The 60,948-nt window shown below is 34.5% G+C and overlaps 5 protein-coding genes across 7 annotated transcripts; 3 read left to right on the top strand and 2 right to left on the bottom strand.

Annotated features, from left to right (window-relative positions):
• Positions 1-1,916: 1,916 nt before the first annotated feature.
• LOC110993435 (putative uncharacterized protein DDB_G0282133) lies at positions 1,917-11,210 on the top strand. The gene is made up of 6 exons (XM_022259701.2): positions 1,917-2,001; positions 5,862-5,909; positions 6,825-8,872; positions 9,158-9,350; positions 9,817-9,863; positions 10,532-11,210. Exons 2-6 carry the CDS (start codon positions 5,867-5,869, stop codon positions 10,712-10,714), a joined length of 2,514 nt encoding a protein of 837 aa, XP_022115393.2. The 5' UTR covers positions 1,917-2,001; positions 5,862-5,866; the 3' UTR covers positions 10,715-11,210.
• Positions 11,211-12,409: 1,199 nt separating this feature from the next.
• On the bottom strand, positions 12,410-15,568 carry LOC110993400. The gene is made up of 5 exons (XM_022259657.2): positions 15,345-15,568; positions 15,034-15,197; positions 13,661-13,836; positions 13,187-13,257; positions 12,410-12,752 (listed from the first exon to the last, which is right to left on the bottom strand). Exons 1-5 carry the CDS (start codon positions 15,431-15,433, stop codon positions 12,410-12,412), a joined length of 843 nt encoding a protein of 280 aa, XP_022115349.2. The 5' UTR covers positions 15,434-15,568.
• A 312-nt stretch (positions 15,569-15,880) lies between these two features.
• LOC110993399 (aspartate--tRNA ligase, cytoplasmic) lies at positions 15,881-24,692 on the top strand. Its single transcript, XM_022259656.2, has 13 exons — positions 15,881-16,014; positions 17,641-17,758; positions 17,863-18,025; positions 18,759-18,894; positions 19,419-19,593; positions 20,397-20,541; positions 21,367-21,518; positions 22,410-22,576; positions 22,964-23,079; positions 23,273-23,427; positions 23,903-24,014; positions 24,182-24,241; positions 24,557-24,692. The coding sequence occupies exons 2-13, from the start codon at positions 17,648-17,650 to the stop codon at positions 24,658-24,660; spliced, it is 1,596 nt and encodes a 531-aa protein (XP_022115348.2). The 5' UTR covers positions 15,881-16,014; positions 17,641-17,647; the 3' UTR covers positions 24,661-24,692.
• Positions 24,693-25,809: 1,117 nt separating this feature from the next.
• On the bottom strand, positions 25,810-31,284 carry LOC110993423 (AP-3 complex subunit sigma-2). The gene is made up of 6 exons (XM_022259684.2): positions 31,079-31,284; positions 29,493-29,584; positions 29,011-29,122; positions 28,216-28,395; positions 27,169-27,276; positions 25,810-26,481 (listed from the first exon to the last, which is right to left on the bottom strand). The coding sequence occupies exons 1-6, from the start codon at positions 31,145-31,147 to the stop codon at positions 26,467-26,469; spliced, it is 576 nt and encodes a 191-aa protein (XP_022115376.1). The 5' UTR covers positions 31,148-31,284; the 3' UTR covers positions 25,810-26,466.
• A 1,294-nt stretch (positions 31,285-32,578) lies between these two features.
• LOC110993410 (zinc transporter foi) lies at positions 32,579-51,261 on the top strand. Of its 3 annotated transcripts, none has more exons than XM_022259669.2 (8): positions 32,579-32,761; positions 45,230-45,443; positions 46,085-46,244; positions 46,735-47,666; positions 47,972-48,108; positions 48,888-48,968; positions 49,329-49,516; positions 49,818-51,261. In XM_022259669.2, the coding sequence occupies exons 2-8, from the start codon at positions 45,244-45,246 to the stop codon at positions 49,956-49,958; spliced, it is 1,839 nt and encodes a 612-aa protein (XP_022115361.2). In that variant the 5' UTR covers positions 32,579-32,761; positions 45,230-45,243; the 3' UTR covers positions 49,959-51,261. The 3 variants fall into 3 exon arrangements, with proteins under 3 accessions (XP_022115361.2, XP_022115360.2, XP_022115362.2); XM_022259668.2 differs by lacking the exon at positions 32,579-32,761 and adding an exon at positions 36,640-36,683; XM_022259670.2 differs by lacking the exon at positions 32,579-32,761 and adding an exon at positions 37,830-37,885.
• The last annotated feature ends 9,687 nt before the right edge of the window (positions 51,262-60,948 follow it).

Here is a 60,948-nt window from a genome sequence, read left to right as displayed (position 1 = left end):
AGTGCTTCTTGACATGTTAGGCGCTCTTCCCAGCGGAGCCTGCCTATTCTTATTTAAACAAAGTTGGGTTGTCCTGGTCAATGTCAATGTCAAATCAAATGTCTCGTCGCTTAAATCGTCGAGCAGATTCTCGTATAGTTAGCTGTCCTGCTAGCTGATTGGGGTGCTTTTGAAGTCTTAGTTTGTACTTATACCCATGTGTGCTACTTGTGGTGACTGGTCATACCTACTTGAATTCGTGTATGCGGTAATATAAATTGTTTCTACTACGTATTTGCGTGTTGTTCCCACAAGTATGTGTGTGCTCCTATTTCAACATGCCTTCTGCTGATAGAGGACAAATCTTTTAATTTATTTTATTATTGTTTATTAAGTTAAGAAACAGAAAAAGTGTAAAAGAAAAAAAAAACTTGTCGATTTAAAAAAATAGCGGAGATTTTATTGCCTGTGCTTCTCTTCCGTTCTGCGCCCTTGATTTGAGGACTGGCAGTCTAAATGAAAAATTAGAAGCATACTTACATAAATAAATGATTTTTGAATTTCACAAAGCTCTCCTTCTCTCGTTCTTATAAATCTACATACATAATAAATAAATTAAGAATATCACATCATCAGCCATAAAAAAACTGATTAAATTCGTCGAACGGCTCTAGGCCACTTTTGCGCAAAAGTAAATTAATATATAGAAAATACTGTTTTCAGCATCAAAATAATCAAATCAATGATTTTCTCGAAATATGTACTGGTTATGTGAAGCCACTTATAAACACTTTAGAAGAATTTAAAAGCATATTATATAAAATTGGCTTAATTTCTGTTACTGCCACCTAAGCTGAAATATTTTTTTCATTGATGCTAAGTGGCGAGAGGATAGAAATAGGTAGAGCATCTTTTAATTGAATGAAAAACAATAAATAAATCAAATACCTACTATTTATTCTGCCAAAATACCGTTTAGTATTCTTCATAGAATTTGCGTTATTTCCTGTTAAAAGAAGTTGGTTTAGTTTAGTTTAAAAATTTAAAGGAACCTGCACATTTATGGCGTGGAAGAACATTTAGACCATGAGTTTTGATAACAATTACAAAATCTGTTCGTATGACTCATGATAATTAATGACATTTGCCTTTTTTTAATGGCTGCTTATTCGGTATTTTACAATTATTCAATCTGAATTTTAAGTTTCTTTGCAAATAGGTATAAACTCTCCCAAAGTTTATAATCTATATACTCACATTTTAGAAGCATCGTTAAAATCTAATCACATTTACGACATTAATTAAATACTAAAAATCGGGCCTAGTACAAATTTCTACAAACCAAATAGGTACAAGTCGATAAAATTGTTATCCTTTCACAATGAACAAAGTAATATATTATGTAGAGACTGTTCGCAGTTTATTCATTTACAAAAAGGACTTTGGTCGCTCATTTCTATCTATTAGGTAAGGAAAGCTGACTGAATGGTTAAATATCAGCGAACATTCAGGTCATAATATTATACACTAAAAATGATGTCCAAATACTAAAATTTGATCATGAATTATTCATATGTTATACCAATTTAGACTTTATTGACAATATACATTCGTAATCTGTCAATCCTCTTATTTTGTTATTATTAAAATCCATAAGCTAGAAAGAGATGGATAGAAAAATGTCGTCTATGGAAGGAGAGCGTTTGAATTTCGAAACACGTCCCGTCCAATGCCATGCCTTTCAGCCACCACTGTTATCATTGGCCGCGCGTCCTCCGTACCAATGTCGGGTAACGCTAAAATCGATATTGCATCGTGCAGTTTTTGTTGGACGGCGAGCGACAGCATCGCTGTTTCTCAACCATGTCGTGTTTGGTGGTAGAGAGGCGTTGTGTTTTCGGCATTCGTGACCGGCCGCCATTACGTATTGAATCATGTTGTGAGTCTGTGCTATTGGAGCGTTTTAATACAATTAATACTTTTTTCGCTATTTGAAGAATCAGCAGCTGACTACCGGTTTACGTAAGTGTTGTTTATGTTTCTAGCTTATTATTTTTAGTATTGATAACATATATAACGGGATATAAACACGTTCTGGTTAGTCTTGGTATTGTTATAACGTCACTCGATAAGTTTTGTCACGCAAATTTAAATCTTATTTCTCAATAATAAATAGAGGTTTACGTTCCGTTCTAGTTTTACTTAATTTTGGAACGGTTTATTTTTTTTTAATTGACAAAATGACATTTGAATATTTTAATAATTAAAATGGCCACCTATATGTCCGTGGTCATATTATTGTGATAGCCGTATAATAATAATGAGCTATATCGACTATAATCCATGATTTCAAATAACAGCTGTTTTCACCTCTCTTTCTAACACTGTTTAACCGGATATATCTGTTTTGCTTACACGTTCTACTTATTTATAGTTTGGTTGGGATTTGCAGAACGACGATGGCGGCCCATAAATTACGCTAGGGATGTGCTTTTTCAAGACATTTATCGATATTTAATTTTATCTATATAATTCTTCGGATAATATGTTGATTGGTGTATTATTGTTCAGAGATATTTCAGTTTCGTGTTGATTCCGTTTTGCCTCTTTAGTTTAGATTACCTAAGACACGTTACATTAGTAGCACAGTTTAAAATATAAATAGTAAATATTATTATAGTCGCCTATCGACATACATCACACGTCACTAGAACAAAAATAAAATGTCCGCCGTCCCATGAAGGGACCGCTCTTAGAAGATTACAATTTAACTCTATTCATGGTAGACTGTACTTTATATCAACCGAATTGGGTTGAAAATCTAACGCAACACTAATTTTGATAAATACAACATGTTCATACAATTTTCGTCTTTAATCGAATGCAATAAAGTGTATATTACATTCTATAGGCCTGGAATTTTAATGGAATTATTACTTGATATTTTTTGCTGATTTGAATGTAGAATGCGAGGGTGAGGGAGAGAGATGGCGCGATGTGTATGAGCGGGATGGAGTTTGTAAGGTCATGAAGGACGTTCTTTGAGTTTATGTTAGCCTAGTCACTCGATTCTCAACTCTGAGGTAGTGACGGTTTTTATATGTTGCGCCACATACTATACTATGTTTGTGTACTATGTACAACCTTCTTGGACAGTTTAATTCATGCTTTTAAATGTTAAACTAGCCCATGGACACTCTTTATACCACTACGCGGTTGCGTTGCCGGCCTTTTAAGAATTGAGAAACAACTCTTAAAAAAGAAACTGTAGGACCCTAAGTCGAATTGATTCGGTAACTTCTATGGCCATCTGTAGCACAATTTCGTTTGTTGTTTCTTGTAACAGGAAAGGACTTCTTGCCCACGTCCATCTTCCGCAGCCAGGCATGCCCTTCCAATAGGCCACGGAATTAGTTTAAGAATTCTGTTAAAATTCGACAATGCAATCTCGAGATTTAATTCGAGATCTCGTGGATTTGAGAAACAATCTCGCGAGATCTAGGAATCCTAGATATTTAGGAGTGATGATTCAACATAACATTTATTACTGACATAATAAATAATAATCAAAAAAGAAAAATAACTTTTTTTATGGGATTAACTACTGGTGTAGTTCTGGCCAGACGTATTCCTTAGTTCTGGTCATTCTGCTAGAGACCACAACAATTTGGAAATAATTTCTCAAGAAGTTAAGGGATAGGTATACCCAGGGGCTGCCCTCTCACTCAACGCTAATTGACACCAACGAATAAGGGAAGTGTAAAAAGCTAAAGTTTCAACGCCCAAACTCTACTAAACATCCCTTTATGACTGACTCTTCTGAAACTTATCTCGCCGATGCACGTGAAGGAATTTTAACTGCTCTAAGGCTACGTCCGGACAGACAAGCGCCTTGCTTACCGACTAGAGCCTAGTAGCTTGCGCTCTGGCTACTTGCTAGGATTGCTTAGGGTTGCTAAGTGCCTTGGTCATTTCCTTGTCGGCACATTTACCCGATGTGACTTTCAAAAATAGCTCTAAAACTGCTACTTACAGAAAATTCAGTATTGAAATATACGGCCTTATCCATCAACTTGGATTCAAGACATAAATAAGTCACGGTCAAGTCGTGGGGAGTTTAATGTTCTGTATAAACAGTTGCGTAATTCTGACGACAAATTCTACGAATATTTGCGTATGGCAAGAGAAACATTTGATCTACTTCTCAGTAAAGTTAAAGGAATATTAACTCATTTGGATAAATAAATTAATAATTCATACATTTTATTCTGTTAAAATGCCTCGCGCCTAGTGACAAAAAACCAACACTTTCGTTTACTTGGATATACGCTAAGCGACCAGCTAGGCGCCAAGCGCGCAATGCGGCCGGTCGCGAACATTCTAGAACGTTCGTTTTACAAAGCTACTCGCTAGGCTCTGGATAATTTCGTCGGCTTTAAACTATTCTCTTTCTCACTATTTTTCAAATATAATAAATTAAATATTTTATATAGTTTAATTAAATAAAATAAATGTGTTACTATTTTCTTGTGTAGCCAAGTCCACATTTCAAGGATCGTCATGTTCACTTAAATGTCATTGCTTGTGGCGGCGTCCATGCGTTGGGTTGTCTCTCTCCCTAAAATATGCCCACGCTTTCAGTTAATAAAGATCAATTTTTATATTGTTATGCAAAGAAGTGTTAATAAGAAAATTAAACATTTTTTTAAGAATAACACTACTGTTGTTAAGTGTGTAAAAATCTGTTCATTAGTTTATGATTTAATCGCGTTCAAACAGGATTTCATTTCGCATAAGGGTAAAAGTCAAATCATGTCTTCCAATTAGACTTTTGAATGTTAAATAAAATATAAAGATGACTCTAGTTGCCCCTTCCAAAAGGTAGTTTCGCGTGGAGAAGAATGGGAAAGAAACTCCACACTTACTCTTCTAAAATATGTTTTACAATATTTGTAAACATTGGTTAAATAATTATATGTATGTGAATACTATCTACTCACATATTAGTTGGGCTATTATTAATTTAATAAAGGATTTGTTTCATATGTAACGATCTTAATAAATTCAACTTGCTTTTTGACAATAACTGTTAAATTTCAGTCATATAAATCCAAAATTTACTATTATTAAAACCTTCCTAATAATACACTATTAGTGTTAACTGTATAAAAATCCGTTCAACACTTAATCACGTTTATACAGGCCTATGTTTTATCATAGCACACATGTTGGTTTAATCATTGTGCTAAGTATCTTGTCGTGAACAGTTAATTTAAATAGGGTGCAACAGCCAGCATCGGAATACTTGGCGTATTTGGCGATGACCAGGGACTTTACGAGCGGCGTAGAGAAGTGGGGTATATCGGTATCTTCCGCATTTAATGTGGACAGTGCTCAAAGGAGTAAAACTTATTCTAAGGCTGAGTTTCATCAGACGTCGAAGCAGGAATTACACCGTATTGTATTGTATGCATACAATTACAGTATCACCTCGACGTCCTTTCCACAACTAAGGGTTTTTTAAAGCACTTTTTGCACCACTTCTATGTAGAAATAGCTAGCCGCTGAAGTATTTCGGCACCAAATCGACTCGGCTCCTTTAAACAGCGTACCAATTCTGTCTGCCGGCCTTCAAACAAGCCCTGTGGAGAATTCTGCGCTCATTGTCAGATTTAGTGAGAGATGGCGTCTCCCGTTGGAGACTCGAACTGGTCTATCGCCAATGCTGTTCAATTCTGTTTGATTTGAACAGTTTAATTGTCCGTGGGCACTTTTAACATCAGTTGAGCTTCCTGCTCCTTTAATTAATAAACAAAATGTGTTTTTAGTCAGAATATAGTATGTTTAATTAATTTAATTTAATTTAAAATATTTTGTTTTAGGTGCAATGTCATTACCCGTTTATAACACTCAATTGCTGGTTCAGCGAGGTATGTGACAGTCATTTTAATAATGTCATAATTGTAGAAATCTAGGAGTTTTGTGGCACAACAGAGTTCCTGCAAAGCCAGGAATAAATTATTTATTCGCGATCGCAGCAAAGACTAGCCTATGAATGGGACACTAAATTAACTACGTCAAGCACAAAGTACCTATTTGCCTATTAATTAGACACCAAATTCATCACTACAATCACAAAACAACCACTTAGCCTAGCCTATTAATTATACACGAAACTCCCCATGTTTTTAGATGCTTTTGACCTCAAAACTTGTCTCACCAGACCAGAGGCATATGGGCCCAAGGCCGAACCTAGTGTATATACTGTACTTTAAATATTTTCTGTCTTACACCTTACTCGTTTGATTTTTCCCACAGTAATGCCTGTCCTCCTATTTAACAACACCTTGCTGATAGGTGATTAACCATTGACGGAGTACTTGTCTCTCTCTCTCTCTTTGATTTAAGAACTTGCAGTTAATTTAAAAGCATTGTCAGACTATTATAAGTATACATTACAAGGGTAAGATTAAAAAAAACTGTAAGGAAAAAAAAATAATTTCTAAAAATTTGCTAATTCGGTCAATCAATCACATTCTCGCCTTCTCTCTCTCATTAGTCGGTAGTTATGTCTGAAGCAGACAATCAGTTTCCACCAGTTTCCGTTCACCCTCTTATAACAGTGTATAGTTTGAAGGACGATTACTATTTCACTTGATCGGTCTATCTGGTTGGTGAACGGCCCCGTTATATTTTGCCTTCTGTGTTACCAAACCACGGTCAGTTTCTTCACGTTCTCAACGCCTCTAAGTACCCCCCTTAAGCGCTGTACAGAAGAGATAGACATTGCTTAGTTTCGTTAACGTTCTAGATTTGTTGAGTGTAACAGAATCCTCTGTTTTCAGACGACGTGCCAGCGTTAGTGATCAATCCAAACAATCCACCACCATGGCTACAGAACAGCACAGCGCAAATCATCTATGTGCAAAACTACGTACAACCATATATGCCCGTAGATCAAAATGTATATTTACAGCAGTACGTCCAAAACCCCATGTATGTGAACGTGGACCCACGATTTATGGTAGAATCGAACCAGATATATCAAAACCCACCGATGACGCAAGATAAAACTAATTTCATGCAAATCCGTCCGATGCGACCGACACGCAGCGTTCGACCGAGGGCATACCGGCAGATTCAGCCTAGAGCAAGATTCCCTAACATCCAGAGAGTACCGTTGCAAATGAACGAAATGAATGGTCTATCTAATGTAAGATCAATGAATGTGATGAATGTTAACTCTGCAAATGTTAGAGGAATTAATGATGTAAGCATGGCAGGGGATAGTTTAAACCCAAATATCAATCGAACAATGTCAAATACCATAAATGTTGCAATGACGAGCGATAATTTCAATGTAAATAACAATAGAGTAAGTATGGGGAATGTTGCCATAAACGGTGCAATGACAAGCGACAATTTAAATCTAAATACCAATAGAGTAACTATGGGTAATGTTGCCATAAATGGAGCAATGGCAAGCGACAATTTAAATCTAAATAACAATAGACCAAGTATGGGGAATGTTGCCATAAACAGTGCAATGACAAGCGACAATTTAAATTTAAATAACAATAGAGTAACTATGGGCAATGTTGCCATGAACAGGGCAATGACAAATGACAATATAAATGTAAATAACAATAGAGTAACTATGAAGAATGTTGTCATCAATGGAGAAATGGCAAGCGATAATTTAAATCTGAATATGCATAGAGGAGCTATGGCGAATTTTGCCATAAATGAAGCAAGCAATTTTAATAATCCCAATAATAATATAAATGGGGTAATTGATAATAGTTTTAACGCAAATGAAAATACGATTATGACGAATGTTATAGGAGCAATAAACGCAACTTCCATACATGGACCAATAAATGCATCAAATCGAGTGTCTCAAGTACCGAATATGACTCAAATGTCAATAAATACAGTCAAAACAAAGTCTAACGCAGCAAGCAATTGCGATATAGGCCCTAATACATTACACCGTATGACAGATAATGCCGTAGTAATATCAAACGTAGCCCCAAATTCTAATCTATATTTGCCTAGTAATGGGGTAAATTGTATAAACACCCCTGTTATGTCTAATTTAAGTGGGACAGTAACCAATGTTAACAAAAATGATACAACAAATTTGAGTGCTTTTAATGCAACTGTTAAAAATGTGCCAAGTTTAATAGGTATTAACGCAAATGTTGCGAATGGGGCAATTAATATTGCTAAAAGTGGACCATTACGTAATGTAACTATCAATAAATCAGTAGCTACAGTTGCTAAAATCCCAAATTCAATCAAAAGTATTGGTCCAAATTCTGTAAATGCAATTAATGGACCTAATTTTGCTCCAAATTCTGTTAATACCATAAAAGGGCCTGGTATTAGTGCAAATTCTGTAAACGTTACAATAGGACTTGCATCGAATGGATTGGCTCGTGGAGCAGTAGCTGCAAATGTAAATATTGTTGGTCCTACTAAATCAACCCCGACTAAAGTAAATCTTGAAAGGAATAATCCAAAAATTGAACATAACAAAATTGTAATCGCTCAACTAGATAATCCAAATGATGTCGAAGATAAACCAGCTCAGACAGAATCTAAAGATAATACACGTAACGAACATCGAAAACGTAAAAGTGAATCTCCTGATGAAATCAAAAGTAAATTGCACGTACTTGATATTAATGAAGATAAATTACAACGAAAAACTGTGTTTACACAAGCAAGAGGCAGAATTTTGAATGTCGACACGAAGGAAAATATTCCAATTGATGAAGATATTAAGAAAATTAATAAGGCGTTTAATAAAGACGTTAATGATAAAGACTATGTCTTGACACATGTTTTGGATGGTTTCGTTATACAAGAGTCCAATGTGGCCTTTCCGGTAGGTGTTGAATAAATTGTCTTTTTAGTTATATTTTCAAGTATATTACCACTTTTTAAGGTATATTACCATTTTTAGTTTTATTACTATTTCTTTTGTTCAATAACTAACAATTTCTTAAGTTATTACTTATTATCTTTTTAGTAATTGTGTATTAGTATAGTTTATATTAGAATTTTCTAGTAATATTAGGATTTTTTTGGGAAAATTACCATTTACATTTACATTACCATTATTTTTGCTCCGTCGTTGCTCTAGATAACTAAAAGACTTTAATGTTTTCAGATTCACAAACCGATCGTTGAAAAAACGATTCGTCTCAGCTCAGATGCATTCAAAGACTTGGAAGATGAGATACCGTCCGTTGCAATTGTGAAAGAGTCCAACATACAGGCAGATGAAGAGAAAACGAATGAGAAAGAATTATTAAATGAGAAAAAAGCCAAGATAAAGAAAACCGAATGTTTGATTAGTGATGGTATGTATTTTGGTGAACTACCCTCGATTTGAAAAAAAAAATGTTTTATTAACGATAGTCTTTGCTGACCTATAACCAGGTGAATTGAAATTGCGTTGCTGGCCTTTACGGTATTACTGCAGTTTCTTGAAGACACTGAAGCTGGAATGAATGGCATCTGGTTGCTATTTTCGAGTCGAGGATCGAAGTGATGTTCTACAAGCGCAAAAAATATTTCGAGATACGAGTTGGTCACATTTCAATAACATTCAATACACTTCAACAGTCTAAATTTCATTGGATTCGGTTAAGTCCGTTTAGAGATATTTTAAATAATTTTTTTGTATAATAATTTACCCGACTTCAGAAATAGTAGTGAAAAACTAACGTCGAGCGTTGTACCGTCATTTTAATAATCGATAATTTAGTAAAATATACTGACACTTATACCTTTTTAGAAGAAAATAATTGAATTTATATTTTTTAGGGACCCCATTCAGTCGCCTAACACCAGCTGCCATCAAAAACTGGACGGTAAATATATATTTAGTACTGGTCATTTCTACAGAACATTTTAAATATATTTCAAATATTATGATCTGGTAACTGATATTTTTTCAAATCTTTAACGAAAACTTTGGTATCATCCGACTAAAGTGATTTTTTTTTCTTAAATTAAAAATGATTATATCGTTGGTCCAAGGACATTGTTCATTTAAGTACAAATAGTAAGTAGTGGACTGGGACTTCACTGTTGACATAAGCCATTAAGAAACACTTTTGACAAACGATTTTAATATACGTTACCATTTTGACATAAATCGTTGACATACACTCTTGACACGTGATTTAATGATACACTTTTGACATAAGCCATTGACAAACGCTTTTAATATACGTTACACATTTGACATAATCCATTGACATATACTTTTAATATACGATACACTTTTGACACATGATTTTAATGATACACTTTTGACATAAGCCATTGGCATACACTTGACAAACGCTTTAAATATACGATACACTTTTGTCACACGCCTTTGATACTTAGCTTTTTAACTACATCTTTGGCGCGAACTATGTCATACCACTTAATTTATAAGCATTAATAATGACTCCTCACAAAATCCACTACGTTTTCGTCAAACGCCATTCACACAGCTTGTCTCTGCTAAACACCACCCTAATAATTCTAGATGGAACAACTAACAAACCACTTGTCAAGCAGTGGTTGGAAGGGCACGTCGTCATCATTCTACGAGCACGAAATCGACGGCGAATCACTCCTGCTAGTTTCAAAATCACAGTTGCTAGTTATAGGCGTTAAAGAAGAGCAGGCTGATATTATAATTGCATTCGTTAACAGTGGTAAAAGTTAGTCTGAGTAGTTTAATTTCAAATGTAAATAATGTATTTTGTTAGATTTACACTGAAATTGTGTTAAGTGGTTTAAGACTAGTGGTTAAACTTAGTTTTAAAGGCGTTTGGAAATGAAGCTGTTAAACGGGCAGGTATTAAGTTAAATTGTGACAGTTTTAAGTAAAATGTACAAATTGTATTATGGTGATTTAAGAAAGTTAAGTTGCATGGTTAGTGCTTAAACTAAGATAAACGGTTTAAATCGTGGTTATGATTAGGATATAATTATTTTTAATAAAATAGTTCCCGAATGCGTTCAACTTAAAACGGAACGGATTTTACGATTGATCTTAAGTGTCATTATTAAGGAGGTTTTAACTTTTAATATATTTTAATCATGGTTTCATGGAAATTGACTGAATTTTATCGGATTGTTTAGGTCGTGAATAGCATGTGAGCCTATTATGGAATATTTCCGTTTTTAATTTGTTTGTAAATACATATTTTTATAAAGTATTAAAATTATTAAAAAAACGAGAGAGTTTTTCAATATCTGAATCAAGAAATTCCGTAACGAAAATAAACCTAACGCACGTAATTGTGCGGCCAATGCGCGTTAGAGCGGGAAAGAACGCATACTGCGTCTCAGATCAGTTCAGCGTGATGGATGACGTAGCGCAGGTGCGTTAGAGTGGGACGGAACGCATACTGCGTATTCACATCTGTCTGACGAGTTCGATGACGTAGCGTGAGCGTGGCTGGTGCTGCTTGTAAGGGTTAGACAGAGACAGACTATATACTTAGGCGTAGGCCGTAGGTATATCTGAGTCTGGTAGTGTGGTTAATTAATCATTGAAAGTGTAAAAAAATAAGTAAAAGCATTAGAAACAGAAGTAAGATTCATACTTTTATATTGCATTTACTTTTTATTGTAAAGATCTTATTTTACAAGTACTAAGTATAAGATAATAATGTCCATACACAAAATAATCGTCTTATATATTATAGAAGATCGACTCATTTGTTTTGATAGGTTATATTATTACAAATTAAAACAATGCAAAAAATTCATTGATGTCGCCGACAGCTCTATTATTGTTCTTACGTTGCAAAATCTATATAAATACGTATCTATGGTTTTTCAATAAGTTTAATAACCTGAGTTAATACAATTTAATCAAACGAATAAACCTCTTGAATTTATTACATAATTAAGATACATTACATATAGTTCAGATTTATTGAAATATTAATAGACCACTTCTAAACATCTAATTAATCTGTTAATGATTTGACACAATACGATAACAGTAATTATTTACTTTTCTACATAAGTATATTGTCTATGCTAGAAAATTATTGGGGAAGCCCCGTAGGCCGTAATAGCCCAGAGCCTCACAAATTCACGATTCGCCCATGTATAAGACTTATTTCTACGGAACAATATGTATCATTAAAATTAATATGAATCGCAAAATAGGTTGCTAAGCGCAAAACAAAAAGAGGGCCAATTCGAGTCATTTTTTTATTCGAGTATTCCTTGAAGAGTTCAAGAGGTAGGTTTTGTAGAGAATAATTGGAAATAAAGTGACTTAAAAAATCGTATTAAGGCGAAACGAAGCTAACGAGGACAGCTAGTACAGTATGAAAATGAAAGACATAGACAGTAAATCATTTATAAAACAAAAAAAAAAGATAACAATACATGACAAACGCTAATTTCGTTTCCCGCCCTTTCCCATAAAATTGACAACTTGCGCGAATGGCGCGAACTTGCCCCTCCGTGTTCTTTTTTTAAAATGCATTTCATCGGACTCCGCGAGGGAGGATTCTAGTGTTTTCGACACATCCGACAATTCAGATTCATTTTTATCTATTTCCGACTCTCTGTACTTTCTGTATGACGTTTCGGGGAACTTCATGTCCGGCGTTTGACACATTAGTGTGTCGTAGAAAAATCTGTCAGCACGACCTTCGGCTTTAGGCCTTGGATTCTCATCGTCGGAACTCTCTGATGAACGATGATGTGGCGAGCTGGACTTTTTGTGGACTCGTGGGCTGAGAACAAAATATCTAATAAACATTGAGCCTCATAGGTATATGTAGTGTTATGAAACCTGATCTCTGTGATGACGTCATACCCTGAATAGCGCGCTATAGAAATATTTCCCGCCGAGGTTATAGATAACTGACCTTTCCTCCATACTCGTCACGGCACATAGCTTACTCCAGTGAGCCTCCATGGTCTGAGTCATGCAGGAGAGGCCATCGCCACCACTTCCCCGGTGAAGTATTTATGATTTGCCATTGGCTATAGTGATGGGACACCCAGATTCTTTATACTGCGCGGAAAATACTTGGATAGCGTGATTCGCTAGTTTGCATTTTACACTGACTCTGAACTTGATGGTAAACCCAATCACTAAAGACCAACTTGCCATATAATAAATAGTACTTATAGAGAATTCAGACTATGAAAAATTAAACATTACCATCTCTTTTCAACTGGAATCCCCTGCCTTGGTGATTGTGGGATTCCTACGATAGCTTCATCACCCACACCCTGAAACCACAGACTTTTTACTTATCATTTGTCCAGAATTTTTAGATCACACGACGTCCCATTAAGTGTGTCAATTGTCAAGTCAAAATCAGATTATAGTATTTCTTTTGTACCTATTTATTGCTACAAAGTAATTATATCATTCTATTGATACTCTGATTTTGAATTCCGTAGAATTCTGACAGCTATCAGTGAATTAAGTGCGGTGCTTTACATTAAAAGTGCTTTGAAGGGGAGTCATAGGTAATTAAGTTTATTTTCATAACAAACAGAAAGAACGCACAAGTAATGATAAGAAAACATAGAAATAAACCATTGAAGAAATTCTACGTCATTTTCTATGCAATCCCCCAGCTCGTATAAATAGTTTTATTTAGACAATACGGAGCGGAATGTACAAAACCTGATCTCCTATGTGGAAGTAGCAATGCGTGATTCTTTCCACATCAGCCCAGGCGACGAGGAACTTCGCCATCGTCAGCGGGATCTTCGGTAGGAAATTTGAATGGAATTTGCCTTGACAATATATTGTTATCACATCTGTGTCCTTTATTTCGAATATTATTCGGAATATTGTACCTGAAAATACCAGAAAATGCTGATGCCTGATGGTCGAAAGCCCACCCCAGGATGGCAATAGTTCGTTCAAGCAATAGACCTTGACCAGTCTAACACGTTCTAAGGTATGACGTCATCGTAATGATTTTTTTTTATTTATTTATATATACATTCTAAAACAATGTGTATGCCTAAAAATACAAGGAAATATGACATCACAAATTTAACACACACATACCTACACATCAATTACATTAGAACTTAAGCTATATCAAAAGAAAAACTAAAGAAACGGCCACAAAATAAACAAAAAAAAATTACTAATATCTATTAACTAATAATATAAATAAAAACTAAAAAGATAAAATAACAGTAATAAACAAACAAAAATTCAAAACTTAAACCACATTAACATTTAAGAGCCTGCAAAACAAAGTTCTGGAATGTTGGTAGACTGTTGTAAAACACATCAATATTTTCATCAGCGTTTGTAATAAAGTTGTAAGAGCGAGATAGCCTATTCACTGGACCATTAAAACTAGCAGATAAGCGAGCCAAAGATTAGCGATTGAAGTACCTAATGTGCGGAATAATGAAGGTGCTGCTCTTCCTAACTAAAGATAAGATCCTGGACTGGACTCGCCACTGACTGGAATGTCGAGACGATATATGCTCAGCTGAAAATACTTCAGAAGCGCGATTTAAGGTATGACGTCATCGAGCTGATCGTAGCGACTTGTGGAGGAAGTAAGGTGCTGCTCCTTCTCGATTGATCCTCGCTCTTTGCCTGAGGGGATTGAAAAATCAGCTCGGGCAGCTTTGGGTACAGCTTTATCCCACGATTACCACAAGGGCGTCTCCTGCGACACGCGCAATTTGACGTGGCCCTTCGTGAGGTGGTCAATCGTGGTAAGCGAAGACCAAGGTAAGGGACCTCACAGGTGAAGGCAATATTTCACTCGTTTGAAGTAATTGAAGCCACATGAGGGGGAAAGTAATGGTCTTCCTTCACCACAGACTGAAATGTCTAGATGTATATACCTACATCGGGAAATTTTCTACGTATATAAATATTATATTCATCGCGTTATAAGGAATAACGTCTTTGCAATGCTTGCAGGTGTAGCTAAAACATTACGGTATCCAGGAAAACCCAGTTCCTACCACAGCATTATTTAGTGTTATGTGAATGCTACGTATATTAATCTTTAAACATACCAGGTACAAACATATTATAATTTGTGTCCAAATTCCCGCTTCCAATCCAAACACCATTCCTCCGAGACAGAGATATAATGTTGTCTCTATGAAAACGTACGTCGAAGTGGAGAACAACGTCACGTGGTTCCTCTCCCTCTTGCGCGCACAGATTTATAGACATTCTGTAAAATTAATGAAGACTATAACATTCTCCACAGCAGAACAGTTTTTATTAAAGTTGCACTTGCTTAACCTGGCGATGCTTTATTTTTATATCAACACTCTACCTATTTATTAATATGTTATAGAGCCAACAAAGAAATACCCACTTTCGTGCATTTTCCTTTATACGACCACCGATTTCAATTCGATCACCAATCTTGAGCACAGTTGGGATGTTAGCGGTGAATACGGGCATTTTGATATGATAAAACTAGCCCCAATTAATTTTAAGTCAGCACCGGATATAATTTTGGGCATTTTGGACTGTAATTTTATACATTTGCAAATATTTTGATTTATGGACAGATTCAAACGTCATATAAAAACGGAACCGAAAATCTCCACTGAATGACATGTTTGGTGTCTTAAGTTTTTATATCTGCGTGATTATTTTAAATTTTCCGCGTTCAATCTGTTAATAATGTCACAGATTACTTTATTAAACTTCTTTATATGAATGTTCAATTGTTAAGTATTATCATGAAAAGATTATAGAGATACATTTTTCATATTCAAATATATATTAATCAAATAATTATTAATCCAAAATCTGGGGTTCAACATAAAATTTATATTTTGTTTTATTATTTATAATCTATAGTAACATCTGTCAGTGTCTATTATCAACATGCAAAATACAATGAAAAGAATGCAAATGTCGTTTCAAAGTTATCATATAGAAGTTCGAACATAACCTTTTTTTATATTTTAGATAAGTTCAAAACTGTATAACTTTTTTATCTAAGCCTATATTGATAACCAGTAGAAATCGCGCAGGTGAGTTAAATAAACTGTTTTAAATATACGTGGCATTTTGCTCATAGTATTTAAACTTTAGAATCCAATAAGACTACCAAAGGTTAATATTATATTTGGATCTAGAAATACTAAACTAGAATCTCATATCCAATTAATGTTTATTCTTAATAATTTCATAGTCTTAGGTATTATAAATTGCTTAACAATTAGCTTATATTACCAATTAATATTTGTCAATAATATTTTTGTTATAAATCTAATATTATAAAAAAATATCATTATAATAATTATTTATTATTTATAATAAACACCTTGACTAGTGTGTTAAGTTTATGGTTTTATAGCTTTAAATCTTGGTTTTTTATTTAAATATTTGGATCAATAGCATGAAAAAGTTACTTTAAAAAGTCATCTGACAAAAAATAATAAGTTTATCCCAATTTCAGTAACTTTCTAACCTTTAGAGGGATGTCTTCTTATTATTTGTTAAACTTAAATGGAAAACGTTGTTTTGCCTTACAAATTATTCCTAGTGAATATTTTGGTAGTTTAAGTTAATTTAAATATGTAGGTACATATGTACTATTATTTATTTATTCACTTACAGACTATACATGGCCAACTCATACTAAAATATATAAGTATTCAATACTACTTATAAAATAACATAAAACACAGTAGATGATAACCTCTAATACCCTCCAAGCATACCCTCAAATCAGAGTATACTAACCCCATACACTCACCAAATAGGTCGCTCTCCAGTCAAGAATCGAGAAACCCATTAAGCATCGAGAATATTCAAGGAATGGGAGCTTGTTGACTATGAATTATTAATGCTAAATTAGGTCAAATATAAAAATGGATTGGGCACAAAAATAGTTTATTTAGTTAATTATAAAATGGCTAACAAAACATCCAACCTACCAACATATGTAAATATTCACATAAAACTTTGGAGGACTACTTACAAACTTGTTTACCACAAGAACTCTTTAAACATATTAAGTAGGTTATAATTAGTAAGGAATCGCAGTAGAGGATTAAATTGCCAGATAAATTATAATTATTATGAACTTGTAGGTATAGAAAGCTGCCTTGTAAAATGATGGTTGCTTTATGGAGTTCTAGCTCATTTAACTTTATTTCTATCACCACTATTGTGTCACTAAAACATGACTCATACAATATTATTAGAATGGCTTTACAGTTGCTAGACATAAATATCTATAGGTTAGCATGGACCATTAGCGCTAGGTTAGGCTTTTTAATTAGGCTAGCCAAATTTTATTTTATTATTTAATTCAAGATTTCTATGTAGGTAGTTAAAAAAATTTCTTGGCTTTGTTTCACTTGACCAATTTTTATGATTTTTTGTTAATATTCAATATGTATACCGACATATTACAGTCAGTTCAGTAAGTATACAGACAGACGGCTATCTGGGATAGTTTATTAAAGATCAATAGTCAATAAACTGTCAAGAGAATCAACTTTACTGCGACATATACATCTCGACATTAAGATCAAATATTGTCGCAGGAGTAGCAACACCTTCCTTCTTCCACATGTCGCTATTTAGTGGTTAGACCCAAAATTCAGAATTTTAATCAGGCATAACTTAAACTATAATAATAATTCCAGATTAATAATGGTGGTGACAGAAGAGACCGTGGTAATGGAAGGTGATTTACCAAGCAAGAAGGCGGCGAAAAAAGCAGCGAAGGCAGCTGAAAAGCAGCAAAAGAAGGCAGAGCATAAGGTATCAAAATGCTATGATTAAATGAGCTATTATAGAAAATGGATGGCTATATATGAAATGGTTTTTATTATAGAAGTCGGTTAATAGGTGCAATTATATTCCAGGGCTCACAGGCGATACAAGGACAAAATGACGATCCTGACATATCTGAGGGCAAATATGGAACATACAAGCTGATTCAATCCGATGGCTCATATATGGAGAGAGAGTATGTTGATGTAAAGGATTTGTCTCAGAAGTTCGCTGGACAAAATGTTTGGGTCCGAGGTAAGTTTAGCGCTAAGTACGACTTCCGTTTGTCAAACATATAGATTTTTTGACAAACAGAAGTCGTCTACAAGTTTTAAATTATAGGATTTGTTTTCAATTAGAACCATCCCTGAAGAACATAGGCTATATATTACGATGATGTAACCCATGGTGTGAATGCAGCGGAGAATATGGACAATAGAGCAGTGTACTACAGTTTATATCTATATCGTCTATATCTATTAAAAATATTACTATTATATATTTAATAATATCATCCAATTTAAGCTAGGACTAAACATACTCATAAATATTCAAAAAATAATTTATGAAGATACTTCTGTCACATTATTTATTCACTACTGAGTTGACACTTCAATTTACAAGTCTGTAACATGTCTATGATATTGCGTGTTGGCATCTTAATGAAATAATTTACGTTGTTTTTACTGACTTCAATTTGCCAACAACCCGTGAGCCTACTGGCAGCCAGTGTCCATGGGTATCACTGAACATCAGACGAGCCTCCTATCCTTTTGCCTCTTCTCTATTCTATATGTCGGCCAAGCTTTGGATAACTCATCCCTGAGGTTGACCGGAACACCAATGGCTTTTGTGTGTGATGTAAAACATCGCGATGAAACCTTAGATTCTTAGGCCCAGGGCTGATCACCTCTCCTATGAAACAGATGCATAGGACCAAGGCCCAAATGGTTGCCACTGGTTTATCATATAAATTTAATAATTTAAGCTCGTCTCCAAACATCAAGAGCGAAAGGCAAGCAATGTTTTGCCGTATTGAGGCAGAATAGCGCGACTGTTCAATTGCTGATCAGCGTCAATGATGAGAGGAAAGTCAGCAAGCAAATGGTCAAATTTACTGGCAAGTAAGTAGATACAGATATTGGTCGTGTTGTTTACGTTTCCATGGGTTTTTGAGGTCACCTGCACCTGCTATCTATTGCGTCTTCTTCCCAAAACAATGTAAGTGCGTGCTTCTATTTCACCATGCCTTCTGCTGGTAGAGGACAAATGTTTGTTTCTTATTTGTTTTTGTTAAGAAATATACATTAAATTAATTGTAAATTTACATTTACTGCCAGTTCTCAAATCAAGGGCGTAGAACGGAAGAGAAGTACTGGCAATAAACTCTCCGCCACTCTTTTTAATCGCAAAGTTTTTTTTACACAATGTTTGTAAGGAGCTGTAACCATTACACCATGTTCCATATGACATCTTGAGTAATAAATAATAATAAAATAATTCATAACAAAGATTTGTCCTCTATCAGCAGGAGGCATGGTGAAATAGGAGCACGCACTTACATACTCGTGAGAACAACACGCAAATACGTCTTGTAAAAAAAACTTGCTTCAGAAATGTGTCCTTTATATTTGAATTTCCCTCTCAGCATCTCCAAAGAGTCCATAGTAGACGTTCAAGCCTCAGTGGTCAAGACCGCCTCGCCAATTGAATCTTGTACGATCAAGGATTACGAGTTGGTCGCCTCTGAAATTTGGATTGTGTCAGCGGCGAAGACTCAATTGCCGTTACAAGTTGAAGACGCGGCGAGACCAGAAACTGATGTATGTATTTTTTAGATTTCCACTGGATTTTTGAAGTGAAACTTCTTTAGAATCGTTGTGATTTCAAACCGGATGCAACGAAAAAGCGACAGTAAAAAGAGACAGAAACATTAATTCATATGATTGAACGTGGGAGAAAATGAGATAGATAAACTTCTTTCGAATCGTCGTGATTTCAAACCGGATGCAGCGGTAAAGAGAGACAGAAACATCAATTCATCATATGATTTAACGTGGGAGAAAATGAGATAGGAGGCATTATACAGCCTCTCTTTACTGCCGCTTTTTTTTTGATCGAATTTCAAACTTTCGTTGTTTTAGTTTTTGTCAAATTAAAGATTTATATTAAACTTATAAATTAAAATGTATAATTAAATATACTGTTTTTAAAGAACACACACATTTAGATAGTGGAAAATGATTAATTTATATTTGTTTTTGAAGGTTTCACTTCTACCATGTGTGAATTGCACATTTGTTTTTTTTTGAAACGTGTACTTTTTTGGACAGGATAGTTCAGCCACTAGTTTGGACATATGGATTAAATAAATAAAAATACGTTTATTTTGGAAATAAGATCATCTAGGTATCACTTATTCCACGTCAATCAATTCAAACTTGTAGGCATCCCTACTCATCGGCAAAGAAGACAGAGGGTGTTGGCCGAGAGAAAAAGCCGGTGTAAAAAACTCTCGGTACTCTTAAAAAAGCAAATCATCAGATAATATTAATTATGGATATGGATATCACTCATACGGTGATGGAACTGATCGGGAGGTATCAATAGCAGTTTATTTTCACAGGACCCGGAAGCACTGAAAATCCGTGTGAACCAAGACACTAGGTTGGACAATCGTATTTTGGACCTTCGTACTCCGGCCAACCAGGCAATATTCCGGCTGGAAGCTGGTGTTTGCCGACTCTTCAGGGACATACTCACCAAGAAAGGTTATTTTTAATTAAATTACTCAGCTAATTAAATTAATTATTATATTCCGATTCCCTACTGATGAACTTTATAAAACCTGTTCTGTACTTACAGTTCGTCAACTATTTATCTTATACACTATTCTTAAACAACATTCGCTGTTATTCTTTGATACCGCTATATTGGACAAACGTCGCAAATATAACGTTTGTACAACCCCATCTTTTTCTAATTTTTCTCAACGATCGTTCTCTTTTCTTGGCTGTTACTTATATAACAAACTCAACAAAACTCTGAATATATATGCTAAAACAAAAAAATGTGTAAAGCAAACAATTCATAAATTTTTAAGTACTTTGAGCTATGATGAAACTGAAATTCTACTAGAAGTAATAAAATAATAATTTTCACATAATATGTTCTTGTCATGTCAAGCACCCTTTAACACTCACTAACACACGCATGCGTACCCTTCCCCACTATCACACACACTCACATACACAATCCCTTACAAACTTCCTTTTTGTTATGTATATGCTATGGAATGGAAGCCTGGTTATCCATATTACAGGTTCTTACCTAGTTTGGAAACCAGTCTCCCAATACTGTTACTATATTAAGAATTATTATTGTTAATGTGTAAGGGAGAAAAATAAATAAATAATAATTATTATTATTATAGTTTGGTTTTTATTGAAACCAGTGCTGCTACAACCTTCTAGCTCTGGGCTTCTTATCTGTTTCATGAGGCAAGTAGCTGATCAGCCTTTGCCTGATTGGGTCTAATTCCTCGCGATGTTTTCGTACGAGGCCACTTAAGATATTCAAGTTTTTTTTCTTATCAGGTTTCGTTGAAATTCACACGCCCAAGATCATCTCGGCTGCATCTGAGGGTGGTGCCAACGTGTTCACTGTGTCTTACTTCAAGTCCAACGCGTATTTGGCCCAAAGTCCACAGCTATACAAGCAAATGGCTATTGCAGCTGATTTTGATAAGGTATGATATTGAAATAATAACTATACTCTGATTTTTCCTTTTTTTCTCTAGAATTCTGACGATTCATATGTGGTGCTATTAAAAATGTCATGTGGGACAAATTTGACCCATTTGATTTTTCTTTTACAAAAATCTAAATATTTACTTACTCAAAATATTTTAATATCACGATTAATATATCGAATTAACTTTCACTACTAGTAATACACGCAGAAGTTAACTAACCTCGCCTCGCAAATCAGGTGCCAAGTTGATTTGTGCGTGTAGTAAAACCTTTTTAATAAAATAAAATTATATTTATCTTGTGCGTTTTATGTGATGAAAATGGACGTAATTATCAGTCGCCGTAAACCACTTTTTTTATGTGGAACACCGGACTTAATAAAATGGATTGACATTAGAAAAAGTTTTTTTTTCGTCTAAATGTTATTCACTTATTGTGCACAACTCAACTTGGAATCGCCTAAGATTAGGGTGTTTTTATAAATTAATAAATGAAAAGAAATTATCTCTTCACAGATAACAATACCGCGTTTTGAAATGTAAAATGTAAAATACGCCATCTAGCGGGCGTTTAAAAACTAAAGAATATTATAGATATTTAACTATAAATATCCAGTCATTGTCATTTGAGGGTTTCTAAAGGATCAATAAATAGATTTCAAAATCATTACACATATAAAATTTGACGTTTGCCTTGTTTACAAGCATGTTACGTCAAACGACGCCATCTTGTTTTGTTTATATTACATAGCAAACGGGCAGGAGGATGTTATACCGTCGTCCATGAATTATCAATTACAGAGGGCTCGCGAGTGCGTTGCGGACTTTTAAGAATATAATCCTTAATCGATGGCTACTAGAATGTTGAATAATTTGTTGTTTTTTCAGGTGTTTACAGTAGGTGCGGTGTTTCGTGCCGAGGACTCGAACACGCACCGCCATCTGACGGAGTTCGTCGGCCTCGACATTGAGATGTCCTTCAAGCACCATTACCACGAGGTCATGGAGACCATCGGTCAGACGTTTACCGACATTTTTAGAGGATTGCAGGAAGAGTGAGTCTTTTTATGTGTTGTCTATGGTATGTCGCAACGATGTCTGTCTTTGTCTATGGTGTGTCTTAGACATGTGTTTCTTTGTCTATGGTAAGTTGTCGAAATCTGTTTTTTTCTATGGTATGTTGTAGAAATGTCTGTCTTTGTCTATGGTGTGTGTTACACATTAGTGTATCTTTGTCTATGGTATGTTGTAGAAATGTCAGTTTTTTTTCTATGGTATGTTATAGAAATGTCTGTCTTTGTCTAGGGTGTGTATTAGACATGTGTGTCTGTGTCTTTGGTATGTTCTAGAGATGTGCGTTTGATTATACAGTATCAATATTTTTTTTAATACACGAAGAATTTCTTTAATAACAATTTTAAACAGTTAAATTTAACTTACAGATTCGCATCAGAAATCTTAACCGTGGGTCAACAATACAAAGTTGAACCCTTTAAGTTCCTGGACCCTCCTTTGCGACTGGAGTTCCCCCAAGCCATACAGATGTTGAAGGAAGCTGGTATGAGTTTTTTCTTTTTTATGAAAAAAGTTTATCACAAACGATCCATCAATGTAAAAAAAACCCATTTGTGATTTGTAACAAAATCCATCAAAATCATTAAAAAACAAGATTCGTTTAAATTTCATAAAAACGATCCAGCAATAAAACAAAGGTTGGTAAAAATTCATCAAAAACAATTCATCCATTTCAGGTGTAACAGTTCTTGAGGAGGACGACTTATCGACACCAGACGAGAAACTTCTAGGGCGTCTTGTTAAGGCGAAATATGACACAGACTTCTATATTTTGGACAAGTACCCGTTGGCTGTTCGGCCATTTTACACTATGCCCGATCCTAATAATGAGGTAATATTATTTGTGACGTCACAGTGTTGTAAACAAGTATGGCCTTCATACAGGCACCCTAAAATTTTGTTTTGTTTTTTAACATTTTTTTATGTACTTATTTGTCACTAGACAAAGGAAGCAGTTGTGCAGACTAAATCATTGATTAATAGACCTTTTCTCAATTATAGTGACGTCACAGCATTGTAAACAAATATGGCGTTCATACTGATATCCAAAAAAATACTATTTTTTTTTACAATAACCCCTCTTCCAGGGTCTGTAAAGCTGTATAAGACCCCCAAATTCGTTACATAGGCTTAAGCTTTTTGATTGGGGGACAAATTGACAGAGGCTTTTACTCTTAAAAAGCCGGCAACGTACTCGCGAGCCCTTTAAAAAATGGGTGCCTCCTGTTCTGTTAATACCGCCCATGGTAAACAAGCTTATGAAATATTCCAAAATTCCAGCTGTTGAAAGAAGTTTTTTTTTTCAGAAAGCCTCCAACTCCTACGATATGTTCATGAGGGGTGAGGAAATACTGAGCGGGGCTCAGAGGATTCATGATCCTGAGTTCTTGAAGCAACGCGCCGTGCATCATGGTATAGGTTGGTAAACAAATGTTTTCTTTGAAAAATTTTGTAGAAAGTCTGAAAAATTATATAGAAATTCCGAAAAAATTTATAGAAAGTTTGAAAAAATCTAGAAAGTCCGAAAAATTCTATAATAAATTGAATTACTATGTTTTTATTTATATATCTCTCTTTTTTTTCAGATATCTCTAAAATCGCGGCTTATATAGAGTCATTCAGCTTCGGATGTCCACCTCACGCTGGTAAGGAATTGTTAAATGCTTATTAAAAACAATTATATTAAATTTATAAAAAATAATTTGAGTATTTTAACATTTTTCGTGAATTTTTGCGTGATTTAATAATATGCTAATTATGTAACTAAAACTTAGAACTGTGGTACTTAAAAAATGTGTTTAAAAGTGTATTAAACATTTCTATGAATTTTACCGGGATTCGAACTTGGTACTCTATATATCCTAAAAGAAATTTGAACTAAATTTTGAATCAATAATAATTATAATAAACTCCATAGTAGTTAAATAACGGGCAGTAGTAATAACGAGTGGTTTTCTCAGGTGGTGGAATCGGCTTGGAACGGGTTGTCATGTTGTACCTCGGATTGGACAACATAAGGAAGACATCAATGTTCCCACGTGATCCTAAGAGGGTCACTCCTTAATACGAAAAAATAAATATATCCTATCGCTTTCATTTTTTGTTTTTTTGAAACTACCCTCAGTGCTAGTCCATCTAAACCTTGTTTGATATTTCATTAAAAAATTCCTAATTTTTGAATAAATTTCAAAATAAACACCTTACATATTTTATTTATCGAGGTTTTATTAATAAAACAATAGAAATGATTAACACAAATTAAAGTTAGAATAATCAAAATTGAAATTATCCTAATCTCTTTTTGAATGATATTAGGTGAAACTTTTCAGTATTTTTGTTTTTTTCTTTTGTAACCTTGTACTACTGAATAAATTTATTTTACTTTCCAATTAAAGTGTTCAATTCAAACTTGAGTATGTGTAAAACTGGTTTTCCCAGAGAATGTCAGGAGGTGGCAGATGAAGAACCGACTAGGATTGATTTTCAATGTATTAAAGTCAAGCGTCCATGCGTGTGTGAATATATCTATATAATATATCAAGGGGAATATTACTGTAAACGAAGCAATTTCTGTATCCAGTCGATACTAGTTGTTTTCTATTTCCAGCTGTCACCGTTTTTTTTAAATAAAATCAATAGTTAAAACTTTATGCCAGTTACAAGCTGTCATCTTAAATGTCAATAATTTCATTCCCACTTCCACAGTAAAGGGAATTTAAGTAAATGATGTCAATTGTCAAAATGAACTGAAAGTTTTACAGGTAACAGCAAATGGTACAGAGAATGTAAAAGATTGAGTTTGACTCTAAAATGAACCACGTAATATGATTTAATTTATTAAGCAACTCTTACACTTTGATAATATATTTTAAAAAAAAGGTTTTCACTTCTCTAGCAGACCAATTTCACAGACACAGATTTAATAATAATAATAATAGGCATTTCTGTACAATCAAAAAGTTAAAAAATCTTGTCTTTTTTGTTCGTCACTTTATTTTGGTTTAAAAGAATTCATCAGAAATTATTAAAACATTGCCAGAATTCACATCAATGTATTTACACTATTACAATTATAGTAAATGTATGAAATTTAGAAAAAAAATCCTTAGTTGACCAATGTTTGCATTAGTTGGGTTGGAAGATTTGTGGCGTATGAACACTTTAAAGAGCGTTCTAACGCTTAGTAAAAATGTGTGAAAATGAAACAAAATAAAACCTTGCATATAAAATATATTTTTTAAACGTATTTGAAGGTAGACTTTGTTATCAACAAACATTATTTGGATGGTTAAGAGTTGTTCTTCGATTTAAATCCTTTTTCTATATTTGACGTAACCGTAAATAATTGTATTTAAAAATGTTTTGTGAGTACCTAGTTAAAAAATATATCTATCATTTGTGTACCCACATTTATCGTCAAGCTTGCAAAGAAAAATGTTAGTTTAAAAGCAAAAATATGGGTAGTTCACAAAAAGGTTTTAAAGTCAGACTTTCTGAATCAACTTTATTTATTTTTAACATGGAATGAAGGTACAACAACATAAAGGGAATAAAGTTAATACAATGATACTAAATGAGGGTAGTTCGCACATTAACGTTTACTTTTCTTCTTCTTCTTTTTCTTCTCAAACGATCTCCCTCTTAAGTCTTGATAAGCCATACTATTACTTTCATAATTCGGAAAATTTAGTCCATCCGTCTGTTGATAATTTTCGGAAAACGTCTCCGAAAATCGGTTACTTAGTGATTCCGATCCAAAAAGTTTGAAGTCCTGTTGAATATTTTGATATTTGTCGTTTTGCGGGTAGATCGATGTTAAAATATTCGTTGCTATGGCAACCGGCGTGTTGGAATACGCCTGCTGCATAGGTCAGAACTTCAAATCCTGTAACAATAATTAATATTTACTTTTGACCAACCCGACTGTGCACCTTGAATCAGTAAGACTACGTTCTTTCCTCCACATATCATTACATTTTTGTAGCATTAAAGACCTATCTGTCATCCATTCTTAGCGTACCTAACCTATGCTCGTATGTGTCAAACGACATGTCAGCGCTAACAGTAGACTATGCAAAAATTTATGTTGAGACATCTATATAAAACCTGGCTTTGGACCTAAATGAATCATTATTAACAAATCCACTAAAAAACATTAATTTTAACTTGTTGTTTCACAAGCATGACATGTCTGCGACGCCATCTTGTCTAGGGTCTTGTCTTTGGACGCTTAATTTGAATTTTAAATAATAATTTGTTTATCTATTCTTCTACAGACGCACTCTTCTTATGCAGGTTAGTCGAGCAGAGAACTTCTTCCACTCTCCCTTTTCAACTGTCTTCGGGAAGCCTCTGCGGATGGGTTATGGAGCTGTAAGAGCCTTTACCATATCGGCCAGCAAGTAGGGTTTCGGCCTCAAGGTCAGGTGCCCTGCATTCTGCCAGTCACGGGTTTTTCTAAACTTTCTGTGCCTCTGCATGTTACATGACCAAAAAACTTAGCATACGTCGGTCACAAAGTGTTGCAAGACGATCTGAAATGGTTAAAAGGACACTTCTCATTTTCTCTTACCTTGATGGCCTGGGGTAGATCTGGCAATTTCATATCCCTCAACTGTTGTGGTAAATTCATGCTTTTGACAGCTGACACGGCCCTGGCCGGTGCCGCCGAGATTCCCGCCTGAACACAATAAAAAATCGGTTAATGTTAATTCTTCATTTCTGAAAACAGGGGGCAAACGACCATGAGCGGTATCATTTAAAACTGATGTTAAGTGATACTGCTCATGGTCACTTAAAACCAGAAGCCACCTGGATTGCTTGCATTTGAAGAAATTTTCAGCTCCTAGAAGAACCCTAAGATCCTATTAGTTCAGAAATACTTCCGTGGGCAGCTGCTACCACATGTGCTGCTGCCTTAAAAACAGATGTGGAGCGACGGACGTCCAGGTGATAGATGGAATTTCATATGCCGACGTCTAATGAAACTCAGCAGCAGAACCAAACAACTCATTTGAACATACTCTGTGGTACGTAGGTAGAAGGGACTGAATGAACTGAATCATGATGAACTTGGATATTTTCACGGACTTTATCAAATGCTGATAGATTCCCGAGAAAGGGCGTGGTTTCACACTAGTTCAAGTATCAAAATTGTCGAGCTACAATGACGTAAGAATGTTGAAGTAACAACAGGGTAGCAGCGACCTCCAATCCCCACTATAATGGAGGATCATCAGGATTTTCTTGATATTTTTGTGGATAATACGCTATTCGCGTTTCTAGTCTTCTTTCTCCTCCGTGGGGGGCAGCAAAACGTCAGGACCATCGTTTTGTCGTGTGGACCGCACGCACACTTCAAAATGATGGCCCTCACGTCTCACAGCTGTCTTCATAAGTGGCTGCAAGGGGGTGAATGGATATTTTATTTTGTTTGGCCACCTGATGGTAAATGAGACCGGGTGGAACTCCAGCATTCTTCTACGAGGCCATTAAAAACATTTCTATAGACTATTTGAACTGTCTAACAATTAGATACCGCCAAAACCTAACAGGATTTTATCAATTTCAGCTCTTCCAAAACATATATTGATGAAGGAACCATGAAGCATCTTCTCACCTCAGCCTTCTGCATCTTATTCTGCTCCTGCAATCTGCACAATATATCCGCCATGTTCGTCTGTAACACCATTCCGCCCATAACCAGTTCATCCAACACCTGATGAGCGGCGTCAGCATGAAATATCAAATCCAACTCGCAGACATTTTCAAAACATTTGTCCAATGTCTCGACGAATACCTGAAATCGTTTTAAAGACATGCGCTGTTAACAGGAAGCAATTGGGCAGGAAGGCTCACCTGATGTTAAGTGACCCTTTCAATGACAGAAGGCTCGGGAGTGCGTGGCCGGCCTTTTAAGAATTTCTAAGCTCTTTTCTTGAATTTAAGTCGTATTGGTTCAAAAAACCTGTTGCCTATGGACACTTAATGGTGTTGGAATCGCGAGTGCGTTGCCGGCCTTTTAAGAATTGGTACGGTAAGAAATGGTTCTTTTATTGAAATACCCTAATTCCTGAATGAAATATGTCATTTAATAATGACAATTATATTAACACGTGGAAAACAACGTCAACTGGTGCGGCGCCATCTTGCCTGATGGTGTTTTGGCGTTTGATCTAACGAATGTCGAATTAAGTATTTCCGAACCAATTCGACTTAGGGTCCTTCAAGAAAAGAGCGTACCAATTCTTAAAAGGTCGGCAACGCACTCGCGAGCCCTCTGGCATTGAAAGTGTCCATGGGCGGCGGTATCACTTAACATCAGGTGAGCCTCCTGCCCGTTTGCCCCCGGTTCTATAAAAAAAAAAAAATTAAACAAAACAATTTGTAAAACTAATAATTTGATGTGTATTACCTGAATCAAATCTAAAATGCCGAGTTCACTCTCCGACGAGTCAACACAGAACACAAAATACAGTGTTGCATAGTGTCTGTATATCAATTTGTAGTCTGAACCCCCGATAAGACTGAAAAAAGAAACGTTTAAGAACAAAAATTTCCCAAAAAAAAATAAATCTAAGTCGTGTTAGTTATCTCTATTTGGTGGATTCATCTTCGCTCCCAAGCAGAATAAGTAATAAATTTTATTTATTATTTATTTATTTATTCACACTTCGTTGCAAACAAACACAAATACGTCGCGGAAAAGCATCAATTATTACTTGCCGACAAAAAAGACGCGAGGGAGGCCTACCAGATCCTGATGATCCAATCACGATATTTAATGACAAATTAAAAAATAATTATAGTCAAAATCGGATTATCTAACTGCCTATCTATCAGACGATTGACCAATGAAATAATTTGGGAACATGTTAAGAATTGCTGGAAACATACCTTCCACCCTCTAAGAAATTGCAGACGTTGTCATCTCTCTTTGAGACCAGTTGAAACGTCTCCTTTATTATCTGTTGTTGCATATCCTCGTTCTGAAATTCATATTAAAATATTGACTTCATTAAAAACTATTTAGCGTTAGAGTACTGAACGAAAATACCCTAACGCCCTGAATGAAGCACACACTACTGTATTCAAGAGATGTGAAAAAATATATCTATCATATTATGACAACAGATGACGCTTGTTTCCCAAATGGGACGCCATGCCTTCGACGGACGCTTTTTTCTTTGCCTTAGCGGCACAGGGAGTCGACGCTTTCAGACTTTAGAGAAAACCGAACGTCGTAAGGATTTAATTGGTTTCACCTGTCTTCCATAGTTCATACAATGATACACTCTACATAGCATTACATATTTTTCAATAACGACAATTAAATGATAAAACTGAGGAGCTGTGTACATTTTTTAAAAGCATTATTGTCTCAGTCCGTAATAAACTCGACAATCATCAAATGTACCGAAATTTCTAAGAAACCTGTTTTTTTTTTACAAATTAGGGTTGCTTGAACATCCTTTATCACAAAGATGCCTCAATATCGGAAAATATGAATAAATAAAATACTAAACAACTTCTTGTACAGTAACAGACGTCAGGGGAAAATAACAGTCTACGCAATAGCATTCAAATAAGATTTTTTTAATGTAATTACACTAGTCAGAAAAAACCATTCAACTAACAAACCTGAGTTACTTAGCACAAAGAGAAATGAACATATTTTTCATTCCAAGAATGAATCTTATACAGAGTTTTGTAAGCAACATATTAGAAGATATAAAGCATGCATAATCTAGGATAGGATGAGGAGTGATTGGGATATGAATAGTGAAGATGAAGCAAGAAAGTGACTCCATCTTCAATACAGCAGCAGCATAAATGTACAGCTAGCTTCTTTAACATGACCATCAATGATAGTTTGATCTAGGTACACATGCAATTTTATACTCTGTCAATAAAAAATTGCCAAGCATGCCCAGTTAATGCTCAAAATAGTGTAAAGGATTGTTTTCTGCTCTTTTCGATAAAAAATATTATAGTGGCATAATAAACACAACATAATGCTCACATACAGATATTTGTAGGTATACGTGTCACTAAGTAATCTTGTCTAAGGACCCAGTACCAATAGGTGCTAGGTGAAATAGAAAAAATCTTTTTACTGTACTATGAAAAGCTCCTATCAGCTAGCTTAGAAAAATTTATCTCTTGGTAAGAGGGATTATATAGCTTAATTATTTAAAATATTGCAAATCATATAAGTTACAATACAAATTGGACTAAATTTCAGTATAATTAAGTTATTTACTCATGCCTCTTGATGATTTTAAGACTAGGAAACAAAGGACTGCATTGATGCTTTGCAGTAAAAATCAATAATGCTCAAACAGAGATATTGATTTATGGGTGGGAGCCATGCCTATCGTCCATATTTAATATTTTATACAGACATAAAGCTGTGAACTACATAGGAATAGGTGGAGGCCACAAAATCCACAAAATATAAAAAAAAATTTAAATATACTTACGAAATACTGATAGAATTTTGATAATCTCGGTTTTCCATGGTTATTAAACACTAATATAGCTTTGATCATCTTAACTCTACAATTGTTATGAATTTATAATTATACTAAAATAAAATTAAGTAAATAATGAAGAACTATTTAATGAAAAGATTAAATTTGTGAAAATCGAAAACATGGACAAAAAACTTTGATTGCTTTCCAGTTTCCACAGATCACATAGTAATAAGTAGTTAGTACAATGTACATACCACATAACATATGGCACATAAACTTTCTGTAAATTGTCAAAGTCTTTTTCAAGCCACAGGTATCGTAATCAAAATATCTATTCACATACAACACTATAACGTCAATAACAAGAAAATATTTGATACAAAATTGCGAGGGCAAGTCTCAAAACAGACAAAACAGACTGGCGATAAGCTCTTTTAAATCACCAAGTTTTAGTTTTACAAAATATTTATAAGTAGCTGCAACCTCCTGATCCTAATAACAGTCAATAACAAGAATAGTATTATTATTACTAAATAGATACGTTGGAGGTACATTAATATGGGAGACAATAAGTAGTAAGAAGGAGAATATTATGGGGAAAAAATCCAGTCAGCACAAATACATAGTACTCTTTCACGAGTACGACAAAATTGGCTATCATTATTACATTACGTTGTTGAAATACATCAAGTATTAATTTTAAATATAACATTAATCTGAATATTTCATGTTTCTTGATGATGCCTACAGGTTTAAATTTATTAATTTAATGTAAATTTATTGACGTCGAAGAAATAATACCTGTCTATCTTATGTTCCATAATAAACGTATATAATATTTTTTTTAAACGTTAACTAGTCTTAATGTAATTAATAAAAATTGTAAGTATTTGTACGAAAAAAATTCAAAACCCATACGAGTAATTATGTTTCAATACAAATATTAACTATTTGTTATCTTAAGTTCTGTCTGATAACAATATTTTTAAACGTCAGATCTAAGACTCAGTCAAAGAAATATGTTGAGGAAAAAAAATAGCACGCGGAAGAAGTGAAACTTCGACAGAAATGAATCATTTGAAGGAATCGATTTTCTTAAAGCAAATTTTGGTTATTTTTCCGAATGAATAAATATTTTGAAGTTTAAGTTGCGCATCTTTATTATTCTTGTTTTTCGTGGAGTGGAAATGTTGGTAATGATTTTGATAAAGTTAATGTTTTCCTAACTTATATTTATTTTTAAAACTACATTTTTTGGAGACTCCAAAATATTAAACAAATAATCAGTTTTGCAAATATATAAATATAGTTATAGCAGACTGCAGGTTCACACCTGTAAGATTTTTAAATTTGCCACCAGAGCCTTGTGCCACGACTTGCGTCAGACTCTAGTTAAAAATATATGAAACACAACGCGTGGTCTAAAGACTTTAGCTTAACCAGAAGTCAAATAATAATAAAAAAAGTCAACTTTCAAATTGTCAGTTGTCAATTATTATTTTTTAAGAACGCGCTTCTGTGATCGCGCATCGCGGTCGTATTGTAATTGTCACAAAAAAGAGTTAGCAAAAAAGTTTAGTGTAGTATTGTGTGAATTTACTAATTGTAATTAATTGTGGTGTTTGAAACATAAACTTTTGAATGAAAAACATATCAAACAACCCGTGCAGGTGTAATTTTTGTAATCAGGTCAGTTTACCAGTATTATAGTACTGTATGTCACGATGTCTTTATTTGGATACCGGTCCTCATTTCTCCAGCTACTTATTAAATAACTATTCTGAGGGGTATCTATTTCAATCTCGTGTTAATCAAACTATGTTATTTAACGCTTAATATGCATCTTGTTAGTTTCGCTTCTACATAATAAGTAATTGTTGATGTTGACTCGAGCGTTTTATATTAAACGGAACAATTGGTTTTTATGCTAATTTCGATGAATAGGTATTATCTGAGCGTTCTTTTGATAATTAAGGACATTTTTTACACGTGTTGATATTTAAAAAATACGAGTTTTTACACATAATGATTTGAAATTAATATAAGTTATTTATTTGTACTTATTATTTAATTGTATAAAGGTTTATAGTTTGTTATTTGCTTACAAGAAATTATAATTTTTTAGCACTATTAATTTTCTATTTATTTTAAATAGACATTAAAATGTTGGCACAGCTTATAGAATAAAAAAAATGCATGGTCTAATTGGCATAAATAATTAACAATTGAATACATTCAATGGTTTAATATAAACTCTATAAGTATAATGGCTGATAAAATATCTTATTTGGTATATACCTAATCTGTTGTCATATCTTACATACAAATATAGGAAGCATCAAAGACTGAGGTCATAATAAAGTATTGTCAGAAATAAATAGGAAAATAGTCAGTAAATGTACAGTCACAAATCTTCTTTCATACATTTTTTTGTCAGAGAAGCAGGATATCCCATATACAGTCAAAACCATTTAGAACAACATACCAGTTACATTGACCAAAGTCAAGGGTTCTGACTGAATTCTATTGTATAAGGTATTTAATAATATCAAATAAATTAGATATCATCAACTGTAACAACTATCAACTGTTACGATTTTCGGTTTTTACAACTACTCCATTCTTAAGATTTTCATTGAAATTTAGTAGCTATTCACTAATTAACTTTCTTCTTTTGGTCTTAGTTCTTTATGGTCAGAATATATATTACTTAGCTACAGTAGTAATCTTAATAACTAAATATTAAAAAACTAAGTCCCCTACCACATCTGTCTGTTTGCATTAAACTCAAAAGAACAGCACAGATTTTATGGGGTTTTTCCCAATTAAACGAGTGATTAATTTATAATTTGATAAGATTTTTGGTTCTGCAAACAAAGCCATTATATAGCTGTTTACAAGTGAAGCTGTGTCAGGCCCTAGTTTATGAAGATTACTGTAAAGAAAAGATTTTGAAAGATCGAGGTCATGATGAAATATAAATATATCTGAAAGATCTCTGTCAACTGATAAGACGTCATTAAAGTCATTAAAATCTTTTGATCTTAGAGATCTTTTTGATTTGGTATTTTCTTTTAAATTTTTATTTACTTAAATGCATGAATTACTTTTTATATGTATGCTTAAAAATTATTTACCACTGTATATGTTATATGAATTAAATTTTACAGCCAATAAAACAGTTAGGAATGCAATGCGTCTATTTTAAATGTAACTGTACAGTTTACAAATCATAAAATATGCATCATTATTATTTTATTATTATTATGTATATAATGAATAAATAAAATAAATATATAAACACTGGGATTTCAACAAACTATCCAACCTATTTTTTATAAAGTTCAAAGAGAGTGCACAATTACACTTTCCTGAAGCCTATTCCAGTCAGGCACCCCTCAGTTTTGGAGAAAGTTTGTGGAAGTTGTGTTATATTGAGTGGTCTTCAGTTTTAAAGAACTATGGCTTCTTCAAAGAGCTTCTCAATTCTTGGAACTTTCAATTAATGTAACATTAATATATCTTTAAGAGTTTTCTTGGTGAAAGGCATTTTAATGATTTTCTCACTAAATAGAGCATAGAATTAGCCTCCTTTACAATATTCATGATGTGACATTCCCTTTTCAAATCATAACTGATAGTCTTTTTGTGTAATGCCAGTACTGGGTACTGGCATTAACTGCTGTCGACCCAGGTGATAAGCATTGTGCGGATTTTTCTATCCGTATAAAGAAAAAATATGTGTGCCTTACAGACAATATCTATCTATGTGAAAGTGTTTATTTTCTAATTCTAGGCCACCTGCTACTTAGTATATCATATTAGTGTGTGTGTATACTACACACACTAATATGCAAGTGACACAAATATATTCTGACATTTCAATAGTCCATAATTGTAACAAAATATGTGACTTGGTGACCATATTGGCCGCGTCTGAAAATAATTCAAAACATCAGTTATTTATTGTAAATTACCATTTTCACTTGGTGGTATATTTTGCTTTTATGTTATCCCTTGATCATTCTCCAGGTAATAATTTAAACTTTTCTGTCCTGTTGGTCCACATTACATGTCATAGAAATACATGGGTTCGATTCTATAGAAAAATATCAATGAACAGACTAAATAATATAGATAATACTAAAAATAAATTCGCATTCACTTCTGTCCCACTGACCTACGGGGATATATATAGACTCACCCACGCGGTAATGAAACGTAATTTCTGTGATTCATGGATTTGAGAGGTTAAGCAATGCATGTGCGGTGTGTATCTGGATGGGTTCTTTAAATATATTTGCCTTTAATATACGCGTGTAATTTAGCGCTTTGGAAGGTTAAACTACACTTACGCGGTTGGAAAGTGGATGGTGTTTTAAGTATTCCTCATTGTATAAGGACAGTAAGGTTAAGTTACGCTGGTCACGGTGAGAACGTGGATGGCTTTCCGTTGCATATTACGTAACGAATGACATGCCTACAATTTAATGAATATAATTGTTACCGGATTTGCGCGGTTAAGTTGCGATTGGTGCGGTCAGGTAGCTGATGGGTGGTTAGAGAATTATAGTAAATTCTTTAATTTGGTAACCCATCCAAATGTTGACGTCACGTATTGTTGCTTAACGTGGATATCGTGTCAATGACGTTCTCATGGAAATTATTCGTATTTACAGTAACCACACGAATTTCCAGCGATCGTATATTACAAAGATTTAAATAGAAATATATCATCGTATCAAATGGGAGCAATTTAGCAGTCAATTGATTTTATTATAGACAATGCTTAAATGTTATGCCGTATTTGTTTGTTTAAAATATGAATTATGACAGCTTTGTGGCTTCAATATATATAATACGTCAATAAAGGGCCGTCATCGCAGCCCATGGACATGGAGTACACTCTGAATAGTTGGAGGCATACATATATATCCGATACATTGCCCCGCCAGTGTGTCTTCAAGTCGTTCTGGAAGTCTGCCAGTTTGCACTGGAAACAGCTGCTCACTAAACAATTAAAAATCGTACCAATTCTTAAAAGGGCGGCAACGCACTCGCGACTTTGGCATTGGGTGTCCGAAGTATCATTTAACAACAGATGAGCCTTCTCCTTTTCTTTCCATGTTATACAAGAGCGTACTAATTCTTAAAAGGCCGGCAACGCACTCTCGACCCTTCTGGCATTGAATGTGTCCTTGACGGTATTATTTAGCATCAGATGAGCCTCTTGCTTTTCTTTCCCTCATTTAGTTGTACCAGAGCGTAAGATTTCTTAAAAGGTCGGCAACGCACTCGCGAAGACCCTGCCCGTTTGCCGTAAATTGTAAAAGAATAGTTTGTGTAATAGATTAATATATCTAAAGAACGATATGCCCCGTTAACGATTAAGGAAGTATAGATTATAGACTGCATGGTTCATGGCATCTATGGTTTCTTTGAATCTCAGACAAAAACATACAAAGGGCGTAATGAAGCGTTCGAAATTCGAATTGCATCCTGCTTCCGTATTTCCCGCCCTCTGTATAAATATAGCGACTGGGCGCATTGATAACTGTCAACTGTCAGCCGTGACAGGTGTCGGTCGTGGAGATGCGCGCCCTTTTCCGTGGTAAGTTTATGTTATGACATGTGCTAAGTGAAAAGTGATTGAAGGGTTTAAAGTCTTTAGATTATCGGTAAATGTCTCATCGTGTTTTTGAACTTGAATGTTTATATACATATCGTGTTTTTGACCGCGGTAAATCTTCTACTAGCTTCCCTGGGACATACGACGTCCAACTGTTAAAAAAAAGAGCATACTCAAAGGCCAACAACGCACCAACTACAATGGATGTCCATGCGATGACTGCCCTTTTTAGGCGTCCCGTAGGCTGGTTATGCTATTAAAAAATATTATTTTAGTTGCGTTTAGCAAAAACGAGTTTCGAGAGAACATACCCATCCAATTCTAAACCGTGACAATAGTAACTTAACCCGTCTTATTGAAGAATTTGGCGATTAATGTCACATTTAACCCATCCGCTACCGCGACATGTGTTGCTTAACCAAGGTGTTGTCCAAATTTTTGGCAGATAATTGAAAGGGGACACCCACTTATCACTGTACCCATCATTTTCCGGGCCGCGATAAGGGTCGCTTTGCTTTATTAATATCAGAAGTCAGTATCGTAATGATAAAGACGATATTCCTATGTGTTTTACAATTCTTGCGCATTTCATATTAGGGTTGTCTATTTAAAAGTTTTAATATTTTTATTATTATTTTCCCCTTCATATGATATTTTTAGTAGTACCAAATCATATACTACCCCATAGAGACTATTCGTTTACAGAATAAATCACTGGATTTCCGAGCAATTCTCTATAAAAACCTTCCTCAGAGTTCAAGGGATATAGAATTACACTTGAATCGGTCTAGCCTTCAAGTTTTGGGCCGTTAGGAATATCCTAGGTGGTTTTGGGTCCGTGAAAATATTCCCCTCGAACCCCACATACCCTGCTCGGGGCAAGGAAGGCATTTCCACCTCGGAAATGTCAAACCCAAGGGATCAGAAGGTCTGGTATGTGTTCCATGTGGCAACGTGATCAGCCTTTGCTTGATTGGGTCTAATGCAGTTTATTAGTATTCATAGGCGAGCGAGTGTTGTATGTATAAAAAAAAGGTTGGCCACGTTTTAAAATTATTCATGTGATAACCCTAACGACCTGCCAAGGTCACGTTACGACGTTACGTCGACTAACGACGCTTATCGTTCAGTACATTCCGTTAGTGCGCGCGCGCCGGTATACAACGACTAAGTGTAATTTGAATGTAAGTATTTTTGTATATTATTCACCGTCTAAATAATACAGTCATCGCGGGGTATACGTATATTAACTACGGGACGGATTTTTGTACAGTTGGTGTGTATAATTATGGTTTTCTGTGAATTGACTGAAATATATCGATCGGCGAACAGTAAATTTTATACACACACAACAGTAATTATTTGAGCGCGATAAACTCGGAAACTACCAAACGGATTTTTATACAGTTTTCACCATAGATAGTGTGTTTAATAAGGAAGTATTTAATATGTAATTATTTAGTGTTTTATGTAAATTGACTATAAAATATAAAGATATTGGAACAACATAATATTTATATTGAGATCATTTCATGTATAAAGTAAAGCCGGTCGTTGATATGAAGGCGAAAACCCATTTAACTCGTCATACAGTTGAAATCAGTAGATAGCATGTAACATGGAGAAGGTTTCAGTATATATATATATATATATATAAATATATTTACGGTTTTATGTAAATTGGCTAATAAAACAATTATTAAAAAGCAAAATGTCTTGAAGATCTTTATATAAAAATGAAGTACTCTGAAGGCGATTAAGTTAAAAACTATTGGATGGATTTCATATAGTTTTAGCATAGATAGTTTGTTCAATGTGGAAGCTTATGTATTTTACTTAATTGAAACAATTTTTAATTTAGACGTCGCAAATGTAGATTGTGTAATTCAGCGTGCCACTCTCATCTCTGAGTTCGTAGGTTCGACGCCCGGTTATGCACCAATGGACTTTTTTTCTATGTGCACACAACACTCGTTTGATCTGAATACATCGTGAGGAAACTGGCTTGCCTTAGTGGGTCGACTATATGTGTCAGGTACCTATGAGATTGACCAATCATGAAGCAGATACAGAAATCTGCGGCCCAGATCTGAAAAGGCTGTAGCATTGGTTTGTTTTTGTATCAGTTCGAGCGATAGCAAGCTTTTCTAAATATTTATTCCGATTTCAACTCAGTTGCGTCGCTAAAGCTTCGCAAGACTTAACTTTCAATGCAGAATTAGAAAATTAAAAAAATAAAATAAAAGAATATGCAGAGCGAAATTTGAATTTTTCTAAGATAGAATAATCAATCTCTTATCGCGTGGCGTGTCTTTGAACATGATCGCAGCATGGGAGCATGTATTCAGTGCGTCGTCTGCTACATTAGTTATCCTTCTTGATGTATTCTTTATTTTATATATTCTTCACTTTCCTAACACGTGATCATAAACTTGTATAGATGCTTTGAAAACCCTTCTAGTCAGACTAGAACCCCGTTACTTAGATGATCAGCTTAGAGAAATGATGCTGATTCAGAATCATTTATTCATGTTGGTAACATAATGTACACTTGTGAACGTCAAAAAAAGAAATGTAGTATTTAAACGCTTCTAACACCCCTGAAAATGCAGCCGGGAGATTCAGTCGCGTTACCTCTTTATACTAAAGCAATTCCTATCCACTATGATCGTTTCAATATTCAGTATTTAATAGGCCTTAGCACGCAATTTTACTTTTATGTACGATTTAAGTTTATTTATTGACAACATTTGAATCTCACTAGGGATTTTGTTGAAAAAACGTATGCAATTGCGTTGGAAAGAATTATTCGTTTTATGCAGCCTTTGATTGGTGCGTAAATAAATAAATAAACAATAAATAAATCTTAGGATCAGACTAGAGATGGACTTGGTTTGTGAGATATATTAAGAATAACAATAATTTTCAATTTAATTACGCGCACCACCATGTGGAACTAACACATTGGAGTATTCCCAAACTAATTCAACTTATCTTCAAAGAGCGTCCCACTTCCCAAAAGGCAGCAAACAAGCGAGCTTCTAGCAATATCCAAAGGTGTCCTTTTGCCCTCTGTTCTATAAATATACAAGTCTTAAATAGCTTTCATTTTGCAAGTGTTGTGAGCGGAACGATTCTCAGAAGTTTCGTATAACGAAGCCGTTACTAACGAAAAATAACGATGATGCAATCCGTTAGAACTGCCTTATTGCGTTCGGAATAAGGTTCTTTGTATTTCGTTGGTGTGAGTCACCTTGAGGCTAAAGTTTAGCGACCGCTGCCATGATCTTAGGATTCATCATTATATAAATGTTAAAAGGAGGCTTGAAATTTTCTGGAAGGTTCTGATATATAACTGTGGTTTTATGTAAATTGACTGAAATATAACGGTTATTGAAATGTGTTAAACCCATGTTTGAAAGACGAGTCAATCAAACAATCAAAATATCTTTATTCATATAGGTAAACAAGTACACTTATGAACCTCAAAAAATTAAATTAATTGTAAATTTACATTTACAACCAGTTCGCAAGTCAAGGGCGTAGAGCGGGCAAGAAGAACTGGCAAGAAACTTTTCGCCACTCTTTCCAATCGCCAAGTTTTTAATACAAATTGTTTGAACTGGAGCAAATCAATCCCAATTATTAGGATCATTTAAGTATTCACATTTAATTAATTAATTTAATTCTAAAGAGAGATTTGAATTTATTTAGTAATAATTCTCTAATTTCGCCTTGGAGTCAAAAATTAGATAGATAGTGTGTTTAATAAGGAACGTTTTAATATATAATTGACTATGGTTCTATGTAAATTGACTGAAATACAACAGCGATTGAAAAGCAAAATGTCTATATTAAGATTGTTTCATGAAGAAAGCCGGTTGATATAAAGGCGAAAGCCTTATAAGCGTTTGAACTTATTTTTATACAGTTTTTCTAATCGATAGCGTGTCTTATGAGGAAGGTTTTTATGTATGGTTTTATGTTATTTTACTGAAATATAACAATTATTATTGAAGAGCAAAATGTGTCAATATTAAGATTTTGTGTAAAATGAAGTATTGGTCGGATTTATAGTCTAGTCAACAAGTTCAAAAACGTGAAATAAGGTGATTCCGAATCGAAAAAGCCATCGCTCATATTTTTAGGACCTTTATATCTATTTTTCACGTTTTTGAACTTCTTGACTAGACTATTATAGTTAACATCAATCGATAGCGTGCTTCTAGAGAAAGGTTTAGATATATGTTTTATGTTAAATCATACCTAAGTTATCGTTGAGCCAAACGATACCACTCAACGGCGGATGTAGATGTTTTTATTTTCAGCGTTAAACGAAATGTAACGAGAATGAAGTCTCAAGGTTTTTCATAATATAACTTCGTGATCACTTTTTCAAAAACTAATTATTGTATTCCAGTGTGGTTTCCTCACGATTGCTTCCATCGTACGTATTCGCTACAACATTTGAGGTCTGGGTCCTATGTATCTGCTTCTCAATAGGCAAGTAGGTGATCAGCCTTCTAAGGGTGGAAGGTTTTCTCACGATGTCTTCCTTCGTAGGTATGAGGGTATTACGATGTTCTCGCTACAATCTTTCAGGTCTGTGACTCATATGCATCATACATTTACTTGTGCAACGGTGCATGCAATATTGATAAGGAAAATTGTCAAGTTACTCCCAAATACCTCGTACGAAAAAGTGTAGGGCCGTGATAAGAAAGTAGTGATAACGATAACGATTTATCGCCGTTATTTGCCGTTATATTTCAACGTAATTTTTTCGTATAGTAAATGTAAAAATGTATGCCAAACTCCAGGAAGGAGCATACCAATTGTTAAACGGCCGGCAACGCGTTCGCTAGCCCTCTGGCATTGATTGTCCGTAGTTGACAAGTATTTATGAAACAATTGGACTTAAAGTTCTTCAAAGAGCGTACCAATTCTTAAAATTACGGCAACGCATTCGCGAGCTTCCGGTGTCCATAGGCGACAGGTTTTTCTAAACCAATCGACTTGGAGTCCGTATCAATATTTTTAAAAGGCCGGCAACGAATTCGTGAACTTTCTGGTATTGAGTGTCCATGGGCGAAAAGTATTTACGAACCAACTCGATATAGGGTCCTTCAAAGAGCGTTTCAAATTCTTAAAAAGACCGGTAACTCATATGCGAGCCTTCAGGTATTGAGTGCCCATGCGTTCCTGACTTTAAGTAGAATTAAAGAATTTAAGACATCAGGCTCACCTGATGTTAAGTGATATCCAATGCCAGAGTTCGAAAATGCGTTGCTGGTCTTATAATAAATGTTTAAATAATACCAAAAACACTGTTAGTAAATAAATGTTTCGAAGTTTGCTCAAGGTTAACTTTCCAAGGCCTCTAGGGATATCTCCAACTTGTACGAGGGTTATTCAAGACTGCAGAAGACGGTTGGCAATTATGTGGTCACTACAAGCACGATATGTTGTTAAATTTGCTTAGGAATAAATACTTCCATGGCGTGCTCCAGGGTTTGACGTCATCATGATTGTAGCGACACGTGGAGAAAGGTGGTGCTCCTCTGCCGATCTAGAGGCTCCTTTAATTCTCTAAGCACTGAATGGAATGCCGAAATGTATGGCTCCATGAGAATTTGATTGGAGCCGTGGAATGTAAATGTCGCTACAAGTCTCTTAAAAGTAGATCTTATTACACCGTGGTAACTAAATCACTCTTTTCATTACCGGCGATTTCCCAGTCCGTGTTGAGATTTCCACGTCGTACAGGCCAACGGCGTGGATACCGTGGAAAAATTGGGGTATGGCTGTGTTATGGATACGTCTATCCATAGATTTTGACAACAGGTGATGATCGCAAATCTCACAAAATCGGCGCCATCACCGCTAGGTGTTAGCACTATTCTTGCTTCGTAATTCTTTGATTCTTTAACTGTCCAGTGGTATTATTTTGGATGTACGGGATAGTTCGGTGTTAGGATGTTCGAAACAAAGACTGTCTCCCAATTTTATTCGTTTTTTTTGGAGTTCGCAAAATTAGACATCACTAAATTATCCGTCAAAGTCTCACAAACCTCTTATCTTCTATTTGTCCAAATTATATCGTGATTACGATAAAACTTGGCGCTTCCGGTAAATGTTTGTCTACGCTGACCTGTTTGAGACTCTATCAAGAACATATCGTTTGTCAATTATATTTCTCAGTTTGACTGTTTTGCTCAGGATCGATTCATGATCATGGTTAAGACCTGGATCTGGTCTTTTATCCACCCTTTTTGGGGCGCTATCTTCTTCCCCTTGGTCCTTTCCAAATTATTAAGCCTATATATGGGTAAAAAACTAACTTAATCTAATACATTAGATGTTCAGGTGCTTCCTTTCTTATGATAGCACTTCTTGGCCAAGATGTGCCTTTTATTCCCTTTATATCTTCTGCCCATCTCTTGCTCTGTCTTCGTCTTTTTCCATCTCGTCTCATTAGTAAGAATTTTTGTCCATTTCAAACTGCTATCTCTCGTCATGTGCCACTTAGGTGTCTATAAAGTTCACCTTTTATCTGTGCATCTGGATACCTCGCCCATTGCCACTTCTTTTTTAGGGTTATGTCATTTATCACATTTCATTTTTTGCGGGTTTTTCTACATTCAATATAACTAAATAAAGAGATTTCGGGAGGTCTAACGAATCTTCTTTTAAAAGAACCCTCCTCCATGTTTTCCATTCCTCTTTGCATTGAATATCCGACTTTTTAAGAGGACAACTCTTTCAAGTACAGTTTCTTCTTTCTAGCGTTCATTTTCCGCGCTCGAATTGTTAAAAAGGCTTCTCCCATTCTGATATCCAAGGTAGAAATTCGCGCATTCCCTGACTCCCTCTTCTCCTCCTCCTCCTCTGAAAGTTGCATGGGTATGTGGTTCCCCCTTTGGAAATGTACCCTACGAAACGGCCTTTAATAATTTATTCTGTTGAATATTCCATTACGAGTAAAACCAAGGTAGTTAAATAGTATTTTCCTTCCTATGACCTCGCCGTTTACGGCTTCGCTTATGCAATGGTTTTATGTAGGTTCGGTTCACAAATGTAGTGTTTTATATATTTTAACTTTGCCTACCTTCTTGGTACATACTGACATGTGGATTTTTCCTATGCTAACCCATTGAGGCTATTCGCTTTTCCGAGACAATAAATTTATGTTGCCGAGGCGGGAATGCACTTGCGAGTGGTCTGGCATTGTGTCCATGTATCACTTAACAACAGATGAGCCTTATGACCCATTCCCCCGTGTTCTGTCAAATGTCTTTAAAGAAAACGATTTTTAATAGTTTCTCTCAATACTCCAATTACACAACGCTAACACTCTGTATTAAACGATTTTTTCAAGTCACATATTTGACGATGCGTTACGTATTTGTTCGTTACGCGTCAAAAGACAATGAGATTGGCAGGTGGAAGGACAGGTATTGTTCCATGTTGAGGAAGACTCTTTTAATATTAAATTTAAAATATAGCGATAAATTGTTGTGTAAAGTTGTGCACGCTTGTTATTGATGCATGTATATTGTTTTTGTATGTCATGTGTTTTGTTTAAATGTTTGTATGTGTTTCGTTAGTGTGCCTTAAAAAACATAATTGAGCGGTGTTACGTGCGACTCTCATCAGTGAGGTCGTTGACCCCGGTTGCGCCAATGGACTGTCACTGTGTGCATTTAACATTCGCTCGTATGAAGGATAGCACTGTGAGGAAATCGGCTTGCCTTAGACCCTAGCACGACAAGACGTGTGTCAGGTGGCTGATCACTTGCCTATTATAGATTGACATATCATCAAACAGACAGAAATCTGAGGTCATAACGGTGGTTTTGAAGTAACTTTTATAAGATTTATTTCCAACACAAATATTGTGTATTTTCAATATTGGTAACCTACGTAATAATAATAGTCCTTAATAATTCTCCCTATAGCAGTCCCTGTAACCTCCTCGCTGTATTGCGATTATTTGGTTAGGATAGAATAGACTAGCTCTGAAGCCACATACTGAATCTATATATATATATATATATATATAAACGGTCACGTGTCACAAAACGGTCCTATACTAGGCAAATTCTTGTAAATGTAACTACCATAAGCGCTGGCATTGAAGAACCCCCCGGGTCGCAGAGGCTGCCCGTCATGTTTTGTCGTTACCAATGTTTAAAAGGCTGGCAACGCACTTGCGAGCCTTCTGTGGTACCACCGCCCATGGATGTGCCCACTTATATCAGATGAGCCTCCTGCCAGTTTGCCTCTTATTACATAAAAAAGCCTTCGTCTGTCAGACCCCAATGCTGTCTTGGAGTTGAACATGATTTAAAATATAAGACCTCCAACCTAAGGGGAGGACTTGGACCAGACGTGATATTTGAGCAAAAGTCCCACAATTCTTCACACGGGAACAGCTTTTTAATCTTTATCAAGCTCAAGTCTGTTGGAGTGTAGAGAAGAAGTCATCTCTGGGCAGCGATGTGATATGCCTTTTTTTTTGTTTACAGTACTGAGCTATGAGATGGCGCGGAATATAGTAACAGTGTGTATGTTTTGCCTGCTCTGCGCAGCGCACACCTGTGGTTCTCACGTGGACGTCGACGTGTCTGGTTATGAGGCGAAGAGGATCGACAATGCACTGGACATAAGAGGCAAGATTCGGCAGGAGAGGTCGAGACATAAGCGAGATGTTATGGGAAATTATATTGAACAAATTTTTAGGTGAGTTGGAATTTTCGATTATATAAGGTGAACTTGAATTCAAATGCGCTCATTTTAGTTGAAATTTAATTTAAATGCGAGCAGTACAAACGCTATTTCATGATTTTTTTAAAGTGGGTGCAATAGAATACCCGTCCACTACGTAACCTTAATGCGATCCGAAGTGGTGAGGGCCTGATGACCTGTGACTGTGACACATGTACCTTTAACAGAGAAACAAGCATGTTTTAATATTATTATTAACAGCAGCTATTTTGTGCACTTTGTATGTTTTTGTGAGAAAAATAAAGATTATTATTATATAATATTATCTGAACAGTGTTGGCTTAGTGGCTTCAGCGTGCGACTCTCATACCTGAGGTCGTAGGTTCGATCCTCGGCTGTGCACCAATGGACTTTCTTTTTATGTTCGCATTTAACATTTGCTCGAACGGTGAAGGAAAACATCGTGAGGAAACCGACATGTCTTAGACCCAAAAAGTTGACGACGTGTGTCAGGTATTGGTGGCTGATCACCTACTTGCCTATTAGTTTAAAAGATGATCATGAAACAGATTGAGAAATCTGAGGCCACGACCTAAAGAGGTTGTAGCGCCACTGATTTATTTATTTATTTTAATATTATCTGTTACATTTTCCAGGTTATATGGTGATCCCAACTCTATGACGATGGACCTCAGTGGTTTTCATAGAATGTTAAGTGGCTTGGAGTTAGAGAAATTAATAAATGGAAGTGTAGAGAAAATAGAAAGTAAAAATTATATGTATGACCAGCGGGGGGCAAATGACGATGTTGTTAATGTAAGTATTTGCACATATTATATGAAGATTTGGTCGTTTAGACCCTCAGTTCTTGGACCTTAAACATAGCCTTTTATAAATTTGACGATTTTTAAATGATCCAAATTCTTGCAATTAATTTGATCCAGTTCATACGATGTGTATGACTCAAAACTTGGTGATTAAAATATATAAAATATATATAAATATATTGGCGGAGAGTTTCTTGCCAGCTCTATGCAATTGACTTGCGAACTGTAAATGTAAGAAAATGCTGTATTAACTATAAGTTTAGAATCAATTTAACATCTTCTCTGTTAACGTTCATAAGTGTACTTGGAAATCTATATGAATTAAGTTATTTTAAGTTTGAGTTTACACCAGGAAGATATGGTACCAGAACCTCTGCAAACCAATCTTTATAAGAACCCTGGCACCGGATTTCATCAGCTTTTATATGAGTTATGGAAATACTGATAGCACAATAACATGATATATTTTTTTATTTCAGTGCATCAGCAGTTCCGAATTAATCACAACAGTGAATACCAAATTAAAAAACAACAATCATGAACACAGTCATGACCACGATCATGACCATCATAATGATAATGATAGTAATATAACAAAAGATACGCTAGTGGCCATATGCCCTATTTTATTATACCAAAAACTCGCAAACACCTCACTAGAAAGAGGCGGTTGTGTTTCAGACACAAACTTTCAAACACACATAGAAGTACACGAGAGCGCATACTCGAAAAATATGTTTGCCGTGTGGCTCTACTCTTGTTTAAGTATCACAGCCATCAGCGCATGCGGACTCTTAGGCGTGGCCGTCATACCAATAATGCACAAGACTTACTACAACCACTTGCTACAATTTCTGGTCGCATTGGCTGTGGGCACTCTATGCGGTGATGCGCTGCTGCACCTCATGCCACATGCCATGTCAGGCCATGATCAGAGTCACGACGACGGCATGTGGAAAGGCCTTGCCGCGATGTTGGGTGTTGTGTTCTTCTATTTCACGGAGAAAGGTTTGACCGTGGTTGTGGAATGGCGGAAGAGGCGCCAGAAGTTGGAAGAAGACAAGCTACCTACACGGGTTAGAGTTTTGAAGGATGACCCGATTTTCAAAGAGGAAGACACGAAGATGTGCAAACACAAATATTCAGAGTACCCATACTGTTACGATGAAATTGACACAGACACACACGACGAGCACCATTTGAGAGATTTGCCAAGTCCAAAGGAGAAAGAGATGGAGAAGGAGAAGAATAGCGTCAGTGTTGTGTCGTCGAATGCGTTGAATGATAAGAGTGAGAAGGAAGAGCCGAATGCGAAGGATTGGCTGTTGAAGGGCGAAACGGGGGTGGAGTTGAATAATATTAAGGATGGGGCGAATTTGAAGGATGGTGACAGTTATACGGTTATTTTGAGGTGGGTCTTATTTATGTATGAAAAATATTAAAGAAAAACTCAGAATAGGTGAATTTGAATTATTAGAAAGATTTAGTTGATTTTTCTTCAATCTTTTAGTATTTCATGAGTTTTATCCCACTTAAAAAATCGTAGATATCCAAGCATGTCTACTGTTTGTATGTATGTGTATCAATTTACAAGACATTTCTAAATGAATATTTTTTTTACTATTATTAGTAAAGAAACAAAAGTGCAAATTTAAATACAATAATCACTACTTTGAGTTATATTTACATTACTGACCCTTTTATTGAATATTTTAGAGAACACTCCCGTGCCCATCATGGTCATTCCCATGCCCATGGGCATGTCCATGCCCCGCCGTCATCTATGTCCTCTGTTGCATGGATGGTGATAATGGGGGATGGATTACACAATTTTACGGATGGAATGGCTATTGGTAAGTTTAACTAACCGTTAATAGAGATCGGAAAGTTTAATATCTATAATCTATGCTCTTGCATTATTATTAACTATATATATATTATTAACTATTTAATTAAATCGATTAAATCAGTCTAATTTAAGTCGAAATATTATTTAAAAATGTATGTATTATTTATATTAGCTGCCGCTGCCAATTTTATTTTGCTAGTGCACCAATGACCTTTTTATATGAATTTAACACTTGCTTGTGCGAAGATATATTATATATTTTTTTTTGTTTTTAATATTTCTAAAATTAACGACGATTTTTTTAATATTATGAAATTTACGAAATATAATTTTTTTTTTAAATTATGCGAAATTGTTTTTTAATATTTCAAATAGTAAGATGTTTTTCCGGTTTTATTATAATTTAAAAATATTATTTTATACTGGCTAGCGCGAATGGTCGTTTTGCCTAAATGTGATATTTTACTTGCTTGAGCGTGCGATTCTCATCCCCGAGGTCATAGGTTCAATCCTGTGCACCAATGACCTTTTAATATGCATTTAACACTTGCTGGTGCAAAGGAAAAAGTATTGAAATTTACTATATGTGACACATAAAGTCTCAGCTAATTTTATATTCCCTACCGACTCGCCCCTTTGGGCGTAAATACATGAATAACTTTATTCATGTTAGGATGAGATTCTTAAGAAATTTAATTAATGAAAATGTCATTATTTAAAATATTAAAATTTAACATATTTATTTTTAATATACTTAATAATGTGTATTTCTTTGTATTTCAGGCGCCGCGTTTGCTTCGAACTTAGCCGGTGGATTCTCCACCGCCATTGCAGTATTATGCCATGAATTACCCCACGAATTAGGTGAGTTTGATTTTTACATTAAAAATAAAATAATATTATTAATTTTTAAAAATATTATTAACTATATAATTTGTCTTCTTACGACTTAAAGTGACTATAAAATTCTACCCTCTTTTAATATTAGATTCGTTTATGACATATTGAATATAAAATCAATTCGTGATCCTCCTAAAATGTTGTGACGTGATTTATTAGGAACTACCCTCTTCTTGAATATTTTTTTATTAAATTTCCATCTACCCTCATCTTTCAGCGCTTATATTGAAAATACAACATACAGTCCTCTCTATGCATTTTTTTGATTATTTTTTCACCTCCTATTTTGATTTTTGTTCTAATTTTACATCTACCCTCTTGCAGGTGACTTCGCGGTACTCTTAAAAGCGGGTATGTCGGTAAAGAGAGCAGTATGTTACAACATATTGTCCTCTGCCCTATGCCTTGCTGGGATGGTCTGTGGTGTTCTAGCGGGACATGCGCCATCCGCCACCAGATGGCTCTTCGCGGTCGCAGCCGGCACTTTCCTCTACATAGCGCTGGTTGATATGGTAAGTTTCCATGTCCGGTTTCTTTATTCAACTATTCGTCATCTGTACGGATAGTTTTTTATACTACACTTGATATATTGTCTGAAAGAGCTTGCTTCAGCAGAACAACTTCTTGACAGACGTTCTTCTTGAATTAACCGGTAGACGGCGCTATAATCCCAAAGTCCCAGGGATATGCGGCCTTCTGTGCCTGATTGGTTTCCTCGCGTTGTTCTGAACATTTGGGATTGGTGGACATATTTGTGGTTGCATAAAAATTTCATAGGAATCGGTTGAGCAGTTACGATATAATTTTTTTTAGATGCCCGAACTGAGCACATCGCATAGCAACGAAGGGACCTTCTGCCAGTGCCTCCTGCAGCTCATGGGGTTGGCTTCTGGCATCGGGATTATGTTGGTGATTGCACTATACGAGGAGGATCTTAAGAACTTATTTGGTTAGTGTTAAGTGTAAAGTGTAAACGGTCAAGTGTAAAGTGTTTACGGTAAAGTGTAAAGTGAATATTTCTGTGAATTTCTACTTAACTTTGTACTTAGTGAACGATCAGTTTATATGTCCCATGCCCCATTGGCAGTTACTGAATCTAAGATAATTTTAAATAGGGTCTTTTGTTTGATTTGTGTGGCCTATGCCATACTCGAAGTTCAAATGTGGTATATCTACTAACTTTGTCCCATGCCCCATGATTTTAAGTGGCTTAATATTTAAACTGATCATTTGCACTTCTGAATTATAGTGTAAATTACACTACAAAGTGATTTGTAAAACGTACTTATTTGGTTACATTTTGTATCAAATTTGTTTGCCCCATGCCCCAATTTGTGTCTATTCTTGTTCTCAATTATTTTTGGATATTTCAATGTTTGAATGATTATTTTTATTTTGTGATTTCATGTAAATGTCATAGTAATAGATTAGAAGTTTTGTGATATGTGTCCAATACCCCATCTCTGAATCGTTTTTAGAAGACGCAATCTTAAGATTTCAAAAGGTTTGGGATTTCTCTTTTTATTGACGCATACTAGGTGACATTTACCATTTTTGCCCCAAATTCCGTTTTGGGACAATTTATGAAAATCGATACATTCGCTCATAAAAAATTTAGAACTGACCTAAATCTTACCTAGGGACAAACAAATTATGCCCCATAACCCCAATATGGGATATTTTGAGGGCAGTCATAACTTTTAGTTTGTGTTAAGAAAAGTTGAACACATTTGCTCCATGCCCCACACAGGCGTTATTACTATGACGTTTATGTTAAAAAAACTTAATTAATAAATAAGTTCCTATATCATAATATATTAAGACAAAAACGTCACGTTCAAAATGCTATAATTTTAAAAGATTTTTTTTTAAATTCAAAATTAAAAGGTTTTTAAATTTAAAAATGATTTTCCCTTTTTAGCGCATTTGACAGAAGTTTTTAAAAATCTACGAAATTTCAAAACTTCCATTTTTAAAATATGCGAAATTCATTTTGTTTATTCGAATTTCGAACTATATTTAACCAACTCCAAAAAAATGAATTCTTTTAATCGGATTTTTTTTTATTTTACCACATAAATGTTTGTCTTTTGTTCAAGTTGGAATCAAAATGTTACATTACAGTAACAGCCCGTAGGAGTCAATAAACATTTCAACATATAAATATAGCATTTTGTATGTTTAAAAGTATTAAATGTCAGTTAATCTGTGCATTTTATTAATTTAAGTGATAATTATTTTAGACGAAATAAAACATTATTCATAAAATTGTTTCATTACTTAAACCCCTAGTCCCGTGACTTAGTATGACATTGTATGTTGCCACCTTTTCTTTCATATTGAGTCACGTGACTAATAAAAAAGTATATTTTTTATAATTTTTCACGTAATTAGCCATTTCAACAGCAGTAGTGATACTTATTGCTGTTAAAATTATCACTGGGGCCTTGGGGCCAGTAGTTTTTTTAACAGTGGGCAGGATCAACTGATGATAAGGATACCGCCCATGGGCCATAGGTCGGAGGAGAATAATTATATTTTAAATAATGTTTAATTCTTCAGTCAGTTTTAAGTAAAATTTACTATAAATGTCGTCAGAGTTTTGAAGACTACTCCCGGAAATAGGCAAAAGAAAAAAATACTCCCGGAACGGGCTCAAAACATAAATTTAATTTAGTTCCAAATTTGCCCACAGAGCACTTTTATGTTTTTTTTGATACAAATAATTTTAATTTAATTGTCAAGTTGAGGTTAATGTATTATGACCAAAAGTGAACTTGATTATAAATGATCAAGCATACAATCTGACACCGAGGGTTCAAACGCAAAACGTTTTTATACTGTGTTTGTATTGACGCGCCCTCTATATTTTTGAAGTTATACTTTTGGCACCATGGAGAAAAATGATGAGTGAATTTTTACGATGTGCGCGCACACCGTTAGGTGGCATGGAAATAGATAACTATGTTCAAGTTGTATATGTATTCAAGTATTTTTATAGTACAATTAAACAGTGTGTATAAATAAATATTATTTTGGTGTTTTTAAATCAATTTCATATACGACGGTGATAGTATTTACTTATATTATTTATTGAAATAAAATATTTTTGATTAATTTTCATATTTAAAATACAAGTAAATATAACTTCTAACGCGTGTACATAAGTACATACACTCTTTTTCATAAATTATACAAGGTTAAGTTCGCCTTTAAATCAATATTGCGTTTGTGCCATCTACCGTTGTGAAATGAAACTAAAGTAAGGAAATATGAAGGTTTATTCGATAACACGAGCAGAAAAATGATATATTTCTCACTTAGTTCGTACGTAGTTTGTTTACGCGGCAATAGAGAGCGCGATTTCAGATTTTTAAAACAATATATGCGAACTTATATCTATTTCACTACTCGACAATAGGTGGCGTAAGATGTACCATTAAAGGTTGTTTTAGTTACAAACTAGATTACATTAGTGTTGAATTGTATGTTTACGATGAAACTAAACTAGCATGAGGCGAATGAATACTTGTATATTTATTATAATTACTGCATAATTTATTAAAAATTTACGACATTGTTTTTAAAAACCAATGTTTTTAGTTTTTATTGATGATACGTAGCAATTATACAATACACGTGGACGTCCATAAAATCTTGCTTTTTAATAGGCAATTCTCTTTAACTACGCTTTGTTACATTTAAATACACGTAGAAATATCACACAAACAAGAGTTAGCAGTAGGTGAATGTAATATTATCTAGTAATTCTATTAGTGTAATTTATTATGGCTTTATGTAAATTGATTGAAATATTACGATTATTGAAATGCAAAATGTCTATATTAAGATCGTTTCATATAAAACAAAGTCGGTCGATATAAATGCGAAAATTGTATACTTGTAGTGCTATTTTTATGAAAGCTTTTGATCTATAATTTATATTGGTTTTATGTAAATTTAAATTAATTTAATACGCGCAAATAAAATGTTTAGTTTCGTAAAATATGTTTTGACAAAAAACGTATTTACTTATTTATAAACAATAGACTAAGAATACTTAAAATTTATAGTTTTGAGTGTCTTTTAATTATTATTGTTATATTACTGAAAGCCGGCCTTTTAGAAGGACTCATTGGTTCAAAAATACTTCGGTGTGCTTTACATTAGTGTTTTTTTATGACGATAGAAAACATCATGAGGAAACCGTATGGAAATATTTTTTTTAATTGCACTGAAAAACCAAACTAAGTTTTTATTATTAAAAACACGGTCATACAATGCGAAGAGGCAATGAGAATCTACCAGTGAAAGACTCAAAACACTGTGACAAGAAAGGCTCTGGATAAACCGGTGGAACTGGAAGGATGACCACTTCCTTGATAACGAGGCTTCGGAATGCGCTGCCGACTGAAGACGAACGAAGACGAAGAAGTAAGCCGAAACTTCGCGGGCAGCTTCATGCCACACGGTCCCAGAATCAGAGTGAAATGGAGTAGGCCTTGCATGAGCTTGGACACTGTTCCAGGGCACTCCAGCCCTAGGAGGACTATGAAACTAGACACACAGTGCGTACGTTCGCTTTTTAACGGAATAGGTAAGTTTTTGGACTCCGTCCGAGGGCCGGATGTTGAGGTGTCAAACGATGCCGTATTTCTGCGACCAGTTTCTGTAAGGGATTTGTAATTGGAGTTTTTGCGTTATTAACTGAAATGTACTGAAAAAGCTCGCTCGCAATATGATGGACTTATTCAGATTATAATCTCTAATATAACTAGTCTGGCCATAAATACATAAAACGTTATTTTATTAACTTTTAAATTATTTTGAATTTTTAATTTGAGATCAGACCGTGACAGTCGATCGATCTCCTATCTGCAACCAAATAACCAAACCCTACGAAGACAATCCGATTTCGGCGACGGATTGAATGCAATCTCTTCGCTCTTTACAGTCATTAATTGACAGTCAATATAAACCAAGTAAAGTAAATAAAACCGTACATTTGTACGGTATTAAAAAATGCATGTCTATCTTTGAAACATATTTTTGATAAGCTGAATAATAAGCTTTTTAATTATTTAAAAACTGGTGTGAGTTAAAATCTTAAGATCACACGATCACAGTTTAACTGTCATTTTTATACAAAGTTAAAAGCCAGACGTATTTCGTATAGAAGATTGTTTTATTTTAGCTGAGACTTTAATAAAAACGTAGTTAGAAATTTTTATATAATGCATTTTTATTTGTAACAGAACTTATGGTTGGAATGGTAGGTTATAAATTAAGTGGAATATGCTGCCGACACTATTAACAATAGAGAAATGTTCTACAGTTATTATAGAAGACTCAAAAGTCTAACAAAAAAAAAATTTGAGTCCTCACAGGATGACTGGCAGATGTGAAACATCGACATTATTACGTAAAAGTAATATGTAGAAAAGAACAGATTGTGATATGAACTAAATATGTCATAATGATAAAATAAAATATTATGATTTTTTTTCCAGATAACGATGACTATCTATTAAATAAACAATTATTTTCATTAAATAAAAAAATTTACTACTGCATATATATTGTATGTATATGTACCATTATACAGCGTGGCGACGCGTCGCCACGGCATGCGTCGCCACGCCAGAAATCGGTTTTACGTGCGGCTGATGTTTCACATCAAAAAAATTACGTATAACCCAAATGAATAATACAAATAAAGATATGCTGCTGAAACTGATGAAAATAGAGTATCCTACAGTTTTATAGAAGACATCAATAATAATAATAAATCATTTATTTGCAAGAATGTGGCACATTTATAACGATCAATTATACAAATACACACAAAAATAGGCATGCAAATGATACATTAGTTTTCATCAAGTCATATGTTAAGCTATTTACAATCGATTGTTGTCAGACTTATAGGCCAAATATTCGCCCAAGCTATCAAAAACACCTTGACTTTAAAAACCTGATCACCTTCCCCTTGAAAACATTACATGGCAGCGATCTATAACTTTTAGGAAGGTGATTAAATATTCTTATTCTATCGTAACAATTTTTGAGATATTGCGCGGTGCAACATGCAGGCAGCCGTGTTGGATCCCTGGGTATCCAAGCAAGTATCTTTATGTTTTAAATAATTTTGGATGCTTGCAATATCTACAGATGTCTTACAATTTCTATATTAACTAACTATTCATTTTCGAGGTCTCATCAGCAATATCTACCAAGTTCCTTCTGCCAAAACCAAACTATGAGTTCAGGCAGCTCTCGTTCGAATTCTTCGCGATTTTAACGGATTGAAACTTATCCGGAACTGGATATTATCGGTAGTGGGCTGATCGGTTTTAGAGAAAGCATTGTTGGGTGCCTTTCTCGAACCCAATTCGCTGTTTTGCTGATGATTTTTCTGCTTTAAGTACCAACAATTTCTGGTAATTTTATTGTGTGCCTATCTTATCTTATATATGTTTTAATTTATTTTTATGTGAAACTTATGTAAACTTTAATTGTCATACATTTTAGACGGATTATTTTGTAAAATAATCAGTAGACAGTACTATGTATGATGTCGTAAACTTAATAAATAAAAATAAATAAACAATTTTCTCCATTTAAAAGCCTATTTACCGAAAGCTTACGAAGATTACTTGATACGTTACCCATTTACAGGTCTAATGCCTCACGATGTTTTCACTCATACGAGCGAGTGTTTCAACAGCCAAGTTCAACACTGCCAGTGAACTTTAAAGTCTATTTTTATACTTGTATTTAGTTTGCCAATTGTCTGACCACAACGTCCGGTGACCGCAGGTTTTTGAGAAATTGGATTATATTAAATTACGATAATATTGTTTGGACAGTGTACGATTTCTTGGTAATTTACCACAAAAGCGTTGGTGAATTCAGAGGTGGATTTGACCGAATACAAATTCAAAAATCATTTATTCAATCCATGTACACTTATGAACGTCACAACAAGAATACATTGAATGCTTCTAATATAAATCAAGGGTGTAGAACGGAAGAGAAGAACTGGCAATAATCTCTCCGCCACTCTTTTTAATCGCCAAGTTTTTTTACACAACGTTTGTAAGGAGCTGCAACTGTTACACCATGTTCTATATATATGTGAGCCACTGGCTGTGACTGTAAAATTCATATATTTTTAGGCGTCTTAATAGGCAAGAATCTCTACTTGTGTTCTTCACAAAGATAAAACATGGAGTCTGTACTTGCCACGTTCTGAGTGTGCTGAAACTTGCTGCATGGTCTTAGAGATTCTTGTATCTTAATAGGCAAGTAGATGATCAGCCTCCCAAGGGTCTAAGGTCTTATGATGACTTCCTTCATAGGTATGACGATGTATCGGTTTCAATCAGTTTTCTCCGTCAAAGGGTCTATGCTAAATGTCATTTAATCAGTTCTTATCGTATTGACTCCTTATCAAACGGACCACCCACAGCCGCCGTCAGGTGAACAAAGGTGTGTACAAACAGACCGACAGACATAAATTATGTCCGTAATGGTCACAACATTTGTGTGGATTTTTTGTTAAACATTTATTGTTCGGACCGCCCCCCGCGCTTTGCGACACCGGCACACTTTTGTGTCCGATATTTTAAATATTATTTTTGCGTATATATTTGTGTATTATATACATGAATACTTAGTTGCATGCTTATTAGCATTCGCCTCTTTCTTTATTTATTTTTTAAATTTATAGTTTGTAAATCTCATTTTCTATATACGTACATAGCGAGAGCGCTGAAAGTTTTTGCTGGCGGATTGTGGAGTGCAAGACTTTTCACTCTTTTATGTGCTGAAAAAGACCTGTCGTCACTGCAGTTGGTAAGGCTCATGGTCAAAATAAATCTGAATGTCTCTATTCGGTGACATTCATGAAATATTAAAGTTTTTATTAACTGTAACAAACCCTTTGGGGTTCTGGCTTTAGATTTTAAAAACTGTGGCAAGTAGACGCATTCTTCTGCAAAAGTTTCACCTAAATCTGGCATGTAGTTATTTTTTGGGGTTTTTCGAGTTTTTGACAGATTTTTTTGTAGATTCTTGATATAATATCCAAAATAGACTACTATTACTAAAATTTGCCATCTACTTGTTAATCCAGGTCATAGTTCATTTAGTGTTTGTCTCGGTCTAGTTGAAATATGCAGGGGAAACGCATGGAATTTCGTATTCTGCTTTGACGTCCAATGATGAAACTCAGCTGCAGGTATTAATCCGGCTCCTCTGAACACTCTCCATGGTAAAAGATGTAGTAGAAGATGCAGAGAGACCCCACATCTCTACACAAAGGATCAAGCCGTTGGGAGAGTGACTGACTATTTATTACTCAAGATGTCATATGGAACATGGTGTAATGATTGCAGCTCCTTACAAACATTGTGTAAAAAAAACTTGGCGATTTAAAAGAGTGGCGGAGAGTTTATTGCCGGTTCTTCTCTTCCGTTCTACGCCCTTGATTTGAGAACTGGCAGTAAATGTAAAATTATTATTTATTCTTTTTTTTGACGTTCATAGTGACCTATATGAATAAATTATTTTTGTTTTGTTTTGTTTTAGCTGGTATTGAAGAGCTCCGGTGGCTTCTTTGCCCCTCAAACATCTGAAATTTCGTGCTTAACAAAGGGGCCAAACACCTGAAGGTCTTACGAAATATTATGGGAACTATATATTATAAATAGACGCCATAACAAATTATAAATAAAAAAAACTTTTTGGGACGAAAAAATTCAATTTTCATTCGTTGGAGGTAATTAAAAAAGGGCATAGATTATATAGTCATCGTAGACCATAGATTATATGAAGTCATCCCTTCGATGCCGCCTTCAGCTCCAATATGGCGGAGTCGATTAACGGTGACTATGATTTCGTTAATAGGTAAATGAATAATTTCGAATTAATATTTTTCAATCAACGGCTTGAGATCACGACCATGAGGTGCCAAAGACCAGAAAGACCAAGGGCCAGAGGCTAGGATCCACAGACCAGTGGTCAGAGGTCATGATAACCAGGATTAAGAGAACAGCACTACCAAGGGTCAGAGGCAGGATCCAGAGATCAGGATGATCTGTGGCTGGAGACCAGGATGAAATCGTCATATTTTAGTCAATTTACATAAAACCGTAATTAATTATACTTATATCAAAACCTCCCTCATGAAACACGCCATCGATTACTGTAAACTTCATATCGACCCACTTAGTTTTATATAAAAATCCTTCTATAGACACATTTTGCTTTTTCATAATAATCGAATATTTCAAACAATTTATTTTACTACTGATGACAACTGTATAAAAATCCGTTCAGTATTTATTGAGTTGAGTGTTCACAAAATAACCAAATTCTTCATTCACTACGAAAACTAAAAAACGTTATATAAATTCTTAAACCAAAATCAATTTTCCCACCAACATGGTCGCCCTACAATAATTTGACAGATGAAAAAAAGGCAGCCACAGATAATTATTATTTTACCGTGCCCAAGTAAATTTGGGCCAGCGTTAATTGGACCCCGAAATTGTTGATTTCGCTCCATATCGGGGTCCCTAATAAAATGGCGGATTAATTTTTGACGCTCGAAAGAGACGGCTGTAGTTATTAGCGAGTGTTAGAGTGAGATGCACATTGTATATTAGTTATAAAGAGTGGTCAAAATTTTGATTAAGATTTTAAAAAATATATTAAGTGCGATTTATAACGGATCTATCATTTGAGAAATATTTTAATTTTAAACCTAAAAATCTAGTATTTAGGTACCTACACGTAACTTAAAGACTAATAGATATTCTTTAAGTTACATAAATTTTATACAAAATTCAATAAAACCACTTCTCGTATTTAAAATTTAATCAAAATTGGTTCAGCAGTGTAGAATTTACAAAACACAGTAAAAATATGGGTGTTGTAATACAATTAAAATTTGAACAGTCTGTATATAAATGTGAAATGGCGGCTTCACACACAGGATTTTATTAGTTTATATACGAACACACAAAAAATCCATGAGCCTAATCATCTAGGGTAGAACATGTTGATAAATAGAAAATAAACTCACAAAAATACATCCTGGAAACCTCCGCTTTGTTTTAAGTCGGTTAAAAATAGATTTACTGTCAAAGAATTATTATTAAAATCATACATCTAAAAAAATGTACTAAACCGCCATATTGTTAATCAAAATTTCATAAATTTAGATATAATTCGTTACTCGTTAAAGTTATAGGTACCTAATTGTGTATATGACAATTTACAAAAGTTCTTAAGATAAGATAGATATATATTATTACTTGAATATTTATTTAAAAATTTCCTTGGAAAAATACCGATATACAAATGTCGGCCATTTTAAAGCTCTTCACCGAATATTAAATTATCATATTTCTGACAACTGAATTTTGAACTCGGATTCGAAATTCAAAATGAATTCATTAAGTACCTACCGCAAGGTTTTATGTCCTATAAACTGGATCTTTAAATTTGGAATAATATAAATGTTCAGGTAAGGTTCGAAATACAAAATGATTATTTTGATTTCCTTTTTTGAATCAGGCGATGTTCTGAAATTTTCGAAGTAGATTCGAAATTTAAACCCTACCGATAGAGATTTACAATTACTTTTTTTTCATGAGACCAAAATATGATCGACGTAGATTCGAGATTTAAATTATTTTTAACAGACATTGTACGTTCGAAATTCAAATTTATAAATTTATTAATGATATAATAAATCAACTCAATAATAAAATAACTACGGTTAAATCGAATTATAACTACTTATAAGCTTAACTTATATACAAAATCTCCGATGTCAGCTCCTTACTGGTTTAGAGCAATACTTGATTTTTTTCATTAAACCCTAATAAATACGTCCAAAAAGGCAGTAAACACTTTATCGAAACTCCTTAAATTATTCAAAATTGGAATCATCTTGTTCTTATTTCAAATTACTTAGCAATATTCGTAATGGAATAGAGTTGTCTTTGTACCTACTGTTTTATTTATTAATATTTTAGCTTTTTGTTATAGAACCGAGGGAAAACGGGCAGTAGGCTTACATGATGTTAAGTTATACCGAAGCGCTTGGACATTAGACATTGAAGGCTTAATAATAAAGTTACGGTTAGAATAACTTTATTTCTCATATGAATTAAAAAAATTCGCTTACTGAGAAAAAAAACATTACAAGACTAAATAATTATTACTAGAACGCACAGAAGGTACCTATACAAAAATTCACAAAACATTCATAAAGTTCATTGCCGACCTTTGAAGGAATTTTGACTGCCTAGTCGAAGTGGTTAGAAGGCTTTTGAGATCATTGGGGCTTTTCACCCGCCATCATGTTACAGCTCACAAGAAATCATAAATTTCATATTTGTAGAATGGATAAAAATATTCCTAATATTATTTTATTAAATAATATTTTAGTGCTAACGCCTCTATGCATCGCTGTTCTGAATCCGATTTCAAATTTCGGTAGAACATTGAGTATCGGATTTTTAAAAAGGAAAAAAATAATTCTGAGAATCATATCCTAAATACTTAAGGTATATATTTTTCTTTATATAATTAGTATTGGAGATATTATTAAGATATGTAGATATTTATGTATAAGAGCGATCTTAACCTTAGAAAATGTTGAAGAATGTTAGATATCACTATTTCAATTGTTATCGTGAGTTTTTAGTATAAAAACAAAGACAAATAGCATAGAAAAAATAATCATAGACAAATTGCCCAGACAAAATAATCATAGACAAACAAGAGTCGTGTTTTAAATGCTCGCGCCGTTTGACGTTCGTAAAAATTGACGCAATTAAACAAAACGTCGTTCCAAATTCAAAATTCCAAACGAACAATGGCCCATTAGGGCGTAGATAAGCATCGTTCCATTTTTGAACGCTCAATT

Source organism: Pieris rapae, chromosome Z, assembly GCF_905147795.1.
Source record: "Pieris rapae chromosome Z, ilPieRapa1.1, whole genome shotgun sequence".
Lineage (NCBI taxonomy): Eukaryota > Metazoa > Arthropoda > Insecta > Lepidoptera > Pieridae > Pieris > Pieris rapae.
Note: the sequence above shows the minus strand (reverse complement) of the source record. Positions and strands in the feature narration are given on the sequence as shown.

Excerpts from the sequence above, each read along its gene's own strand:
- LOC110993400 (XM_022259657.2), bottom strand. The coding sequence starts at position 15,433 with ATGCCCGTATTCACCGCTAACATCCCAACTGTGCTCAAGATTGGTGAT. Across the intron at positions 15,198-15,344 it reads ATAAAGGAAAATGCACGAAA|AATGTCTATAAATCTGTGCG; the intron begins GTGGGTATTTCT and ends TTAATTTTACAG. Across the intron at positions 12,753-13,186 it reads ATTCCAGTTGAAAAGAGATG|CCCACGAGTCCACAAAAAGT; the intron begins GTAATGTTTAAT and ends TTTTGTTCTCAG.
- LOC110993410 (XM_022259668.2), top strand. Across the intron at positions 46,245-46,734 it reads CAAATGACGATGTTGTTAAT|TGCATCAGCAGTTCCGAATT; the intron begins GTAAGTATTTGC and ends TTTTTATTTCAG. Across the intron at positions 49,517-49,817 it reads ACATAGCGCTGGTTGATATG|ATGCCCGAACTGAGCACATC; the intron begins GTAAGTTTCCAT and ends AATTTTTTTTAG.
- LOC110993423 (XM_022259684.2), bottom strand. The coding sequence starts at position 31,147 with ATGATCAAAGCTATATTAGTGTTTAATAACCATGGAAAACCGAGATTA. Across the intron at positions 29,123-29,492 it reads AATTTCTTAGAGGGTGGAAG|TCTTATCGGGGGTTCAGACT; the intron begins GTATGTTTCCAG and ends TTCTTTTTTCAG. Across the intron at positions 28,396-29,010 it reads GCATTTTAGATTTGATTCAG|GTATTCGTCGAGACATTGGA; the intron begins GTAATACACATC and ends AAACGATTTCAG.
- LOC110993435 (XM_022259701.2), top strand. The coding sequence starts at position 5,867 with ATGTCATTACCCGTTTATAACACTCAATTGCTGGTTCAGCGAG. Across the intron at positions 5,910-6,824 it reads TCAATTGCTGGTTCAGCGAG|ACGACGTGCCAGCGTTAGTG; the intron begins GTATGTGACAGT and ends CTCTGTTTTCAG. Across the intron at positions 9,351-9,816 it reads CGAATGTTTGATTAGTGATG|GGACCCCATTCAGTCGCCTA; the intron begins GTATGTATTTTG and ends TATATTTTTTAG.
- LOC110993399 (XM_022259656.2), top strand. The coding sequence starts at position 17,648 with ATGGTGGTGACAGAAGAGACCGTGGTAATGGAAGGTGATTTACCAAGC. Across the intron at positions 23,428-23,902 it reads TGCCCGATCCTAATAATGAG|AAAGCCTCCAACTCCTACGA; the intron begins GTAATATTATTT and ends TTTTTTTTTCAG. Across the intron at positions 24,015-24,181 it reads CGCCGTGCATCATGGTATAG|ATATCTCTAAAATCGCGGCT; the intron begins GTTGGTAAACAA and ends CTTTTTTTTCAG.